The following is a 72,089-nucleotide window of genomic DNA, read 5'->3' as shown; positions in this document are numbered from 1 at the left end:
AGGTGTAAATGTCACTTATAATACTTTCAATATTTGGTTCCATGAGATAATATTGCCGCAAAAATATCGCCATACAAAAATGTTGCCATATTTTTGCGGCAATATTACCCCATGGAACCTGCGGAGGACACCCCTGCAACCCCCTCATCCATTTACCCCATAAATTATCCCCACCAAAAATATCGCCTATAGCCGTTCCCGACGACCATATGTACGGCGATATTTTTGGTGGCGATAATATTACCGGATACCCAATATTTATATGATTTAATAGCTTTTTAAATAATGACCATTTTGCTAAACATCAGTCCTTGTTTTTAGAACTCTCATAGAAAATTGATTTATGGGCGCAGATAACTATGCTATATTATGCATTTACATAAACATAATTTTCTTGTATTCAGTCTCCTTACATGCCACTTTTTAATGTTGGCATTTCTAAATCGAATAATACTTTCCCTTTACAACTCCATGACTATCCACCGAATATGAAGCAACAAGATTCAACACCAAGTCTTGCCTGGAGTTATCAACCACTTCGAGCGCGCATCAGGTAATCTTACTTAGCTATTCTGTTCCAGAATTGTTTTATGCATGGAATTTGAGATAATGTGATTATATTTTTGCAATGTGTCATTGCTTTACACAATGTTTTTCGTGGTTTGATATTGATATGTACCCTTGTCCGCGTCCCAATGTTTGTGTTCAATTTCCAATATTTTCATCCTTACTAATGCAAGTACTGTGTTTCAGGGAGATGCTGAAGCGTCCACTACAATTACAACATCCCTCGTAGTAGATCCGGAGCCAGAGGTATGGGTCTTGACAGTTCCATGGAAAGTAGATAATCTGATCATATTTACATATCGTGTAATTGTTTTACACAATGTTTCATTCGTACTTTGCTATTGATATTTACCTTTGTCGTCTTTCCAAAGTGTGTGTCCAGTTTCAAATATTTTAATCCAAACTAATGCAAGTACTGTGTTTCAGGGAGATGCTGGAGCGTCCTCTACAATTACAACATCCCTCGTAGTTGATCCAGATGTATGGGTCTTGACAGTGCCATCAAACGAGATAATCTGATCATATTTACATATTGTGTAATTGTTTTACACAACGTTTCATTCGTACTTTGCTATTGATATGTACCTTTGTCGTCTTTCCAAAGTGTGTCCAGTTTCCAATATTTTAATCCATACTAATGCAAGTACTGTGTTTCAGGGAGATGCTGGAGTGTCATCTACAATTACATTATCCCTTGTAGTTGTTCCGGAAACAGACCTTGTAGTTGATCCGGAGCCAGACCTTGTAGTTGATCCGGAGACAGAGGTATGTGTACTGACAGTACCCTCTAATGAAAGAAAGTCGTCTAATTTTATGTGTAATGCAAATGACTTATTTTAAACGGATACTCTTTTCTAGGGATATATAAAAAATCTGTATATTGACGGGAGGCACGTGGATCTGAGTCGGTGCACCAGCTTGCTGATGGTGATGTTAAACTAAAGAAGGTTTCAAAGAAAAGAAAGAAAAATAAGGTTAGTTATAAACAGTTTATATTTTTGGCAATTGTTTTGTGCTGACGCCTTCATTATATGCTTTTTTTTAAATGAAAATTGTACAATACTGTATGTTGGATTTACACTGAACATCCCTTTTCCTATCTGTCCTGTAGTTGCCCAATGGAGTACGGACTATGCAGACACAGACAGTGATACAAATGAGAGATGCTGCTTCCCAAACTGTTTTCACCATGGAGGAACTATTAATTGAGGCGCGGCGTGTTCACACTCGAGATTCCTTTGTCCAATGGCCAGAAAATGAATTTAATGTGACCGGCGAATCCAGCAAAGTGTTTTTGGGCCATTGCTACAATGCGACTGCTCCGCCAAATGAAGATGAAACTGAATGTATAGAAGATAGTTTTACATTACTCGCAGGGCACTTGACACAATCAACACCTGGCAAAAAAATGCCCCCCAAAAAACAGTTGACATTGATGTTTTCTCCTATCCATGATCAAGAAACAGATGTTGAAATGACAGAGACTGAAGCATCAACACTATTGACCGACGAACTAGACAACGATATCAACTATAGTATGTCCAGTTTGGCTGATATGTCCACAACGGTTCAGTCCGAAACAACAGTGTTGCAGGATGATGGTCTAATAAAAGAGGCCCAATACATAGTATTCGACAGAAGCTTGATGGAGATTATAAAGATGCTTAAATGTGTGCATTCAGTGAGAGGGGAAGTATGTGGGAAGCCATTGGTGAATGTGACTCGTCTAACACAAGGCAGTAACCTCAAAATACATTCCACCTGTGAAAAGGTACATAAAACATTTTCATGGTCCGCTCAGTCGATGCTGGGGAAACTGCCAGCTGGCAATCTACTGTGTGCAGCAGCTTTACTTTTCAGTGGCTCTAGTTTCACGAAGTTATCCAGTTTCTTTCAGTTTGTGGGACTCCATTTCATTTCCAAAACGCAGTACTACAAATACCAACGTGATTATCTATTCCCTGCCATTAGTGAAGCTTGGAATATTGAACAATTGTCTATTCAAAGTACATTCTCTGACAAACGGTTCAGGCTAGCCGGCGATGAACAGTGTGACAGCCCGGGATTTTCTGCTAAGCATTGCACATACCATTTTCAGAACATGGAAAGTAACAAAATTGTGAGTTTGGTGGTCGTGCAGGTGTCCCAATGTAAATCCTCGGTGGCCATAGAGAAACTTGGTTTTATAAAATCACTGGAATGTCTACAATCGAGGGGAATGCAAATCAACCTCATTGCCACGGACAGACATGTTTCAATAGCCAAGACAATGAGAGAGCAGTTTCCAAAAATGAAACCTCAATTTGATGTATGGCATGTTGCCAAATCAATCAATAAAAAAATCTCGGCTGTGGGGAAAAAAAAGGTTTGGAAAGTATTTCACAGTGATCCCAGTCTTTCAGCAACCATCTTTGGTGGAGCTCCAAAACATGTGATGGGTCTGTGGAAATTCTACTGGAAAACTGGCCGTCACTAATGCACCACTGTTCCAACGTTCACCACTGGACAGAAAACCAACATTTCCACCAATGTAAACATGGCCCTTTGTCCCCAGAGCAGGCACGGAAGAAGAAGTGGCTGATTCCATCTTCACCTCCACACAAAGCCCTTGAGAAGATTGTGTTTGATAAAACTCTATCTAGAGATCTGAAGGGACTCACAGAATTCTGTCACACAGGAGATTTGGAGGTGTTCCACAATATGTGCCGAAAGTACAGGCCAAAGGGATCGCATTTCGGCATCAGAGGCATGAAATATAGGACATTACTGGCGGTATAAGCGCATAACGAGAATGTGGGCCGTGAACAATCTAGGACTGCAGGAAACTTAGGGACGCTTCGCAACACTATGGCCTTTACGAAAAGAAGCAAAAAATGGGTGGTCAAACCAGTATATGAGGAAATGGAATTCAATTTTGTGAAAGATCTTATTATTAATGTCGTAGAGATGCATACTCATGGAATTTCACGCGAATCTGTTCAGGGCACACATACATTGCCACAAAACATTGCCAACGTGCCCACCCAAAGCAGAGCTCGTTGAACAATTCAAATCCCAGTACAAATGATTACCATCTGTTTTTATTTTTGCCAAAAATGTTTTTATGAAGTGTCCAAATAAAGTATGCAATATTTCTTTTGAAATCTATCCTCTTAGTCAGTTTTTTTTTTAAAATAGTACAATTATTATGATTGCTTTCACATTTCACAGTTTAGTCGAGCTACTGTGGGACCTTTATTTTTCACATTAGTGACCGATGGATAACAGTGTGTAAGAATCTTTGGGTTTTGGCATTTGCCTTGCCATACCATTCCCCAAACAACTGAATATCTGCTCATCACACAAAATGGATTAGACCTAGGCTACATAACATACTAGGCACACAAGAAATACTGACTGTGAAAACATGCCATGGGGTAGGAGGCCATGAGATAAGCAGAGGTGAGCCTATTACTAGGCACACTTTGACTCAATTTCTTGTGTTACATCGACTATAATTTTGGAGTATGGGGCATTCTGTCATTGGCAAGTTTCCCCTACCCCTCAGCAGCACCACGAACAACGAGCAGTGAGAGCCCCCAATTTTTTCCTCCTGGGCCCGTTCTTCAAAATTCATGTTCTCATGGATGCGTTGACACTGGATGTTGCAAAGTAAGAATGTAAGTTCATTGTGAGTGAAGGTCACCAGCTTTGAATTTTTGCTTGGGAGCTGGGAGGCCCACGCGTACCGCACACAGTATAAGGTTCTATTGTTTTTTGACCTTGAGAGATAGGGGCCATTCTGAAAGGGATTGAATTGAAGGAGGGGTGTAATAACGTATGATATGATAAGGTTGTCCATTCCGAAACTGGACCTAGTTACATGTAAGTTCAGTTTATGAAAAATCGTTCACACGAACGGAGGAGTCTGCATTACGGTCTGCATTACGCCAAGGGAATGGAAATGCCGAATATAATGTAAGTTTCTCTTTAGACGATTTTATACCAGAAATAGTCGAAATACGAATAGCTTACCGTTATTGCTGGGTTACATTGTACTTGTTCGTTCTGTGTGGCATATTGCAATGAAGTGCTAGTACAACCTTTGTGTGCTGGGCTATCTACCGGGCACATGGGCAGTCCAGCATTGACATGCATGTAGACCACCACTGGTTTCCCCCTGGTTCTACGCTAATAAATCATTACATTGTATGTGCAACTCGAATTGTTGCCTCAGTTTACGTATTACGTTTAGAGCTCAACATACTCCATTGCACTATCCTCGGAAGCAAATAGCGGAGTACTTTGATATTCCACGTTGTATTCCCTCAGTTCACATTGTGTCACCTCTGCGCTAATAAAGGAAATGATTAATTGTAATAAAGATCGGCTACTGAGACACATTTCTATTTTTATGTTTTGCAAACAGGTACATCGTGCCATTCTGCGATTGTCATCTATTCCAGACCCCAACCGATGGATTCTTCAATCGCCAGCTGCAGCTACATCTCAATCACTGGATTTATTTGACTATTCTTTGGGACGATTGACAAGGGCCAATATGCCCCTACGCTGTACCTGCGATTAGGAGCAACATAACAACCTTTACGGTGGTCTAGTGCCAAGTTGATGCACCAGCCTTGCAATTCACTGTGTGACCAAAATGCTTCATTTACCCAAAACGAACACCCTGTGTACCAAAAAGGAACAGCGCTTGACTCACGATAAACATTTGCGGATTTGCAGATCGAGAGCAAAGAAAAAAAGTTCCATTTTGATTGAATATGTCAGATGCAGAATGTTATCGAAACATTTAATGTGAAATAAATGTACTTTACCAATTGTACATTCTTGCTGTTTCCTTTTAAAGTACAGTTTCATATTCCTAATAGTGACGCGCTGTGCTGTGAGACGATGTGTGCTGCTTTTCAGGTTCTGCGTCAAGTCGCGTAGGTGACGACTGGGCGCGTTTGGCTACGCTGCCCAGTAACGTCACGGAGAGCGGGGGAGAATATCAATGATTTGGTGATGTCAGGCTCAGGAGCGGGGGATATGATTTAGTGACGCAAAGGCAGGTTACACAGGGCGATGCTGCAAGTGATAAGATTATCACAAGATGGCCACGCCCTGCTGCCTGATTTCGCTTCTGTTCAAGAGATGAAAACTCTGGTAAGGTGCATCGGAAATGTTTGTAAGATCGATCGACTTATGGTTAAAAACACATGGCCGACCCATAGGGACAATAATATTTCTGACCAAACCATTCCTTTAACCTTCTGAGGATTCCCATCAAAACGACCTGTAAGTAAAGGTCCGGGTGGAACCACAGAACACTGAGGTGAACGGCCCACTTGTTGTCGCAAGGTAGCATTTACTTGTTTCAAATGCTGCACTACTGCTGATAGTGACTGTACTGCTGCAACTAACTTGCACCTGTTGATCCATGTTAGCAGTTCCCAAATACTTGACTGTTATTTACTCTTTCGGGCGTTGCTAACTGTGATAATTTTAATGCATAAATGCCCTTCTGAATCCACAATACAAGCAGTCAAGATAAATGGCATCCACTAACCTGTATCCTTGACACAGCTTGCTGATTTGAGAATCTACCTGGTCTTCTCTTTATACTCCGACCATAGAGTAAACCCTGTGTAGCTTACGTGCGCGGGTTTCGAGAAGTCAGGTTTGTAATCCAACGTCCCGGGTAACTTCCCTTCAGCTCAGCTTGTCTGTACTGGAATGAAATACACACAGTAAGTGGGGATTTTGGATTCACGATTACCGTGCATGGACTGTTAGTAATTTACCCTGCTTTAGCAGTCCATTGTCAGTTGTTTCCAAAGGGAAGGGAATGGTTTGTCGGTTTCCGAAAACAATGTCCTAACAGAGGGTGATAAGTGGACAGAAGTCCGAGTAAGTTTCAAGGAGTAATGAAAGAGATGGAGTGGGTTAAGGAATGAATACAGACCTAGCGGGAACTGCATGCTGCTCTGACCAAACGAAGGAGACTGTGTTGCGAGACAGTGAAGGCTGCTGGTAAGTGTAGTCTGGAAATGAGCATGCAGCGTTTACGCTATTGGCGAGACAGAGATCAGTAAGTGTGTGTGGAATTTGGATACGAAATGAAGGTGAACAGAGGATGGTGTTAAACAATGTACTTCATGGGCTGGAATTGTTACATCTGTCAAATTTTCGACGATCGAAGTGTATGAGTCTGAAACTGATGGGAAGCCATGAGTAGCGTGACGACTGTCAGAGTAGCAACGCACTGTTGCTCTGGGCGAAGCTCCTGAGTACTGCTAGTGGAACAAAGGGCGGAGTCAAACCTGCTGGTACCTTAGAGATGCATGTACCACTGCGTTGGAGATCCGACACCATCTTGCAAGGACCAAAATGCAAACCCAAAACACGGCACCAGCGATGCCACAATAACCAACGATGGCATCCAAACATCACAAATACTGGTGTGCTTTTACCAGAAAAAAAGCATTTTTTGTTACAAAATATCGATTCTCAATTGCAACTTAGTTTTCCATCTTATTAATTTTACAATCCTAAAATGCTAGGAAAATAAATATGCACAGTGCTTCTCTTTGCTCGAAGAGCAGCAACACAGCAGAAGCTGAATGGAAAGAAACCATTAATTTTATCACAGTGTGCAGTTTCTTTTTTTGAAAGGCTTCAGAGAAATACATTCGGTTTCCATGGCTTGCAATTACATCCATGTAGATAAAAATCAAAAGAAGCCTACTGGTTTCTGTTGAGTAACCTGACCTTTGCACTGCCCTCTGCTCTAAACTTGTGTGTAAATGTATACAGGAAAATAATAATGCTGTCGTATTTATGAGTTTTGCATGCGTAAAAAGGCCTCGTACGCACCTTATCTGGAGGCCTGTGTCCATGGATCAATGAGGAAGCATGGTTTCAAACAAGCACTAGCTGTGACATCATATTCAAGCCAGTAAAACCAATCCCTATACTCTGCCGGGCCAAATAAGTAACTGAGTAGAATCCTTACATTATGGGCCCCTCGGATGAATGTAAGGAATGAGACACGGACACAGAAGTCATATTTGTGGTTATAGACTTTTATTAAATAATAAGAGTTTGGAAAATGCCTCACTGTCCCTACTTGTAAGAGGTATTTCCCTACCTCAAACAAAACTAAGGGTCTGTACATTGTCAAGATGTCCAAAGCAAAACTGTCCTTTGTCCAAAATCCTATCCTTGTCCTCACATTCTAAAGTAACTCTAATGTGTAAAGGGGTAATGCTTTTATTCTTGAAAGGTGCACAAATGTTCAAAGTTCAAAGGAAGTTCAAAGGACATATAAAGGTACTCCAACAAATATAACGGCCCCAAGGGTCAAGATCGGGTAGTGACTGCCATCCCGTGGCCACATGGGGAAGGCCCCCCCATGGAAAGAAGTGAAGACATTGCCAGATTCATCACATGAGCCAGTGTAAGTATTAAAGGTCACATTGGGCAGCCAGAGCTGTCGGAGTTGGAGGTTCAGTGAGACAGAGGTTGTGGAGCAAGGATGTGGTGGGGCAGAGTGGGAAAGAGGGTGAGCAGGAGATGACAGATCAAGAGAGAGAGTGAAGGAGATTGCAGAGCAAAGCGAACCGGGTGAGGGTGAGCAGGAAGAGTGAAAGACATTGATGGAGGTGATGCAACACAATGAGCATAAAGAAGGCGAGTAGAACGGAAGAAAAAGAGTGGATGAGGCTGAAAAAGACCAAGAGTAGACCAAAGAGAATGAGGATAGGAAGCAGGATGAGACAAAGGGAGTGGATAAGGTGGAAGGGGGTCAACCAGGACAGGGAGGTATAGCAATGGAGGTGGAGACAAGGGGAGGGAAGGATGTAAATCAGGAGAGAACTGGATATGAGGATATGAATGAGGTATGACAACACGGAGTGATAAGCACCTGTGAAGGGCATAGGAAGTGGCATCAGAAATTACCAATTAGGAGAGTGTGATAATGTGAAGAAGTGCAAAACTGCGAGGGGAGATTAAGTCCAGCAAGTTGTGTCCCATTGAGGAGCAACAGCAGGAGAGTAAGACAGAGGAGGAGAGGGGGACTAGTGAGGGAGCGTAGGAGCATGAGGAGGTTCCAGGTGCCCAAGACCAGGTCATCAGCATGGTAGGAAGCCTACCACCCCACTGTTGGTGGACACAGTGGCAGAGTCAACCAAATGTATCAGCAAGCCCGAGCGTTTCCATTCCCAGATCCAGATTGGTCTGGTTCAACATCATGAAAGCTTGGTTACACGGCCCATGACCCTAGGGCCGGCAAACTCAAGGTGGTGGAAAGGTCTGCCAAGTAGGGTGAAACCTGACAAGTGCAACGAAAGGATGTCTATCTACAAAGGCAAGAAAGAAGTGTCAGGCACTTAAACCTCAAAGGCTGGAGACACTGTCTATGGTGACCGGGTCAGTGGAGTCAAAGAGTGGGGAGAGATGGACCGTGGTCCTTAAGCAAGTTGAACATCCTTATCATTGTTTTCTTTGAGCTCCCCGTAATCTTATTTGCAGCCTGTCGTGACCCATCAACTCTTTTGCTTGTGCTTGTGAAATAAACTCTTTTGAACTTGTTGTTCTGGGCTCCATGTTATCTATCTGGCAGACCCTCATAATGACTCCTGATCTGAACTGGCCAATAGGCAAATGATCAGGGCCAGCTGCCTTATTGTAGTTTTGGCTCTGGAACACACCTTCCACTTTTCTGAGAGTAGATGGTTTGAACCCACTATCATGGCCCTCTAACTTTCTTCACCGGATGAATGATTTGCTACGTCATTGCAATCATTATATCATTTAAAGAATTGATAAGTCCATAAATCACCAGTGATGACTGATACCACCAATAACACATGGCCCCACTTTTAGAAAACGCCAATTGCCAGTATTCTCCACTCTATATAGGACAACATCTTGCAGTGTCCCTGGTGTTTTGTTGTGCTTCCCTGCAGCGCTAAAATCAAAAGACGTATCCTGGTTATTTTGCCACCTATGATTACTCGGAGTGATTGGTGCACGTGACTCACCACTCACTCACTCTGGACTGTTCATTAAACCGGTCACCAGATGTCCGCTTGGTACACCTCACTGAATTTTATTCTTGCCAAAAGGGGCATCATCTGTGAGCTGGGGTGTTTGCTAGGTCTGGAAAAGATCCAGGGCTACAATAATGTTTGGGTACAGGATGAACAGCTGGCATAAAACATATGCTTTCTCTTTTCCTATTTTCTATATTTTCTACCATCTGCAATATGTGTGCCATCTCCTGGGATCTCACTTTTTCCGCAGATCGCACTTGCATGGTGATGTCCGATGGGCAGGACATTCTGTGATCATCAGATCCTAATCACTCTCTACACTGCATTTCATTTTCATATGAATTCTCAACTTCCTTAAATCTGGGCTAATAGAAATATAATCAGCTATACTACACCTATACCCTGTCCTGAAGGGAAGGTAGACTCTGTTGGGCTACGGCATCAGACAGGTGTTCCCTAGGTGTTCCCTTTCTCAGTTTGGAGATGGCTGCCTTTGCTTTCACCTTAACCTTCATGATCCCGTATGAGGGACAGGGCAATGGGTGGTGTCGCAGAGTTTGCCTGCGACCAAGAAACCCTCCAAGAACATCCAACATATTGCAGTATTTTTATGTGTTACAAGAAGGGCCAACTTACATTTAAATAGGAACTTCTGGAAAATCAAAATGATAGCCTGGATCTTCTCCTAGATGGGATCGGTTCAATTTCCCCTCAGGTACCCTACCTTTCAAAATGACCTTTCCATTGCCTGCAGATTCTCAGGCTCTTCCTAGTCTTTGTCACTTTGTTTTTCCCACCTTGAGCGTTGCATTAAGTTTTGCTTGCTATTATGATTGTTCTTTCTGCTGCTTCATGAATTGATGATTGACATTTCCTGTTATTAGACCTCACCTTTTGTTTTTCTATTCCTGCCACTGTTTGTGTAGTTAAAGAAAATAGGAGTCAAGCTCCTAATTTAAGCCAGTCAGCTTTTCTGTGGCAAGTGACTTTCATTAAGTTGTTGTTGTTAACTTGTCAAATCTGCATGATCAGTTTAACTTGTCTAATCTATTTTTGTATGTATGTCATACTAGGAGTATGATATTAAGTGTGATATTTATGAAATGTATTACATAAGTGTAAAGTTTTAAGTTTAAACTATAACACATTACACAAATAAATAATAATTAGGTTGTTGCATCCTACCCAAAGCTGTTGTCCTGTCCCCCTTCTTGGCTTGGAATGGCAGTACATGCTTGACATTGTTCTGTTTGTTTGCGTGCATTGTTTCGCGAGGATAGCTCAGGGGTAACGTGCTGGCCTTGGGAGCAAGACATCACAAAGGAACACAGGTTCGATACCTGGGTCTGCGTTTACAAACCTCTGGGTATTAAGCATTATAAATAACCTATCATATCATATAATTTGTCAGAGATGGTATAATCTTTCTATTCAGTGCCGGTTTTCCTGTGTGTGAAAGCATTCACCTGAAGCATGTAATGATACATTATAGTGAATGAATCAATGCATTCTATAGTGGAATGTTGTTGTCTCGGATGAATGGCTCAGGGGCAACTCGCTGCCTTGGAAACAAGACAACGTGGAGCAACAGAGGTTCGACCCCCCGTCTGCACTTAGAAACCTCTGGGTATAAATAACCAATCTGATTACTAATGTAATGGTAGTAATGAATGCGCATTTTATTATATCAAACCTTGTCACTTATAGATAGTGTAATTCAATGGTGCACATCTGCCCTGTGCTCCAGATGCAATCCTTCCCAGCACAATGTATGCTCCTCAGAAGTTTCAAAATGAATTCTCGTTGTCTGAACCCTAACCTTTAAAGAGCAAAAAACGCAAAACGGGAATTAAAAGAGGCTCACTTCACTTAATTTTCGGCATGTGCATCATCATACATGGTAAAAAACAAAAAAAAACACTAAATGAAGAGATTTATTTCAAAATGCCCCATTACAGCTGTGGCGCTAAGAGTAAGAACAGGCAATTTGTGCAAACGCTGTCTGCCACGTTACGTGGTTGGAGGTATTCGCTGACAGCAGTATTCCAATGGAATGCCACCCTGAATACAAGGTGGAGTGCCACCGTAAAACACCTCCAATGTTCCTCTCCACCTAAAAGATGGAGGTTCAAATTGCTGAGGAACACTTAAAGGGTTTTACATGTTTTCCCCGTAGCAAATTAAACTGTGTGAGGTGAAAAGGTGGGCATCACTGATGGTCGCCTTCTCACACTCTTTTCACTGTAATGCAGGGATGGGTCAGTAATGGTAATGCAAAAAGTGCTATTTGGTGTTGCACGTAAACCATTGTATGACAGGCATTATAATAAGATTGTGTGTGGGAGAGAACGCGTTGCTCATAACTGTTGACAGAGCCCAGTAATTGTGGGCAAATTATATTCATCAGAGCTCTTGTGTTCATTGGAATGAAAGGGGTGCAATAAGCACTTAGAGATGGAGGGATATGATATGATAAGTCATTTATAACGCGCCTGTGTTTTGAGGCGCGACAAGGCAAGGGGAGGGTGACAAGACAAACGATTTTACTAGGCCTTGTGTCATTCAGATCGTGCAAGTGCGAGAACGAGAAGTGCAAGAGGAAAGGGAGGGGGGAAGTGCAAGAGAGAGGGGAGGGGAAAACAGGGCAGCAATGCTCTGAGTGTAAGTGCAGCCAGGGCGGCGCGACTCTGGGTAGTGCAAGGAGAACCATGGACTGTAGGGTTACAGTTACAGCCCCTAAGTGCGTGGTAGGCCCAGAGGCAGTGCAAGGGTGACTGATCAAGAAAGAGCCTGGTACGAAGTAAGACTCTGAGGGTAGCCAAGCAACCACTTGGTACAGTAGACAGGTAGGTCATCAGGGGAGGGAGAGGACATTTTTTAGCTGCTTCTGGAACTTCAGGTGGTCCGGCTCAGGTTTCAGAGGGACAGGGAGGCCATTCCAGAGGGAGGCACCTGCAGAGGAGTGAGATCTACCGTCCTATCTCTGCCTGGAGAAGCATCCAACCCTTAGAGAGTTGGAGGTAGCTTAGCAAAGGGCGCAAGAACGAAGGTATTTTGGAATATTCAATGCAGTGAGGTCCAAGCTCCAAGGACACTTAGCTTCTGCAGTCCCTGTGGAGCAAAGGAAAAAAGGTCAGGAGATAATCAATACCGGGTATCCGTGTAATGTTTGTAAAGGAGTATATTGTGAGCTCTTTTGTTCCATGGGGATTATAGAAAAGCAAGTGGCACTTGGAGATGAAAGTATTCATTACTGTACAGCCTTGTCATCAAGGTCGAGTAGTATACTGTGAGGTTTTCTTTACCATGGGGACGAAGGAAAAGGAATCAGTGGTGAAGAAATTCAATCTGATCTTTGACAAACAGCATATTTTAAGAAGTTGTATTCCAGTCATTGCGAAGATAGCAATCAACCTAAAAGTCAGAACTGGGTTTAAAATAATTAATTGCAATGCAGCCTTGCGTTCTTTGGCAAACAGCATATTCTGAGCAGTTCTTTTCCTGTCATTGTGAAGAAAGCAAACCACCTAGCCCACCGTACTGAGTTTGAAGGGATTCATTGCAATGTAGCCTTGTGATCTTTGGCTAACAACATATTCTGAGTGAGTGTTTTCCAGTCATTGTGAAGAAAGTAATCAACCTAGCAGGCAATACTAGGTTAGAAGGGATTATGTGTGGGGCAGCCTTGTCATCCTGGGCAAAACATACATCCAGATGTCATGTTTTGCAACCAAGGGAAGGGATGGAAGAAATCAGCACTAGGTACACATTAGTATTATTGCACGGCAGCCTTGTGATATTGGTCAAACAGCATATTCCAAGATCTTATTGCGAAACATGATGCAACACTGGAAGAGACACATTTACTGGGTAGTTAGTCCTCCGCAACCTTAACTACCAATGAACAGAGGCAGGCTTCTTTCACTATATCTACCCCAGTTTTTAACTTTAAAAGACCCACAGTAGCCCTTGAAGTAGATGCTACCTTTCTGCTCTCTAGCGATTGACAAAAGCGAATGTTGCTCTTGTAGATAGCTATTTCTCAAGCATGGGGTCTTACATGGATACATATGCTATGAAAAGTCCCAGGCTGCGAATCCTCAGAAATATAAAGCAGTATAGCTTTGAGCTAAAAACTGCTTGTCGCTTGCATAGCCTATTTTTGGGACTTTTGGTCATACTGCTCCAGCCAATAACTCCTCCTTAACTCCACTCCTGGTGGCCATCTTCAGATTATTACTGCACTTTTTTGTAATGGGAGTCCTCGAGTCTCGCTCCTCGACTTTTGCGATTTTTGCCTATTTTTGATTTAAAATAATTTATATTTCTTCATCTGTCACTGTAGTAACCTGTGGGCTGCGGGGACGTTTTGACGGTAGAGATCCCACCATCCATCAGATCTCCAGTTCATGTGCGGGCCGCAAGCTGCATTTTGGGCCTACTGCACTCACCATGTCGGAGGCCAAGGAAGTGCCTCTTCAAGGCTTGCTCAAGATGCGGTCAGAAGAACATCTGCATGGAAGACCGCTGTCAGAAGTGCATCTATTGTCTGCACCCGGACCACATTATAAAAGGATGTCCCATCTGTCAGTCCTTCTCCTCAAAGACCAGGAAGGATCGTCATCTGAAGTAGGTGGCATGGCTTGAGGAAGGAATGGCCTCTGACTTGGTGTCTGTACAGAGTCAAGCCTCCTCCCGGTCTAGCAGGCCCAAAGAGCATGCTCCCTCTGACAAGACATCAAGGTCCTTTGAGTACGCTTCCAATGGGAAGGTACCTAAAAAGGCAAAGTCATTGAATGCTACGGATTCCTCGCCAATGAGCACCAGAGCTGTGGTGTCTCCGTCGTTTGGACCAATGACAACTACGAAGGGGGCGCCGTCTTTGGAGGGCCTGAGATCGTCCATTCCTTCCCCATCGACCACTCAGACCATATCGATGAAGCATCACTCATCATCATTGAGATCCTCGTCGACGACACCAAGACCGTCGTCGTCCAAGACATCATCACATCATCATCCACGAAAACTCAGTCGATGACATCATCCTCCAGGCCAGGGGTGCTGGTTTTTGTCCCGTCTGCAGACTTGTCAACAACTGTGGTTACTGTCTCTACGTTAACGACGGCTGCTTCCAGAGTGGCATTGCATCCAAGGCCGCTGTCAGCCCTGACTGCGTCTGAGTCGCTGTCACTACCTACTCCAGGTGCACCTGTGTTTGCCACCTTCCAGAGAGGTGCAAGCATTTACAGAAAGTTACCACCATCACTCCTTTTTCTGCCTAAGCCCACCAGGACACCTCAGCGGCAGGCCACATCCCCTATGATGCCTCCCAGGGCATTTACCCCTACTCCTGAGGTTCAACCTTCAACCCTTTTGAAGGAAGAGAAGGAAGAGTTTCCAGAAGACGTTGGCCCACCCCCGGAAGAGGGGCATTGTGGCCTTGTCCCACAACCAGTACTGCAGCCAGTTGAGCCAGCTTGCCCCCCAAGTCCCTGGCCTCAGGCTCCAAGTCTGATACCTCCAGCTCCAACGGATGTTTCATTGGACATTTTGATGACTCTCCACAATTTGGTCACTAAGATTCAGCAGCGCCTACTGCCTGTGGCTGCCTTGAGTTTCAGTGGTTCCCGGCCCAGCTCCTGTTGCCAGTCCGCCAAGGCCTTCTCGACCATGCCTAGCACCACATCTCCCAGTGTCTGTGATCCCGCAGCAGCCACCTGCCCCATGGCCCCCAATTGTGATGAGCCAGACCTGACTGGAACTGACACAGGCACGGATACCAACCCGGATAGGCATGGTGCTCAGGGAATGGGTGAGTTTGAGAACTACATCCCATCAAATGGGGAGCCACCAGATATGGATTTGCCATCCAGAGACTCCCCTCCAGATGAGGTTAGATCTTTCCAGGCGATGATCGCCTGGGCTGCAAAGCTCTTCAACCTGGTCCCCGGAAGAAAAAAAGAAGGAGGGATTCCTGTTCCAATACCATGAATCCTCCAGAAAGACATTGGTTGTAGTCCTGCTTCTAGATGATGTCTGGGAAGATAGATTAGTGGTGATGAGGAATCCTTACTCTGCTCCTACTAAAAAAAAAGAAGTAAAGGGTAAAGGGAAAGAAGTAAAGGGTCCTGAACACAGCCCCTAAATGCCTCAGATGCCATCCAACACCAGACTCAGTAGTCTCAGCTGCTGCGAGGAAGAGGTCTTCAAACCCATCATATTCTTACTTAGTCCCACCTGACCATGAGGGCAAGAAGCTGGATGTGGCTGTTAAACGCATTGGTACCACTGCGCTGTCTAGGGTCAAGGCCACCAACGCCCTAGTTATCCTCGTACGCTACGACAGGGAGCTCTGGTACAAGATGGGCCCCATCCTCGATTTCCTGTCGAACGACAAGAAAGCAGAGTCCATGGACATTTTTCATGAGGGTGAAGTGGCATCAGACCATGCGATCACTGTCGCCCTGGACATTGCAGACTCAGGCTTCAGACAAATGGGCAATGGTCTCACCCTATGCCACCAAGGTTGGCTCAAGGCCACTAACTTCAGGCAAGACGTGAAAGCCGGGGTTGTCAACATGCCTTTTGACTGTGAAAACCTATTTGGTAAGGCAGTGGACAAATCTTTCCTAGCCATTAGAACAGACACAGAGACGGCATGCTTTATGGGCTCACTTCAACAGAGGAAGCAGGCATTTTTCTTCCCAAGGGGCAAGGTCTCTCAAACATCTAAAGTTATCAGCCCATCCGACCACCAGCTCTCTTGCTCCACTCTGCAGGAAGCATATAGAGGCTTTTCCCAGACCTACAGAGGTGGTCCCCAGCATTGTCGCCTCCAAGCTGCCAGGACACAGACAGCAAAGGAAGCCTGACCAGGCTCAGGTCCCGAGCCCCCACTTCAGCACCCGGGTATCACAGTTTGTCGACAAGTGGCACAACATCTCCACAGACAAATGGGTGCTCAGCATCATCAAGCAGGGTCACACCCTAGAATTCCAGGGCAGATTCCCTTGCATTCCTCCTGTGACAAGATAGGAGCAGCACGGAACCCAGCTCCTCAAGGAAGTTTAGGCTATGCTGCAAAAAGGGTCCATAGAATCTGTCCCACTGTACATGCAGGGCTGTGGAGTATACTCAAGATACTTTCTGATTTGCAAGAAGTCAGTCAGGTGGAGACCCATCTTAGCCTTACGACGCCTCAACAAATTCCTGAAATCCCAAAAATTCAGGATGGTTACTTTACAGCACATGCAAAGCCAGCCAAGGCAGGAAGATTTCCTATTGGCACTAGATCTGGCAGACACATATTTTCACATCCCCAATCATCCAAAACATCAGAAAATCCTGAGGTTCATCATCCAAGGAAGAGATTACCAATTCAAGGCGCTGCCTTTTGGCATCAAATCAGCCCCAGGGTTTTCACCAAGTGCTAGGTCCTGGTGGCAGTGTTTCTCCACCACAAGGGAGTGTATGTCTACCCCTAACTGGATAATTGTCTGGTACGGTCCCGTTATAATGCCCTGGGGGCGCAACATACAGCAGAGATGGTCTACACACTCTAACCTCTCTGGGATTCTCTATAAACTATCCAAAATCCTGCATGGTGCCACCACCCAAGACAGTCTGTTCCTGGGGACCCCACTCAACACAGTATCTTGCCTGGCAAACCCATTGGAGGAAAGAATAGGGACCATCCTAGAGAAAGCCCAAAGGCTGTCGCCGACCAGCGTTGCTACAGTCCGGTCCATTCAATCCCTGTTGGGGATGATGCCCTTGTGCATCCATCTAGTCATTCAATGCAGACTGCAAATGAGACTGTTTCAGGAGATCCTGGATGCCAGATGAAGCAGAGCTCTGGCTCATGGAATGGCAGGATAGTCATCAATCCAGCTTTCTGCTAAGCCCTATACTGGTAGTCCATTTGCCCTCACATCTCGCAGAGCACTTCCTTCAGGACCCCTGCGCATCAGGTGAAGGTCACGACCGATGCCTCACTGGAAGGTTAGGTTTCCCACACGGGCCAGCTATATGCCAGAGGCCTATGGCTCTCGGAGGAGTAGGCATTGCATATCAACGTACTGGTACTATGGGCAGTTTTCTTGGCTCTCAAGTCTTTCAAGCATAGCCTCTTGGGAAAGGTGGTCAGGGTTTCCACGGACAGCGGGGCAGGAAGAGGTTGCCTGTCCTCTCTCTTTCTCTCTTTCTCTCTCTCTCTCTCTCTCTCTCTCTCTCTCTCTCGGTACAGAACCTGTGGCGCTGGGCCATTGCTCACTGGATGTTTCTAGTCCCGTTCCACATGGCAGGCGTTCAATACAACATTGCAGACTCTCAGCCATTAGCTGCGGTACTTCCATGAGTGGGAGCTCAAGCAAGCTTAAGCCTCTTGAATCTTCAGTGAGTGGAGCCAGCCTCAGATTGACCTGTTTGTGACGGGAGCCAATACCAAGTGCCAGCGGTTTGCCAGCAGGTATCCTCAGCTGTGACATCATCACACTCCGGCAAAGCTGGAAGTGTCCCAACCTAATCCATGAGGTGGGACAGTCATCGTGACGTCAGCACAATTTCGGTAGGTCGAATTGGGGAGTAAATCGAAAAGTAATGTCTGTTATGCTGACCCTAAAAAGAGTATTGAAATTGAATTAGCTATATTAGTAAAAATGGGTGCAGAGTTGTGCATGCAGCCTCATTGCTTTGACATCCTAATTTAGGAAGTTCATGCTTGTTCCTCATCACTGATCTATGCAGGTACAAGACATTGTTGTACGTTCAGTGCAGCTATTGGTTCCCCGTCTGAATGGTGATTGACGATACCCTCTTGATGTGGACTTAGCAGAGACGCCCCTTGGCATGGGTTGGGATGACAAGCCCACTGTTCCATGCAGTCTTTCTCTAACAGGGCGCATCAAATCCTATATCAAATCCTATATGTTTTGATTTACACTCTAGGCCTGGGTGTTCCCTATGCCTAGGTTCAAAGAGTCCTTCTTGTGAAGAGTGCTTCTTGTGAAATCTCATCCAATTTCCACAGAGACTTGTACTTCACAAACGGTATCTGCCTTTTCTCGAGGAACAGTGTTTACCACCTCATTGTGAATATGGGTCATTGGAATGGCTCTTAATATCATACAACGGTTGAGCTGACTGAGCTTGATACCTCATTGCATTTTAACTGATTGGTTTGGACTGTCTTCTGGTTTCGTGACACTGTTTATATGGCACATACATGTAGGTTGTTGTTATATTAATGCTGTACTTCAGTTGTCATTTTTGTTTGTGTGTATCATTTGACCTCAAAATGCCAGACCCCTGATCACTTCAAACAGCGACAGAATCACGGCCCTTCCGAAACCCCTAATTGATAACCTCCAAAATGGATGCGAGATGGGGGCACCCCGCGGATCTTTTAGTGCCGCGGTTGTGCCCCCATTCGCATCACTTACGATCCAAATCTACTTTGAGTCCTTACACGAGTGAGCCGGAGTACCCGGAACGCCACTGGGACCCTGTGACCCTGTGATTTCTAATATAGACAAATGCGGAACAGAGCGTACAAATTTGTGTGTACGAATAGCGTTGGTTATCCCCATGACAACGGCGCTGTGGCAGAGCGCCCACACCAATATGGCCGACATACAGACAGCCTTGTGCGCATGCGCGGGGTTGCCGGGACTACACAGAACGCTAAGCTCTTTCGTGCCAGGGTCTTGGCAGCGGTCGGCGCGCTTTGAGAAGCTCTGACATTAGGTGAGTGTGAGGATTATGCAAGATAGCATATTACCGAGCGGGCTTCATCTGAAGTCACTTAACGTGCCTCTTACACCTTGGCGAGATGCACGCCGTATTTTTAACAAATACCATCCGGCTAGCTACAGGCTAATTCACAACCTATGACTGACCTTAAGCCCTCTTCGCGACAACTCATGACAAGCTCAACATGTAGTAATGAGTGGTTTAAACTCAATCGTAACCAGTACATTCACTTTCCTTAGTGTTTCGCCGGCCGTACTTTGCCGTTTCCCAGTCATCTGTGATTTTCAGTTGAAGACTGGGTGAGGTATGGATCTGGACTATATTAAGCAACTTAACTGTAAGCGGTTTTGATCTTTGAGTAGAAGGTACTTACCTGAGTGACTTTCTTGCTTCCTTTTGATAGGTCAAAATTTGGAATACAACTATCCCCCGGGAGAGGTTAGTGGCATTAGCCTCTCTTTGATTTCTCAGCCATTTAACTTAGCCTTACTAATTAATAAGACTAAAATACTTGTCCCTTTGAATTTCCCACAGGAAAAGAATTAAGGAATTTATCCATTGTTAATTACTCATTGTATATAGGAACAGTGAAGCCCCCACCCTGAAGATGGATCATTAGATCCGAAACGCGTTGGTCATTTGTAAAATCCAAAAAGGGCTTCCCTTGAGGGAGCGGAGATTTTGTAAAACCCATAAAGGGTCTCCCTAGAGGGAGTTGATCACCCCACGAGACAGTTGTCTCTGATGATTGACATGAATACTGTAACAATTTCATGATTATTGTAATGCCTGCGTCATGTTTTTTATGTTGTTTGATTAGATGACTTTGTTAGAAATTCCATTTTGAAAAAACGGTGATTGGTCAATTAAAATGAACCATATCTGTAAATATTGTTGTACATTTTGTTTTATACCTTTGGTCTATTGAAATACGTTTTCATTGAATGTAATACTGAAATCTGTATAGTATAACCATCACAAATTTTGAAAATGACTCTCTGAAGTTTTCTGAATTAATTCAAGCCCCTGGTGGCAAAAATCTGATTATGTGGCAATAATTGAATAATTGAACTTAGGTTCATTAGGAGTGCATCTTGGCTTACTGCATAGCAATACACAGTTCAGGTTTTGTACATCCTCAGGCAAGGAGGCTGGGGGGTGTATTATCATTCCCGTGGGAAGGCCTTTTCCTTTACGCATTCCAGTCAATTCTGCTGCTCCTACGTGTTGTGTTAAGTTATGTAGATTTATACCACGCACCGCTACCACCTAAGGGCAGTCTCGAGTCGCTAATGTGGCTCAGCCAGAAAGAGGACAGGGTTGGTTAGTGAGGTAAGAGTGGTAGGCTAGATCCAGAACCAGGAGAAACTGGTGTCTGTGTGTGTTGGCTTGCGAATGGTTTGTTGCGTGCACTGGCTTATTGTATCCGTACGGGTAAGGTCCAATACATGGGTTGTTTCTATGTGACTGTTTGTTATGTAGGAGTGTGTCTGTGTGTTTTATGTGTAGATTGGATGATATTTCAGGTTGGGTGCAATGGCTTGTATCCGTATGGATAAGGTCCAATGCCTGGGTTGTTTCTATGTGACGGTTTGTTATGTAGAAGTGTGTCTGTATGTCCTATGTGAAGGTTGGATGGTATTTCTGGTTGTGCACACTGTCTTGTTGTATCCGTATGGGTGAGGTCCAGTGTCCAGATTTGTTGTTGTAAGCGTGTGTTACTTGTGTTGGCTATGTGTTAGTGTATAGTTATCTAGTCTAGTGGGCATGTGTAGTGTTTGGTGGTGTATTGGAGGAAGCAGGAGCGGGGTGGTCTCTCTATGTGGCTAATCTACACAATTCAATACAGTGATACACATGATTAATTACACAGTCTATCAAAGTGTGACGTATTGCTAAGCTTCAACAAATGTATCTAAAAGTACTCCAGGGCTAATCTTCACAACACTATCTAAATATGATGGATCGCTAATCTTCACAAATATATCTAAAAGTGCTGCATGGCTAATCTTCACAAGTTTAGCTAAATGTTCTGCATGCCTTAACTTCTCAATCGATCTAAGTGTGATGCTTGGCTAATCTTCACCGATCTATCTAATTGTGCCGCATGTCTTAACTTTATAATCTATCGAAGTGTGACGCATGGCTAAACTTCAAAATCTAAGTGAGACACATGGGTGGTCCTTGCACTTGCTAAATGCAGAGAATGGTACATGACACAATTGGGCTAACAGCAGAGAATTTGTAACTGGCACAATTAGTGGAAAAGCAGAATTTGGCTAGCTGGCGCAATTGGGGTAACTGCATGTAGGCATATGATATTAGTTAATAGGAGAGATGAGGTTTTACACAAAATAGGGTAAGTGCGAGATCTAGTTACTTATTGAATTGGTGTTTTATAACACGCCTAATACCATACCTGAGTTCAGTTTCTACGCACGGATCTGGGATTTGAACCTCTGTTGCTCTGCGTGGTCTTGCTTCCAAGACCAGCGCATTGCCCCGGTGCTATCCTGCGTTCACGACATGGCTGACTAACAAATCTGTGATAAGTGAGGTGAGGCTACTCTACACAATTAGCAAAAATGCAAAATATGGATACCTTAGACAGATAGCCTATATTTATAATAGGTAATAAGAGTGGTGGGTTTGTGATGGAGTACAGTAATGCCTGTACTCCCCGCCTACACCACACATACCTTATCAGTTGTTGCTGGTTGACGGCAGCAGGCTTCCCGGGAGAACACGGGTAAGCATGGACGGGCACTACTTCTTCAGAGGCTGCCATTTGCCTTGGAGCCCTTAATCGTGGGCTCTCAGGGCAGGGGCTGCCCTGAGGGTCATTCTCAAAAAGGGTTACTCAGGCCAATTGGGGCTCGTGGGTAGGCGGGCGGCTGCAGGAACAAGGAAGCGGGTTGGGGTGCGAGCTGGGACAGGGCTAGTGCATAAAGGGCCACTTGACTGCCTCTGCCACTTGCTAAAGGGCTGGGTGGGGAGAGAAAACAAAAGCCAAACAGAGGACTACATCACCAAGCCAGGTCACTCTACAGGCAGGCCACACAAAAAACGGGTTGAGAGTCAAAGGGAAACAACGAATACATCCCATTGAAAATCAACTAGCTCAGAAAACGAGTGCAATATACTCACAAATGCCACCAAAATGTGCACAAATTCTAGTTAAAATCGGATTGGAATCAGGAGAAAGCACTCACAAAGCACCTGCCATGCCCTAGGACTGATGACCAAGTGGTCTCTGTGAAGGAAGACTGCAGATTATATTCAGGAAGGCAGAGGGAAGCTGGAAAATTGGGCACCAGGACAGAGGCAAAGGGACACCTGACTGCCTCAGCCAATACCTAAAGCGCTAGGTATGGTGAGAGAAAAGCCAGAAACAAACAAAGGACTACATCACCAAGCCAGGGCACTCTACAGGCAGACCAGCACTAAAAGCACGTTGGAAGTCAAAGGGAAACAACAAATAAATCCCTTCGAAAATCAACAACTAGCCCAAAAAACGATTGCAATATACTTGCAAACCCCTCCAAAAGGCACACAGATTCTAGCCAAAATCAGATTGGAATCAAGGAAAAGCAAACTCATCAACATACTCAAACTATCCTGCTGCAAGATTATCCTCATTGCACCGGCGTGGACAATAGAGATTTGGTACCCGGACCTTCCTCACCTGTTAGTGGTTCTGGCCATCAAACTGCCTCCTCTTCCTGACCTGCTAATCAGAGAAGGAGGGGCAATCCTGCATGACAACCCAGTGCCCTGAACCTGTCGGCCTAGGTCCTGCAGCCTTAGTATCTGGGCATTTGTTGCTGCTGTTGGAATGAAAGAAGATTTTAGCCAAGGCCAGGGTCTCTGTCTGCACTTGTATGCTACAGACACAAATGGAAGCGTGTTATGGTGTGGTGCCAATCATAGGAGATCTCTCTGCTGTGCGTCACAGCACCACAACTTCTGCCTTACCTGCTCTCACTGGCTAAGGATGGCCTTGCACACGCGTCCATCAAGGTGCACTTAGCCTTCAATATCCTGGCATACACAGGTTCCTGGAAAGCTCTCCCTGTGGTCTCTCAGGCTTGTGAAGGAGTCTCCCAAGGGCCTCTACAGAACAATCCCCCCCGGTGAAGGCTTGTGCCCTGGCTTGGGAATTGAATGTGGCCTGGCCAAATTTGATGGGTATTCGTTTGAGCCTATGCATCAGACATATTTGAACTTCCTCTCGTGGATGGCCACCTTCCTAGTGGCGATCCCCTTGGCCTGGCATGTTAGAGAAATCCAGGCTCTGTCCTGTAGCCTCCATATTTGTCTTTCCACCAATCCATGGTGGTTCTACGAATTCACCTGTCCTTTATGCTAAAGTTCCCGTCTGACTTTCATTTAAACCTTTGGTCATACCAGTTTTCTTTGCAAACCCTTCTACGTCTGCTGAAAGTACCTTGCATTCACTGGACGTGTCGCTTGCCTTGAAATTCTATGTGACACGCACTAAAGAGTTTTGAAAGACTTCTCCACTTTTTGTCAACTTTGGACCTGTGTGGCATGGGAAGGCCCTATCATAGGCTTTCATCTCCAGGTGGCTCTCTGGCTCTTTCATGCATTGCCATCAAGTGGCCAACAGACCATTGCCAGGACGGCCGAGAGCCCATTCCACCAGAGCCATCGCTTCAGCTACTGCATTCCTCTCTGCTGTTCCCCTGCTGGATATCTGCAGGGCTGCTATGTGGAGGTCTACCCACACAATCATAAGGTTTTACTGTGTCGGCAGGGATTCCAGGGAGGAGTCTTGTATCGGTCAAGCAGTGCTTCGCAACATGTGATGAGTCTGTTCCAGGGGTGAGTGTATTGCTTCAGTTTAGCCTTGCCACCCCCCGTGGTTGTGTAGGTGTACTGCTGGGTGATCGTATTCATATCACATGACTCCATGTAAGACCCCCATGCTGGAGAAGGTACAAGTAACTCTTGTCTCCAGCATGGGTCTTACATGGATTCACATGCAAACCCTCTCCTTCCCCTCTCTGGCTCTACTTGGTTCCTACTGCCACTTTACATGCACAACCAAATCTGAAGATGGCCAATAAGGGTGGAGCGAAGGAGGACCTATGCCGTTGGCTGGGCAGTAGGACCCAAAGTGACAGCAATAGGCTATGCAAGCGACAAGTGATTTTTAGCTTAAAACTATACTACTTTATGTTACTGAGGATTCCCAGCCTGACTGGGAACATTCATAGCATGTGAATCCATGTAAGACCCATGCAGGAGAACAAGAGTTATAGGTAAGTAACGTGTACCGTATGGGAGGTTAATTCTAGTCTTGGGGTTCTTGTCAATCAGCTTTATTCCTCTTGACCATAGTCCCCAAGAAACATTTTGTAACCTACTTTGTATAATATTTTCATTATGTTTCTATGAAACATTGCACATTTTTGAACGTCAAAATACCTATAAAAAATGTTTTAAAATAAAGAACGTTTACAGGATAGAACACCAGCTGGAGCGTTCCTTTGACAGTCCGGCTCACCATAGAAGGCTCTACAGAAAAACCACCTGTGCGCCCCTGGTGTAATTTTTTGGGGGTGCAAAGTTAGCTTATTATAGAGAGAGAGAGAAAGAGATAGCGAGAGAGAGAGAGAGAGAGAGAGAGAGAGAGAGAGAGAGAGAGAGAGAGTGTGTGTGTGTGTGTAGGTGTAGCACTATTTCAGAAAAGTGTCCAAGATAGTGTGATTTGGTCTTTTTCTTCCAACACTCCATCCACTCGGCTCTCTCTGAGCAACCAGGTGTGATTAATCCTCTGTGCAGCTATTAGCTGATTTACATGAAGAAAGCAGCAGTGTCCAATCCGAACGGAGATTCAGAGGTTTGCAAATGAGATTTGGCGGATTTCTGGGACATGCATGGTAGGTGATGGTGAGAGAAAGTAAAACACATATAAGGCATAGGAGCAAAAAAGGAGCTATGCCGTATGACGGATGTTATAAGTAAAAACTTTGGGACCGCTTTTCAATGGCAATTCCACAATACCAAGAAATGTCAAAGCAAATAACCCCGACTTTGTAAACGTAGAGAATATGGGTTTTACTGAAACATCTTACACTCTACATTTACAAACCTAGACCTATTGGCATTGCCAATGCTTTTTTTTAATGACACTACGCGTTCTATCAAAAGTAAAATATCATAGATGGAAGGCTTTTAAATTAACCATAACCGCTGGTTTAACTCTTGACAGACTTCCAAGCCACACTTGATTCAGTCCACCTGCGCCATTACAGACGGAAACTTGTTATTTACAAACCAGTCTTGGTCCAGCCCACCTACTGTATTGGAGCAGGCCAGCCCTAGCTGCAAGCTTGCATCCCCTCCGTTTGGCAACAAAATAACACAAGGCATGTGTGTGCCTTGCTGGAAATAATCAGCCAGATGCATCTTAATTCCCTAACTAAACCAACCAAGGCCCCCTGCCTCTAGGTAATCGGTGCCTCGCTCAGGGAGACAAAGCGAAACTAAAAATGGCTGAATGGAAAGAAGGCTTCACATCTAGCATGAGCAGTGTCATCGTTCTGCGCATGTCTTTCGTTCCAGCTTAAGCGTCAGCCTTGGTCCTGCCACCAGGGGGAACAGTTTGGTTGGCCTGAATTGTTAGACCACAAGGCTGAAACGTGGCTGGGGTTGCTTGCACTCCTGTGCAGGGGGAATGTGGACTAACATTTCGGTCTGGATTCTAACTTTCAGTGAAAGAACCAAAACTCATTTGCCTATGGCTAGTCTCCTTCTGTAGTGGCTCAGGCGGGCTAAAAAATGATGGTATGGAAGGATGTCCATAGCAAGAGCATTGGTAGTGATTAATTCAAAGCCAAGTGTGTATCACTTTTTAATTTAATTACACTTTCCCCTCCATAATTACATTTCCATTGTACCAGCCATATTACTCTACCTCGCCTTCATTGGATCAACCTGAACAGTAGAACATTTTAACATATTTTATCAGGTACCTCAGTTTGTTTATGCACCTGCTGAAAAGATCTGTGTGCAATCTGCAGGCCACAGGTTTGCGTCTTGGATGAGGCAGAAAAGCATTTCTTCCTTCTGAAGCTGAGAAAATGAGTAATATTGAATGGGCCCATGTCCCAGTGTGCTGGGATGGAGCGGAAAAAGGGCTTAAGCCCTGTGGGATCTTTTCCCAGGCCCGCACCACTAAAAAGTGGCAGCTGCAGGCGAAACCAACATGTCCAGACCAGTGGGAGAACAACTAAATGGATATGCGGCAAGCTGCAAACCTAGGCAATCTCTCCAGTGGGCGACTGGCCTCCTGGTATAGTAGGCCACTGCACCATGGGCCACTTTTGTGTGGACAACCTATTTTGCTTCTCTTGCCCTCTCTCCAATGCACCCGTCCCCCTTCCTAGCATCCTTGTCCCGGGAGGATAGCTCAGCGGCAACGTGCTCGCCTTGGAAGCAAGACAACACGACACCACAGGTTCGAATCCCGGGTCCACACTTAGAAACCTCTGGGTATTAAGCGCGTTAACTTATCATATCATATCCCTCCTCATCCCCCACATCCCTTTGATGTAAAGAATGTGGTATACATCCTTACGCTTAACGAATGTCTTTTGTTTGTGTTATGCTTAACTACTTTTTAATCCTTAAAAGGTAGAAATGTGCTGTAAAATTCACTATGTGGACTCAAATACAAATACAAATATTTTATCAAATGTACTTGTGGGAGAACCCCCAAATTCCTACTTAGAGGAGTTGGGCTTGCTCCCACAGCGTAAAATGGGGCCCCTTTGAAAATAAATTCCAGGGCCACCACTTATCGCCCCCATACCCAAGACCTGTGTGCCCCGCCCTAACATCACCCAACTCACAAACAGAGTAGCAGTTGGAGACCCCATGAGCACAGGACACAGGCCATACAGAGGCACCACCAAGGGGTGTGCAGGGGGTGCCACAGCCGCCCTTATTAAATCCCCCACCGGCACGCCTGCGTATGAATGCAACTTCGTGTGCCACCCCACGATTTCCAGTGACCACATCAGGCCACCCCTATGAAAAATGTCTGGGGGCACCACTGAGGCCATGAGAGGGGGAGGGTAGACACAATCATGCTGGTGCCGTGGACAGGCCACTGCCTCTTTTTAATATAAACTTTGCACATGAAATCTTAGTGCAGATGTTGTTGGCCTAGAAACAATATCTTTGTGCAAGGCTTTATGGGGCTGTGGGGTCGAAAACAAAGGCGAAGAAGGAGTGAGAGGAAAAGAAGGGGGTATTGGGGTCTCTGCTGTATTAAAAGAGCGTCACGGTAGCGTCATTAAGACAAATGACATTTCAGCCTCATATTTAAGTGCCACTACATTTATAGGCACAGTGAAGAGGATAGCTCAGCGGCCACCTGCGCGCCTTGGAAGCAAAACGACACGAAGCAACACAGGTTCGATCCCATAGAAATCTCTGTCTGTTTAAGTGCTTCATAAATATGCAACGTTAAGACAAAAACAATTATGCAACTAAAAAACCAACAATTCCGGTAACAGCGTCTCAATGCCCGTGGGCTGTGTGAGTGCTTTAAAAATGTAAAATAAAAAAAGTGACAGAGCCCTGGTAGTCTCCTGACATAGTCACTACTCATGTGCCAGGCAAGCCCCCTGCCCTACCAAACATTGTAGTACATCTTCTGTTTGCTTTGTCTGTAAGAAAATCGAGTGATCGAAGTGAGCGGGAACGGTCGGGAGCGGTGTTCCTCTAATTTAATTTTTTTCTGGTTACCATGCCTCTACTTTTTACGACCATATTCCACCATCTACCATTCTATACCGTGGATTTGTCCATTCATGTCCTGTAATAGGAGCCTTAGTTACTAGTCACTTAGACTATTGCAATGCCCCGGCCGCAACGCCTTGTCACATGTTGCACTATGCTTCCGCCTACCCTCTCCCCTGCCGAGACCACAGTTCTGCTACTTTTTTCGGTACACTTCTACCACTGGTAAGAACCATGGGTCACAGGTGTCATGAGAAACGAGCAAGCTAAGGGACAAGTCAGGGCTATGATCCATATAGCGATCAATGTAATGATTGCACGGTTGAATCTTTAGTTTTGGCTCTACATGCAATGCTGCCTGCACAGTTATGTGACAAGAGTAAAAGGAGTACGCTGTTTATGGGTGACAACTTCCAGATTGACTGTGTTGGGTGGGGACGGCAGAATCCAAAAACACAACCTTTGACTGAACTGCAAGTGGCATCACACAAAAGGCTAAGTTGCCCCCCAAAACTAAGGATCGGTGGAAAGTCATAGTGTGGGAACAATGTGTATTTTGGATTTAAATATGTCCTTTTTTGACTCGACGTGACAATGGTCTCTGGTCCTCCATCCCACCAGTCCAAGATATCCCCCAACAGTGAAGGAACAGAAACTAAAGGATAACCCAGTGTTGGGATGCCAGTGCAACGCCCCAAGCAGGGAAAACGGTTCAGGCTGCGTACACTGTATTAGTAGGCATTTCATGTTAGCATTTTACTGTTGGGCGCGGTTTTTGTGTTCAGTAGTAGGGGCCGATGATGTGCTCTGGGGTGTGTGCGAGCAGGTAGTGGGAAACGGGTAGCCAAAAGGAATGGAGTCAGGCGTTATGGTCATTGAGAGGGCTGTGGGCTGAGGTAGCAAGGGTCTCGCCCTTGTTGGATTTCAAGAAAAGTTATAAGATGTGTTTTGGAATTAAACGACAAAGGCACTCTGTTGAAACCTCAGTCCTGTGAGATCATGGGAAGGACAACCCCCCCCTTCCGTGCCCCCCCCAGAGAGACGTTAGGCCTCGTGGACCACAGGTAGATTTGTGAAGCAGATGACAGTTGATTGGGTCAAGCTGCAGGGCCCCGGGGAAATGGGATTGGAATGATGTTGGGTCTGGGAAATAGATATAGCCTGTGCCTTTGAAGGTTGGTTTTATGGGAGCAGGGCATGCTGGTCAGCGGCACTGTTCTGACTTGAGTGTCGTGTAGACCGATGAGACCTCCGTCCCCAAGTGACGCACAGGGGAACTAAATAGAAACCCGCTGTATGACCTTTGAGGCCACAGGTGAGAGATGTCTTCTCGGATCCACGGAGCCTCTAGGAACACCGATGCTGCTGTCAAGAGGGAATGAGGTTAAGCACCAGGCAAGCACAATACAATAAGGAAAACAAGTAACTAAAGTGTCTTACCTATCTGGTGTAATGGAGACCCAGGTGACCTAGTAGGGAGGTTCGAGGCTCATTAGATGCGGCGATCCCCGGAATGGTAGAACCGCAGGTTCAGCGTGGATGAAGAGTAGCCACCTGTGGGAGTCAGGGCTGGACTTGAATCCCCAGTAGGGAAAAGGCGTAGAAGATCAGCAAGGTACCAAGGGATGATCCAAAGACAAGTCGAGGGGCAGTCCAAATATCCGGTAACAGGTAAAGAGTTCCAAGCAAAAGTACCAAGGGGTGTCCGAGGGAGTCCGAGATAGATTTCCGTGGTCAAGGTAAACAAGGAGCAAGTTGTAACGCCAAACAGTGTCCGAAGCCAGCTGAGAAGCAATGAGCGTTCTGTCTCTCAGTCCTTTATACTGATCGCCCCTGGGTCACGTGACTTCTCTGGATCATGTGATGTCCACCAAGATCACATGGGGAACGCCGTAGTGTATCACGTGACTGGCGTGAGGACGTGAGGCCGCCCTTTCTGCTATACGTTCTCCAAGGCAGTTGCCAATGCAGAAAGGGTTGCAATCGAGCCCGTACACTGGTACGGAGTTTTCGGTTCTGTGGGTTCACCGAATCACTTGAGCCTCGAAGCTTGGGAGGAGGTGTTGGGGGAATGTGGGCAGTGTTCTGATGTGTCGTGGCCTGGTGTGCAGAGGATCGCCTAACATAGCCCCCCCCCAACGGCCCACGACCCCGTGGGCAGGACGGATGATCCCTATGGAAGCGGGCAACCAACCGCGGGGCGTTAAAATCAGATGCGGAAACCCACGAACGCTCCTCCGGGCCGTAACCCGTCCAATCCACCAGATACTGGAGCCTACCCCTAAACCACCTAGAACCCAAAATGGCCGACACCTCAAAAACATCAGGAGAGGTCAAGGACACCGGCGCAACAGGGGTACGAAGACGGACTGAGTCGGGACAGGGTTTGAGGAGGGAGACATGAAACACAGGATGGATACGCCAAGAGCTGGGGAGTACTAAACGGAAAGCCACCGGATTAACAACCTGTGAGATCACATACGGCCCGACAAAGCGAGGCAGCAACTTCCGGCAACCCACTAGTCGTAGATGCCGGGAAGATAACCAGACCCTAGAACCCACCACCAGAGGGGGAGCAGCACGACGCTTGCCATCCACACGGGCCTTCATGGAGGCCTTTGCTTCAGTGAGATGAACCACTGTACTTGCATGAATAGCCGAAAAATCCCTAAGACATGTCGTGGCCGCAGGATTCAAAGAACCAGAGGCATCAGGGACCGGCAAAACCTTGGGATGTTGACCATAGAGGGCGTAAAAAGGAGAATAACCAGTAGCTGAATGAGCCGCGTTGTTATACGCGAACTCCGCAAGCCGCAAAACGGCCAACCAAGAGGACTGATGTTGCAATATGAGGCAACGAAGGTATTGTTCCATCGATTGATTCGTCCTTTCGGTCTGGCCATCGGTCTCCGGATGATAGGCCGAAGAATACCTCGTATCGATGCCCAACAGTTTCGTCAAGGACCTCCAAAACCGAGAGGTGAACTGTGAACCTCGATCGGAAACAATGACCGAAGGGAGGCCGAATAACATAAACACATGTTCAAAAAACAAGTCCGCCAAGACAGGGGCTGAAGGGATACCCCTACAAGGAACAAAACGGGCCATTTTAGTGAACGTGTCCACCACTACCCAGACGGTGTCAAAGCCTTTGGACTTGGGGAGATCGGTAACGAAATCCATTGTTAACGTATGCCAGGGCCTGGGAGGTACCGGAAGTGGAAGCAACAATCCAACCGGTCGACCCCTTTGATGTTTAGCCTGAGCACATACCGCACAAGATCTGACATAACACTCTACATTGCGCTTCATAGAAGGCCACCAACACCAACGCTTGAGAAGATCTAACGTGCGCTCTTGTCCGGGATGGGCATTAAAGGGAGCGTCATGAGACCACTCAAGGGCTAGATTATGTGTATCAGGTGTAGGAAGAAACAGGCGTTCATGTACGAAAGGTAGACCATCAGAATATACAGGATCCCATTCTCGCAACTGGTCAGAATGATTGCTAGTCCAGGACCGGACCGAATCTAATAGTGACAATGAGGGTGTACAGAGACATATCACATGGCTTTTACCGAGAACAGTGTCGGGGAATGTAGGCAACTGGACCCCTCCCGGAGAACGTGACAAGGCATCCGCCTTCCCATGTGAAGTGCCAGGACGGTGCATGATATGGAAATCAAAGGCGGAAAAGAAAAGATGCCATCGGACCTGTCTGCTATTGATGCATTTCAAAGAAGCCAGATCCTGTAGGTTCCGATGATCGGAGTATACCGTGACGGGATGTCTAGCCCCCAGAAGATGATGACGCCAGACACGGAAAGCATCCATGACAGCCAAGAGTTCTTTCTCCGTGACGGTATAATGAGACTCAGTACTGGAAAACTTACGGGAATGATATGCAACTGGATGTAATTTGCCTGTATTTGGACATGTTTGTGATAATACCGCACCGAGGGCAAAGGAAGAGGCATCCGCCTCAACTATGAACGGAAGATCAGGATTAGGATGTTGGAGTACCGGTGCGGTAGTAAAGAAGGTTTTCAAAGCCTCAAAAGCCTCCTGCTGTTCTCTCTGCCATTGATAAGATACCTGAGGACTAGTTAGGGCCGTAAGCGGGGCTACAATTGTGGAAAAGGAAGAAATGAAACGTCTGTAAAAGTTGGCGAACCCTAAAAAAGCCTGCAAGGATTTGAGTGTACGAGGTACTGGCCAATCTAATACTGCTTTGACCTTAGATTCATTCATGGATAACGCCCCAGGGGTGATGTGAAAACCCAAAAACTCGACAGTTGTCTTATGGAACTGACATTTCTCAGGTTTGGCAAACAAGGAATGTTCTCTCAAACGGGTCAATATTTCTCGGACATGATTCACGTGTTCATCAAGATCACGAGAAAAGATTAGGATATCGTCCAAGTACACAACCATATATACATCCAATATATCCCTGAATATGTCGTTCATGAATCGTTGGAAAGTGGCCGGGGCGTTACATAGGCCAAAGGGCATGACCAGATATTCGTACAAGCCATACCGAGTGCAGAAAGCGGTCTTCCACTCGTCTCCCTCGCGGACGCGTACTAAGTTGTATGCGCCGCGTAGGTCGAGCTTAGTGAAAACGGAAGCGTGTGTTAAATGGTCTAGAAGTGGAGTGATTAACGGGATGGGATACCTATCCTTTTTAGTGATAGCGTTAAGACGCCGATAATCTACACAAGGGCGTAAATCCCCCTCCTTCTTGGGTACAAAGAAGATAGGACTTGCCGCGGGCGAAGTGGAGGGGCGGATGTGTCCTAGTCGCAGGGCGGTCTGTACATAGTCTTTCAACGCCAGTTCCTCCGAAGGGGACAAAGAATAGATCCTGCCCGAAGGAATATTGGAATCGGGAAGCAGTTCGATTGGGCAGTCATATGGTCTGTGTGGAGGGAGTACCTCAGACGAGCCCCGGTCGAACACTGACTCGAATTCTCTGTATTCTGGCGGAATCCCAGATACCAACCCCCCAACAGTATGTGTATGCACAAGCTCCGGATCGTCGACAGTCAGTGCGAGTTGGGCTAAGGCCCCCAAGGCCCGGGAAGGTGTGTCAGGGGCTTGATGGACCGGAAGACAATAATTCTGACAGACATCAGACTCAAAGACTACAGTACCTGACTGCCAATTGATCAACGGATTATGTTCATGTAACCATGGAATCCCTAGGATGATGCCGAATTGGGGTGTGGTGATCAAATCAAAACTCAGGGTTTCGGTGTGTACTTCTTGTATGGTTAACAAGAGGGGTGCGGTTTGCTGTCTGACAGGACCCGAAACCAGTGCAGAGCCGTCCACGGCTTGGACATGTTCCGGTCGTGTTTTCACCACTAAAGGTAGGTTGAGGGAATGGGCCAAATCAATATCTATGTAATTACCAGTGGCACCTGAATCAATAATGATATTGACTGCATGAAGAAGGCCTGTAGAGGGACATAGGGTAGCCTTTACAGAAATGGGTTGAACACGAGTAAAGGCAAGGGAGGTACCCGGAGAAGATGACGGAACACTCGACCTGTTCTCCGGTTCTAAGGTCGAGCCGTCCGAAAAACCTGACTCTTCCTGGGCCGTCGAGGACACTCTTTCACGAAATGTCCAGTGGTACCACAATAAAAGCATGCATTATCCACCCTTCTACGTTCTCTCTCAGATGTCGAAATAGGACTACGTAACCCTCCCACTTGCATAGGTTCTTCGGTACTGGAAGCAGGAGTGCCAACAAGAGTGGGAGAGGAAGTGGCCCCCAATTCAGCTCTACGCTCCGATCGTCGTGCATCTACCTGCAAGACCAGATCAACCAATTCCTGATACTGAGTAGGCATAGAAGGGATCATTGCTAGTGCATCTTTCATGGTGTTACTCAACCCCCTATAGAAAACCACCGCCCTCTTGTTTTCTGGCCATGATGTTTCCGCAACTAGCTGATTGAATCGGGTGATGTAATCTATCAGAGACCTTTTACCCTGAGTCAATTCCAACAACTCCAAATCCCTAGACTGTACCTTGTGTCGGGTATCGAATACTCGGGCCATTTCTAGGACCAGCAAATCAAAGTCATAAAGAACTGGGCTATTGTTCTCTAACAGGGGATTAGCCCAAGCGGCTGCTGTTCCGGCCAAATGGGAAAGGGCGAAGGCAGCTTTAGCAGTGGTGGTGGAAAAAGCCAAAGGTCTGCATAGGAAATGTAACTTGCACTGATTAATAAAGGTTCTGAACTTCTTGGGATCCCCTTGATAGCGTTCAGGAGCAGCTAGGGGGGAAGGGGTTGGAAGTATCATCGGAGTTGGGACTACAGGAGCAATAACGGGAGAGGGCGTAGTGGAGGAGCTGGCATCGCCAAACTCAGGGTCTGCAGGAAGGGAATGTTGAACACTTTGTATGGAATCTAACCTTTGATGGATCACAGCGTTTGCGGCGGCCATATCTGCCCTTAATATTGTAATTGCCTGAACCAAAGCAGCTATGGGTTCATCCGTGGATCCCTGCATCGTCTGACACGACTATACGGCTTCTCAGTCTGTTCTGACTTGAGTGTCGTGTAGACCGATGAGACCTCCGTCCCCAAGTGACGCACAGGGGAACTAAATAGAAACCCGCTGTACGACCTTTGAGGCCACAGGTGAGAGATGTCTTCTCGGATCCACGGAGCCTCTAGGAACACTGATGCTGCTGTCAAGAGGGAATGAGGTTAAGCACCAGGCAAGCACAATACAATAAGGAAAACAAGTAACTAAAGTGTCTTACCTATCTGGTGTAATGGAGACCCAGGTGACCTAGTAGGGAGGTTCGAGGCTCATTAGATGCGGCGATCCCCGGAATGGTAGAACCGCAGGTTCAGCGTGGATGAAGAGTAGCCACCTGTGGGAGTCAGGGCTGGACTTGAATCCCCAGTAGGGAAAAGGCGTAGAAGATCAGCAAGGTACCAAGGGATGATCCAAAGACAAGTCGAGGGGCAGTCCAAATATCCGGTAACAGGTAAAGAGTTCCAAGCAAAAGTACCAAGGGGTGTCCGAGGGAGTCCGAGATAGATTTCCGTGGTCAAGGTAAACAAGGAGCAAGTTGTAACGCCAAACAGTGTCCGAAGCCAGCTGAGAAGCAATGAGCGTTCTGTCTCTCAGTCCTTTATACTGATCGCCCCTGGGTCACGTGACTTCTCTGGATCATGTGATGTCCACCAAGATCACATGGGGAACGCCGTAGTGTATCACGTGACTGGCGTGAGGACGTGAGGCCGCCCTTTCTGCTATACGTTCTCCAAGGCAGTTGCCAATGCAGAAAGGGTTGCAATCGAGCCCGTACACTGGTACGGAGTTTTCGGTTCTGTGGGTTCACCGAATCACTTGAGCCTCGAAGCTTGGGAGGAGGTGTTGGGGGAATGTGGGCAGTGTTCTGATGTGTCGTGGCCTGGTGTGCAGAGGATCGCCTAACAGGCACTCAGGGGCTTAGCAAGGTGTGAATTTCAGATGGCCGTACTATGGGGGTGAAGAAATAACCAAAGTCCTGCCATAAAGCCAGTACCCTGGTCGTGCCATTTCATGGGCACTGGAGTTTTCCGGACAATAAGGGAGAGGTTGTGCTACGGTGATTTGAGACGAGAGGAGCAGATGTGAAGCCAATGCATTTAGTTACATGATTGGAAAAACTGATTGTGTGCGCCATCTGGTTTAATTAGAAGTTTATTGTATTACCAAGCAGGGTTGACCTTGTACTCTCACCTACTCTCTGATTGGGCCCTGTCAGGGAGATGCACACCACATGTGGGTAATGATCCCTCCAGCAGTTGAGATACATGCCTTGTTGTAATTATGTTATTTTTACAGGTGAACCAATAATGTTGCATTACTATTCATGACAGTGGGGGTCATTCCGAGGTTGGAGGTAATGGAAAGACGATGCTGGTAAAGGATTACCGGCATCACATACCGGTCCAGGCCGTTCCGACCTAAATCACCGCTATTAGCGGTACTGTAAATAACAGTGCCTCTATTAGCGGCATGGGCGCGGGCACGCGGCCCATCATAAAGGCAATAGCGGAATACCGCTAAAGGGAGTAAATCACAAGTCAGGCGGACAAGCAAATACCGGCATCATGAAGGTGCAAATAGTGGATACCGGCATGCAGTAAATACCGGCATCAAGAACCAACCATAAAATGCTATGTGCAGTGTTCCCAACTGACACAGGTGCATACTATCAGCACAGGTGGAGGCAATGGAGTCTGGGCCAGTACAAAAGGAGCACACCCACACACCACACCCCTTCCCACACCAAGATGATTCCAATAGTAGTAGCAATACTGGAGCTGGAGGACATGCTTGCATTGCAACACCAGCAACAACAGCAACAGCAACAGCAGGCACCACAGAGGAGACGGAGCAGGAGAAGAAGGGTGAGACAGGCCCAGCATGCCGCACCAGTGCAGCCAGCGTAACCAGGCAGGCAGCCCCCAATCCCTTGCATCAGAGCCAGTCCTCTCAAACTAACCTCTGAGCAGATCCACACCCTGTACCGTCTGGACCGGGACACCATCACCACCATCATGGACATGATACACAACGACATAGTCAGCCTCATTGAAATACGCACCGCCATCCCCCCTCTACTGAAGGTAGTGTCTGTGCTCTACTTCCTTGCCACAGACACCTACCAGCACACAGTGGGGCACATGCACGGCATATCACAACACTTATTTTCTCGCATTCTGAAGCAAGTGCTGGATGCTCTCCTCAAGCACACAAGGGACTACATATCCCTACCACGGACTCCCCAGGAGATTTTTTAAACAAAAGTTGGCTTCCATGCACTGGCAGGCATGCCAAATTGCTTAGGTGCCCTCGACTGCACCCACGTGGAGTTGGTGGTCCCGCATGCCATGGAGGTGGTGTACCGCAACCGCAAGCAATACCACTCCATCAAAGTGCAGATGGTATGCAACGCCAGCAAGATCATCACACATTGTTGTGCCCGATATCCCGGATCAACTCATGACTCAATGGTCCTGCTGAACTCCACGCTACCACGCTTCTCGGAGCGACATGCTGTACAACGTACCTGGCTGCTTGGTAAGTTGCATGACAGGCACATGGCAGTGAAATGGGGGGAGAGATGCACACACCACCATGGTGTCAATGTTAATGTGACAGCACAATGTGCACATTGCTAAACACTGTGCCCCATAGCATCCCAAACAGAACATGACATCAAAATCCCATAGGAATGAAGTAAGGTCGAAGCCTATCACAACATGACTAACAGTAAACCACCCCACATCCCACAACACGTGCACCACTCATCAGCGGACCTCACCCTCCGTAACACCATCCAGCTACATGCAGTGTATATGCACTATGTTGCTGTCTCCAGCGAATCACCACACAGGACAAGCAACAATGGGAGAGCATTGGACTGAACCACTAAGAGAATCCACTGTCTGTCAGAGGGCCGCCACAACCACAGGAATGCTGCATGTCACCATGGGAAAAATCAGCGCTGAATGCCTAATATTGCAGAGCCTACTGCCAACGCTCCCAGTCAGAAAATCCTACAGAACACAACACATCACTAAATTGACACAAACACAGCTGTATGCGTACACAATGCATGAGCTACAAGATGGCAGAGCACACCGTATATCATCTTGAAGATGCAACCCACACCATTATTCCATGGCACACGACACATTGAGGGCCTAAAAATGGCGTGCATACAACCAGGGACATGTGCATGTGACCAACGATAATCTGCTGGCATGTATGACTAGTACAGCTGTCCATCATCAATCAACTGACATATACCTTTTTTTACCTCCCATGCAGGTGACAGTGGCTATCCCTTGATGCCGTGGCTCCTCACCCCTGTCCGAAACCCACAGAACAGGCACGAGGAGGGTTACTATCGATCCCACACCCATACCTGTATGGTCATTGAGCAGACCTTTGGCCTGTTGAAGGCATGGTTTCTCTGCCTTAGCCCGTCGGGTGGGGCACTCCTCTACAGGCATGAGAAGGTGGCCAAGATCATCATGGCATGTGTCATGCTGCACAAAATGTGTATCTGACGCAACGTGCCCCTGCCCCCTGACATTGAACTGCAACCACCTGGTGATGATGAAGGGGATGAAGAAGAAGTGACTGCACATCATTGCGGTGCTGATGCACAGAAGGGACGTGCTGTGCATCACTCAGTGATTGCACAATATTTCTGACACACATGGCTGCAGAGGGTGACATGATAGTTGGACAGAGGGCACTGGGTGTGGGGGTACATGTACACTATGCACTGTATATAAATAAATGACACATATGCAATGATTAATGTCCACTCAAGTCTTTCTTTTAACACAAAGGGTGTATTGAAATTTACAATGAAAACGAAAGTGCACTAACACTCCACCACCCTCCACCCCTCCCCCTCCCCTCACAACTCCCCCACACACCCTCACCTCCCTCCACCTCCCCCCACAAATCCCCCACACACCCTCACCCATCTCCCTCTCCCCTCACAACTCCTCCACACATGTCCCAACAAGTGTCTAATGCCTTCATCAGGCTGGCCAGTCTACTTTTTGGCACTCCCTGGACCTGGTGGCGGCATGTCCGGCCGGCGCAAGGTGCGCTACGACCTGCGGAGTGGGCTGGTCTGTGTTGTGCTGGAGGACGATGGTGTGGCCGCCTGCTCCATCTGGGGTGCCGGACGTTCTGCATCCATAGCATCAGCGATGCGGCTGAGGACCTGCCGCAGGGCGGATACCTCCTCACACAGTCGGCTAGTATTTTCTGCAAAGAGCTTGCCCAGGGAGGCAGTGTTATCTGCAATTATCTTGCCCAGAGAGGCAGTGTTTTCACGCCACTCCTGCCTTGCCTGGGCATTGTCATTCACAAACTGACGCACAAGGGCAGTCAGCTCCTCATGACGCTGTGGCCCGCTGGTACACCTGTGGAGGTGGAGGGTGCTTGGGTGTCATGTTGGACTTCGATGGCCTCCACTATGGGACTCATGGCCCCTTGGTTATACTCCCCCCTCCCAGACTGCTCTGGGGTGGTGGAGTGGTCAGACTCCAAAGATGCGATTTGGGGGGATGGGGCTGGACTTGGTGTGCAGGGCTGTTCTGAGGTGTCGTCCTCCACAGGCAGCCACACCTCTTCCTGTGCCTCCTCCTGAGCCAGGGATGCTGTGGCTGCCACCTCCCCAACTGAGCTGGACTCTGCTGAGTGTGGAACATCAGCTGTGTCCAGTGGCAGTGGCAGTGGGACAGGGGTTGCAGCTTCCGCCTCGACTGCCCTTGGCGGCACCAGTGCCGTGGCATCTGTAGGTGGTTTCTTTGGTGGTGCATGGCGGGCCTTGGGTTGGGCCTTTGAGGTGGAAGGCCTTTTGGCCTCATCCCAGGCCCTCTTACGGGGTGTGGGTGGATGTGGGGGTGAGTCCCGCGCCTCGCTGTCATGGTCTGAGCCTGTGTGGGTGGGAAAGAGGGACAGCATGAGTGATGGTTTGATAAGCATCATGCATACATTTGTATAATTGCTCATCTAGACATTATAGGGTAATAGGCAGTTGAGTTTGGACGATCACGTTGCTTGCTTGCTACATGGGTGGGTAATGCAGGCATCCATCAGTGGTCACTCATGTTGGGGCAGACGTATGGTATGTGACATGCATATTTCTTGGGGCCTGCATGCAGTGTGACTCATGCCATTGACATCTTAGTGTGGTTTGTGTACGGTATGCCATTGCCTTGCTGCAGGCATCTGCATGTGTCTGTTCTGCGTACCACAACTGTGCTGGGAATGTGTGTGTATTGGGCCATGGCTTGCCTCTTAAGACAGACATATTGGTGGACTCTCATCAGACTCTGCATTACAATGCTTTCTTAGGACACTCACCTCTGTACGCCGATGACTTGGCGCCACACTCCATGTGTCCAACAACTTCTATTGACTCCATGCTAATCAGGCTAGCACATATGTCCTCCCACCGGGACAGCTTTATGGGGGAGCTTGCTCTTCTGCCAGTTGCCATTGCCTGGCTCCTGTTGGCAGAGAGTATGTGGTGGACTCGGCAGCCGCAAGTCGTCCTACTGCTTCCTGCAGTCCTTGATAGTGCGGGGGGTGTTACTGACCGCGCTTACTTTTTGTGCCACAAGTGCCCAGATCTCCTTCTTGCGTATTATGACCTCCCTCTTCATGCTCTGGGCAAACACGACATCTGCATTTTGTTCTAGGGTCTCCGCGAGCATGGTCAGCTCATCTTCATTAAAGCGCTCCTTGTGCTGGCGGGAGGCGCCCTTCTTCACAGCCTTGGGCATTGTGGTGATGTAGTGTTTAGGATCTCACACACAGCAGTATCCAACAGGTCCTGGCTGCTGAGGATAGCAATGGATTGTGTTTTTAAAGATGGCCGCTGTGCTCTTTCCCGTTCCTGTGCGATGACGTTACTTCCGGTTCCGCTTCTTTACAGTGACCACTATTAGCGGTGACCACTGATAGTGGTCACCACTAATGCCGTCTTGATTCATTCCGGTAGTACAATCTATGCTTTAGTTGATGGCGCTAAGGCCCTTTTTCGGGGCTTTAGCGGCATGCCGGTAATGTCATTACCGGCATGGCGCAAAGCTCGTGCCCGCAAGGTCGTAATGGCCCTCTATTAGCGGGCTCTTACCTACACAGACACGTTATTTGCTCCATGCTGGTAAAGACAGTTACTTACCTCCAACCTCGGAATGACCCCCAATGTATTAGGTCATTTTTAAGGGGAATGTAGTTAGACAAGTTTAACCAATTTATTTATTTCATTTATTTGTTTAGTTTTAGAAAAAAAACTTTACAAATTTTTGTTAAAATTACATAAAATTACAAAATTACAAATGGTTACATAAGTACTAAAGATTACAAATAAATACATAAAATAATTACATAAAATTGTGCACATTATATCCTACATTTTGTTAATATAATGTGCATTCTAAAATCCTTGACACTGAGCTCACTTTACATTCCTACATAGTATTGCTAAAACATCACCAGTGGTTGTGTCAATTACAGTGCTCTAATATTATAATTCTATAGTCTTTACATTTTTTAAAGGAGGCCATAGTACTTGGCTCTTAGCTTAACTAATTAATGTTCTTTAATCATCGGATTATTGTTCAACTTCTACTTTTCAAGCTTATTTTTAATACTCTTCCACAGTTGATATAAGCTTATATGGACTGTCTGCCGATCAGTAGTCAAACAGTATATCCAAAAGGCATCACTTTTAATGTAATCATAGTTGTGTACCAAATGTCCTAAATTTGTCATATATTCTGTACTCAATTCAGGACACTGTAGCAGAACATGTTGAGGAGATTCCAAGATGTTAGGTTTTTTGCATATTCTACATGTTCTTTCCTCACGCTGGATTTTTTGTTGTGCCTCCATCATTGTTAATAGAGGAAGTTGGTTAGTTCTGATCCTTAGTCGGAATTGTCTGACTGCAGGGTTTGGACATCTTTTTAAATAGTTTCTGCTTGAAGATATTTATGTACAATCCTGGAAACAAAAGTATAATTCTTTAATTGTTCTAGATGTTCATAGTTTTTAGTCCAATCCCAAGATTTAACCTTATTGGTATATATCTGTTTCAATATTGTGAATGCCGTATTTTATAATACAATGGGTGCCATTGAATTATATTAAAAATAGTATCACATGTGTTTTCGAATGCATCATTCCTTCTGGTTCTATCATCTAATAAATCCAGTAGTTTACATTGCGGGGATGAATGCATTTTTAAATGTAGCACTCCAGTCTTCATCCATATCGTACTTTTTAAAGATGTTAAACCTAGTTTGAGGTGGATGTATTGTATTGGTGTGCTTGGGCTCAGTTTGAGAAGTCTTCTCCAAAACCAACCTTCTAGTACGTCAAACCAGTTAAGTTATTCCATTGCCAAAGCCTCTAGCCCGTATAGAATCTGGGGGCTGAAGCATTGCTTGTATAGGATTAAGATTCCTTCCAGGCCTCCAGATAAGATGCGTAATAGGCTTTTTTACGCATGAAAATCTTGTAAATACGACAGCTTTATTATTTTCCTGAGTACATTTACACACAGGTTTAGAGCAGAGGGCAGTGCAAAGGCCAGGTTACTTGACAGAAAACAGAAGGCTTCTTTTGATATTTATCTACATGGATGTAATTGCAAGCCACCTCTGAAACAACATATATTTCTCTGAAGCCTTTCAAAAAAAGAAACTGCACACTGATAAAAGGAATGGTTTCTTTTCATTCAGTTTCAGAAGCACTGTGCATGTTTTCCTAGAATTTTAGGATTGTATAATTAATAAAATGGAAAACTAAGTTGCAATTGAGAATTCATATTTTGTAACAAATTATGCTTTTGTTTCCAGTAAATTCCAGTAACATTATTGTATTTTGTTCCGGTGCTGTGTGCATAATCATGCAGAGGCACATTGTTTTTAGACTTAGAATTTAATTTACACTATAATTATAAAAACAGTCTGTAAAATGGTGACTATGCACAATTTAGTTTACATCCATTCAACTTTGCAGTCAATGGGGTACATTACTATAAATGGTCAGTGGCAGCAAAGTCTTTGCTCTAGGGTGAGTAATTGTCATTACACTAATCACAGATGTTCTAGCCTCTCAAATCTTCAAGGCTACAATTAAAACATCCAAAACCTGACTCTCCACTACATTCAAGCACTGTTCAAAAAGAAATAAAAGTTACATTGGTAACTGAAATAGCAAAACCTGTCCCTGTGATAATCCAGATAGGTATTTAACTGTATGTAGCGCTTCATAAATGGTTCGTCCAACATCTAGGTACTGTGATTATTATACCTCAGTCGATACTCAGTTAACCGACCTCTGAAGGATGTTAGCCAATAAGATAGCTTAGCTAGTTGAGCACTCATTGTTGGAATCTGTGCATGATCTGTAGGTTGCAGGTTCGAATCAGGGCAAGTCCAACTCAGCCTTTCATCCTTTTGAGGTCGATAAAGGAGTACCGACTTTGGTTTGGTGATAATTGTGATAAATATGTTATATTTACAGTGCTTTGCCAAAAGCGCTACATAAATTATCATTTGACCATTAGATTAGATATAGAATTCAGCATGGAGTCCTTGCCTCTCTGCATTGTTGTATGATAACATTGGCATACAATTTGGTAGTAATAGCTCCAGGAAATGAGGACTTTCATTAATCAAAAGACAATTTTGCTATCGAACCTCAAAACACACAATACAATTCATGTTTGCCTTACTATGGAATTGGCTAGGTTTTTGTGATTTCAACATTTAAATATATACAGGAGAGATCAAATGGCCAGACCTTAGAGAAATAATGAAAGGTGTATTCTGTCACAATGCAGAAAGCTGCCGCACAGTTATGATTCCCATAGAGTTTTTGTACACGTCGGCTGGATGTCACATACATTTTACTCTCTTGCAAAGAAGAAAAGTCATATTTACTCTCAAAGTTTAAAAATAGGGAGTAAAATATTCCCACCCCAAAATCTTATCTGGAGCACTGATTCCTTCTATCGAGAACCCAGCCGTTTCTCTTGCAAATTTTGCTACTAGCTCTATTAGTTTTTTTGCTTTTATTTGTTTGTTTTTTCGATTATATTTTTATAATTTCTGTCATTGCTCATGTCTAGTCCGAGATACGGATACGAGTTCACGTATTCTATTGTTCCTATTTCAGTTACCATGTCTGGATGGGAGGCTTTTTTTGTGGAGAGAGCCATGGTGTTGGTTTTTCCCAAGTTTATCTTTAGTTTGTTTACTTCTGAGTATTTTATGAGTGATGTAAACATTTCTTTAATCCCGAGGTATGTATAATTCATTAAAACCAAATCATCAGCATGAATTAGACATGGTATAGCTTTTCCTCCTCGGTTCGGGCAACAGCCATGTACAGGGACTAACCAGTCTGGAAGATCTGCCATGTACAAGTTGTAGAGTAACGCAGCCATCGGGCATCCTTGTTGCACCCTGCATGATATATCAATCGGGGCAGTAGTACTGCCATCTATATCTAATCCTGCTCGCCCTTGTGGACCTTGATGTCATTGTTCTACTATCGTGATCAACCAGTTGGGGCATCCCCATTTCCGTATTTTATTCCATAGTCTTTTGCGGTCTACGCTGTCGAACGCAGCAGCGAAGCCCACGAAAATCACGTATAGTGTGGTGCCTCTCTGTTGTCGTGTGTCACCAATGCATGAGTCTAAGACCCTTAGATTATGTGCGGTACCTGCTCCCGGTCCGAAGCCTGTTTGTGTAAAATGTAATATCTCTTTACAATTGGCCCACTCTTGTAGTTTTTGAGAAACAAAAGTAGAAAATAATTTTCCAGAAGCATCAAGCATCAACAACAGGTGATAGTTTTCAGGTAGTCCCCGTTCCCCTTTCTTATATACTGGACGTATTATTGCCTGTGACCATGTTTTTGGTATTTGTTGGGTTTTACAGACTTTGTTAAATAATTCACACAGTATCACTGCCCATTCATGCGAGTTTTGTTTGAAAATGGCATTAGCAAGTCCGTTGGGGCCTGCAGCTCTTGAGTTTTATGATCGCAGATTTCAGCTTCTCGACAGTGAACTGCATAGGCCATTTTTCATTGCTGTTTATAATTTGATCTTCCAGACTGTTGTTTTGTTTTTGTTTTATGAAGGTCACCCAGGTGATCACGCATGTCTCCTTTGGCTTTAGCTAATTTTTCCCATATATTCTTTGTATTTTTGCTGGCTAATGTTTTGATCATTAATTGCCAGTCTTGATTTAGTATAGAGTATTTATGATTTCTCAACCATTGTTGATAGTAGCCTCTTATTAACTTTCTTTGTTCTATGAACTGGTTGCATTTTAACCCCAAGGTTTTTAGCTTTCGTAGTTTTTTCCACATTTCCCGTTTTGTATCACGGACAGCCACATCATATGTATACCGATTTTTCTGGCATAGCATCTTATGTTTCATTTTATTTCGCCTGTTTTCTTGGTTAGTTCATAGAACTTATTTTCTATTTCATCCAACTGATAGATGTTTTATTTCAAACAATATCTTTTTGCAAAATATTTCAGACTCTTTTTTAAAAAAAATTCCAAGTTGCCTCCTGTCTAACGAATGGTTGTTCCTGCATGGTTGACAACCATGTTTTTGCATCTACTGGAACAATTCTCATGTAGATGTTTATTGATCTGTAAGATTATCATCTTGTGATCACTATTAATCATTGGGGTAATTATCAAACTTTGAGCTCTTTCTAGACTTTCGTTATTCCTGAAGATGTAATCAAGAGTTGATTCACTGTTGTTTCCCTTCCATGTATAAGCTGCGGGTATATCCCCCCGAGTCCTGCCATTAATCGTCGAGAGCCCCCATTGTTGCAGAGTCGTTATCCATCCATGCCCCTCATTATTCCCAATTCTTTGAGTCATGATGATCTTTTTCTTTACGTTTTCATATTCTGCGCATTCACTATTGTCATAGTATCTTGCATTCAAGTCTCCTCCTACTATGACCATTTAGTTCTTTGTTTTAATGCTAGTTGTTATTAATGCACTTTCAATTCCATCCTTGAGTTCTTCTAAATCGTTCAAATTTGGAGGTGCTTACACGTTTACCGCTAGGAGTTACCAAGATGTTCCCATTACTTGTTGTTCAATCTCCACAGCCAGTATATTTTTATTTTGAGGATCAATTGTCATCTGTTTAGACCCGAATTTCTGGCTCACTCCAATTATTAGGCCTTCGTAGGGTCTTCCCTTCCTGCCTTTACTGGCTAGTACCTGGCATATGTAATAACCCTCCATGTACAATGGGCAATCTAGCCAGAGCTCTTGTAACATAAATATGTCACATGTACGTAATTTTTCAAGTGACTGGGTATCTTTTATTATGTGTTTGAAACCACGAGTATTCCAGCTGGCAATCCGCAATGGTCACTTTGAGATCATCTGATTATTACTTTCTGGGATTGACTTGTATGTTGGATTCCAGGAAATAGCTTGGTAACCAGGAATTATCGTAGCGTTTTTTGCATTTTGTCTGTCGTTATGTGTTTTGTCGTTGTTGGTCATTTTACAAACTGTGAGTTGTAGTCCTTGTCTATATAATTCAAATGCACTTTCCCAGAGCATTGATACTGCAGTATATGAAGTAAAGCGAATTATCGCCCAATTTGTGGCACTATCGAGGTCGGGTAACTCAATATGTGCCATGTCTCTGCTTTGTATCATCCGTAGCCCTGGGATGGATGACCATATATGTACTAGGGCTGAGCGATTTAGGAATGGACTTTCATTAGTTGTATTAACTTCATCTAGCTGAATTGCCAGATTAAATTTCTCATTTTTTATATTATCTTCCATTTGTTTTGTCACCTCTCTTTGTTTATTGAGATCTTGATGCCATACTTCGCTCTTTCTTTCTGCTTTGGCATCGTAATTGCTCCTTCCCGACGACGTGTATATTCTGTTGGCCCATCTAACTTTGGATACATATTCTTCCAATGGTATTTTCTGTCCAATTGCTAATTCTTTGTTATTTTCTTGTTTTTCTTTATTCGTCTCATTATGGCATCCCTTGTTATTTATAATTCCTTTCTTTACTGTCTCATAGCTAGGGGCATGAGTGCTTGTCTTTACGTTTTGTGTTTGTTTCCAATTGTCTAGAGGACCTTTCGGGCACACTGTTCTCATAGTGCCATCGGTTTGGCAATTGGAAATTATTCTATGTGTCTTGCTTTTACTATCATCTATATGGGATTTTTCCTGGTTATGGGCTATCTTTTTTGTGATTAGCTCATGTTGTTGTGTTATTGGACCTTGTGTATCATTTTTTGCTCTATTAGATGTTGATGTTACTTCCATCATAGAGATTTCGGCGCACAGTGCGTCCATTGCATCTTCTTCGGATCTAGCAGCAATGTTCACTGAGTCTTGTATTTCCCAGGAATTATTTGAGTCATCTAGCTCAATTATTTTATCTTCGGGAGCTTTCTGCTCATACAGTTCTTTCCTGTTACTTCTATTCATTTCAGCTTTTCCGTTTATGTCCTTTATTTTGACTGGTTCTCAGCTTGTTGTGAGTGGGACTTTTTTCATGAGTGGCATTGTTGCTCTTATTGGGTCATCGTTATTTACTATAAATTTCGTCATCAATGAGTACAGCCTCTGTTGTTCTGATGCCACTCCTAGGGATAACTTGTATAATGCTTCTACTCTACAAGACAACTTTTCAAGTTCTTCTGTGATTTCCCTGGGCGTACTTGTTATCTTTCCAGATGTATCTTCTCTCTCCTGGGAAAGTTCTTTTCCATTGTTCCTGTATTGTGATTCCGAATTATTTAATCTTTCTATTTTTGGCTTTGCAGATAGATTGCTCAGTTGACTCTCTCTTTTTTGTTGGTCCGGATAGGCGCCCAAAGATTTTCGTCTTATCGAGTTACATAATTTTAATAGAGATCCATTATTATCCAATGAGAAGTCATTCAGCGAAGGTTGTTCTTGACTGATTTCATGCATCTCTGTTTCCTTATTATCATCTCGTGGTGCTTGTTTGGTAATCTCATCACTGTGCTCTTCTTGGGTAGTGTCTTTATGAGGGGCACCTATTCCTGTAAAAAATCCTGATATTTTTTGTTGTTGTATGTCAGAAATATTCTGATTTTTACTGAGCTACTTCTTTTCTCGTTTTCTTCTAGGCCCTTCGCGTGCATTTTGTTGTTTTTCCTTTGAGGATTGATTGACTTCTTAATCCACTTCTTATTTGTTTAAATTTCATTTTATTGCAGTTTAGGCTTCAATTCACTTTTCTATTAAAAGCACAACCAATGAGTTAAAATAATACTGTAGTGTGGTGCTTGGGGCATGCTTTTCCGTTTGCACCATATAAAAGCTCTGTTAAAATCTCCCTTTCCTCTGCTAACTGGTTCAAAGATTTCTGTATCCGCACTCACCAGTTTCCCAATGGGCTTAGTGTCATCCGTGTGCCAGGTAGAGCATAGTATATAAGGCACCTGTATGGAAAGGATAATTTTTTGGTCACTTCCAGCTTTTCCATACAATTATGCTAGGTGTGCATTCAGAAGGGAGTCTGCAGCTCCCTAATATAGTGCACTTCACGCTATCTCCATCGGTGAGGGGATGTAAAATATCTCCCTGGCAAGGCTCTAACCAGAGAACAACGCTGCAGCCCCACAGATGGTTTCAGGAGGGGCTCAGGGGAATCTTGCTTCACTCTGCCTCGGTTAGGGTCTCCTCAGCACTCTGCGCCTGACACACAGTGGGGGTCAGGGAAGGGGTAGTCTAGTAGGGAGCAGCAGGATGAGGAGGGGGGGAAGGAAAGGAAAAAGGCGTCTGGATTCGCCTTCAGTTATACGGGAATGGCGGTCTCAGGACTTACCTCATTTAAAGCAATGAGGCGTCACCGCTCTGCTGTCTGGGCACACAGCGGATGCCGTACGGGACTCCGCTGCTTGGGCGCTGGGCTCTACTTGGGTCCCAGAATCGCGGTTCTCAAACAGGACCTCCGCTCTCCTCAGCGTTCCAACGTGACAGCGTGTTAGACGCCCGCTACCATTAGAGTAGCGGACCCTCCACAGTTCAACGCACCACACTCGTCAAGCCGCACCAGCTGCTCTGAACTACACAATTCTCGCAGTTCTCTGGTCGCTTCCGACAGTGCTATCTCCAATAGGTAATGGACTACAGGGGACATTTAGATGTGTGTATAGGTGGTAGCCAATGTGGACCGTGGGATAATGTTGGAACTTTGTATGCATAGTTATTGGTAATCAGCGGTTCTCTGCTATAAAAGATGTAGCCCGACTGGGCATGTTGAGCTCCATTTCAGTTTAGTCCTACGAGACTGTCTGACACGTTTTTCATGCAATAAATCGTGCTTTCATTGCAAAACTGGTGCACTTATTAGTTGACCCCCTGTGGAGCTATTTTTTTTTATCAACTGGGTTTTGGGAATTTACCTACACCAGTGACATTTCTGCATATTTACACACATTTTATGAAAAATATGCAGAAACAAGGCTGTCGAAATTCCCTGGATACAGCTTGAAATGTTTTGCAAATATTGTTATTTAGCACACGATTGTATTTTCCTATTTTTACCGTGGGTGAGAGCCTTAAAGCCAGGACTGCTTGAGAATGTAAACTTGACATGGGCCAACACAATGTGTTTTTCATCTTGCTTCTGAGATATACATGTGTGATTACATCGCCTGCACTTGGTAATTGTTGATGCAGTCATGCATTAAATTGTTTTGCATGATATGAACACAAGATCTCTCTCTTCCGCAGGAGGCTTCCTCTGGAATGACATCCCTGCCCCTCCCAGGCTTGAGCCAGATCTCCTTAAGTTCCGGAAGCTTTTCAAGACCTTTCTTTTCTCTTCTTCCTTCCTCTGCCGCATTGACTGGCTGCCTGGTCCCTCCTGAGGCCTACAGGGCAACAGATCCTCATCCCCAGTCGACCCCAGCACCCCGGTCTCCCTGACTACCCCCTCTCTAAACCTGCACTTGCCCTCCCAGACCCCCCTCCCCTGACTAGCTTGGTGGGGTTTGCATCCCTACCGAGCCTGGTCCACCCTCGTCCTCGCACTTAGCGTGTGGTCCTCACTCCCTGCATCCCATGGCACTTGCCCACATGGTCTCCCCTTAGCACTTGACTAGCTCTTCTTCCCCTCTTCCCCCCACACTTGCATGCTGCCACTCTGCCCCCCTCTTCCCTCCCACCCTAGCAGTATCCCTTCTGCCCCAATCGGCACTTCCCCCTTGCACCTCTTGTTACTGCACTTGCACAATTTGAATGACACAAAGCCTATTAGTACCCGGCGGGGAGGGTGTTAGCCTATCAGCCAATGAGGAGGCTCAGAACGAGGGCATTACCAGCGATAATCCCCCTGCTCCGAGCAGCCTCGCGGCTGGAGGCCGCCATCTTCCCCCGCTGACGAATGAGGTAAGTGGTGTCTCATTTCCCCTCTCCCCTGACTCCTCCCCTTTCCCCCATCCACAGGATTCCCTCCCCGCATCACATCCCCACTTACCTTTGTTGAAGTCCATTTTGGGAGCAGACAGGCTGGGAACACTTCTGTCCCCAGCGCATCCGCTCCCTATCTGCGACAGGCCGTCATGGAAAGGAAGAAGGGACTACATGTAGTCCCTTCTCCTGTTTCCATGGCGGACATTTTTTTTTGCTTACTTTTTTCAAGTTTTTTCAATGGCCGCCATGAAAAGGGACAACAGACTTCATTTTCCCTCCCCCAGCGGCCATTTCTTTTTTTTCTGTTCTGAAATGCCAGATCGTTTCAGAACAGAAAAGAAATACTTTTAGTACTCCGGTCTTATGGGCTGGGGTACTAATAGCAATAGGCCCCTCGCAGGGAGGGCATTACCACTTCAGGTAATGACGCAGGGCTCATAGTTACAGGCCCGAGCGACCCTGCACCCCTTTTTTGTCTTGTGGTACCTCGAAACACTATTTGATGTATAGGCGCATTATAAATACACAGTAAATAAATAAATAAATAAGTGGCTTTCCCATAAAAAATGAAACGTACAGTAAGTTACATAAATTAACTGGTGGTTTTCATCTTATCTTTTCGTTGTACCTTGATCTAGAGGTTGAAAATATTAGATGAACAAGGCAGCTTCTTTATTATAAGCAAAAGGTATAGAGCCCTGGAAGCCGCAAGAGCAAACAACAGGGTGCTACCACAGCAGGGAATTTTATTTTGGGTTGTAAATGGGCCCCATGCCCCTGGTGGCAATTGTATTTATTCCCTACTGTGTCTGCTCTGGACTGAAATAAATTACTTTTCAGAGCAAACATAGAGTTTCTGAAATAAAGTGATGGTGAGTGAAATGATCATAAGATGGAGCTTTGTAATGAGGAGGGAACAGTCACCTCCAGAGTGGGACTGATGGAACCCTGCTATGGGAGAAGTAGAGAGGCCTCCTCAAATGTGAGAAAAAAGAAGCACTGACAGAGAAATGGTGCCAGCAGTGTTAAAACAGTGATACGTCAGCGTAAGAGGCATAGAGAAAGCCTTTCAGTGTGTACTAGATTTCAGGAAGCGAAACCAAAGCTCTGTAAATTGCAAATATGTATTAAAAATATCAAGTTGTTTATATAGTGCTTCATGCAGCCTTTCTGCCACTTCTAAGTGCTTTAAGGATAGCTGTCATTGTTAGCCATGTAATTAGACTCAGTATACAAGCTTGGAGGGATAAAATGCTGGACAGATAAGGAGTCCTCTTGTGCCCTGGTGGGATTCAAACTTGTGAAGTGCAGGATTGCCGCATGTCAGAGACGTATGCTTAACGTGTAAGGTATTGTGGGGCCGGCAGTGGGCACACAGCTGCTGGGGGACTCAGCACCCTGTTGGGTTGCCGGGGTCACCCGGACTTACAGTCGTTGCAGGGCAGGACCGTGATAGGCCATGGGGACATGGCCTGGGTGCCTTTGGCACCATGGGTGCTGGGAGCATCCAAGATGGAGGGTGGCCTGGGCGGACCCAGGGCACGGTGCTGATCTGGGGGCGGGGGGGCTCAGACCTGCAGGACCATGATCACACTGTGTGGGCCTGCAGGCCAGGGATGCAGGGCCTTGATGACACGGTGTGGGCCTGCAGACCCGAAAAGAGAGACAGACACAGGACTTCCATTGTTGGACTATGCAGCCGTTCTGAGGCACGGGCATGCAGGGGCTGCTTTTATTAGGTCGGGCCCATCTTAAAACGGCAATACACTTAAGAGTGTCACAAATAACACTTCCCCTTAAGAGGGCAATACACTTTGGAGGGTCACAAATAACATTCCTCCTTTTCATAACGAACAAAAACAAATGTTACTGAATCATAAACGATCCCCCCCCATTATAGAATGACAACATTTATACCACTTGGGAATTGTAAGGTAGATGAATCGACGGATAGACCAATGATATACACAAAGGGACTCAGGTAGTTGCAAACATATAACATATATCGAACAAGCAAAAACATATTCAGCGGGTGACAGTTGTGGTTGGCGAACTGCATGTGGTATGTTGTCAGTTCTACCACATTTTACAAGACCCTTTATTAACCTGGGGTAAGTGGAACTTCAACCACTGAATGATGCCATTGTTAGCACAGCTTTGCATCCATTTAACTGGGACCACTTTAAGCATATAATGTACATGCAGGCTCACATCATCCAAACACATGTTTACTGAGTCCTCTTAAAGGAGACCAGTTCACTTTGCATCAGTGCGCGTTCAATGTAGTCACTACCACGGGTCAAGGTCCATTGATGGCATAGTTCAAAGGCCAGCAAAGCCGCACCCGGGGCCACATCGGCTTAGTCCCTTGATGTTGGGGCAGGCAGCAAGACGCGGGTAGCAGGGCGTCTAGGCTGCACCACATTCCGGCTCTCTCAGGCGGGAATGCCTCTAGGTGTTGACAGGGCAGGGGGTGGCAGCATGTTACTCACACGGCTACTCGGCAGACAGTTTTGCGACATATCTCCTGGGTTGGCTGCACGAGCACCCTCATGGGGCGAGAGCAGCAGCCAGGTAGGTGCCTTGCAGGGCGGAGGGACTGCCCACTTGTCAGCCGGGGTAGTTGCAATTGATGCTCTTCCCAAAGCAGCAGGAGGCCGCTCTCGGTCTCTCCCTCCTTCAGGCAGTAGTCACTGCTATAGATGATGGGGCAGCGGTCCAGGCCAGTTCTAGCTTCCCTTTTCCCTGGCAGTAAAATTGGGCAGGTGATGCCCTAGTTCAGAGGCTGGCAGAAACCCGCTCCCTGGGCCACATCGGCCTGGTCCATGGATGGTAGGGCAGGCAGGGAAACACTAGTGGCAGGGTGTTGGGGCCACTTGCTGGGCATTCAGGGTGACACTAGTGGCCGGGTGTTGGGGCCACTTGCTGGGCAGAGAGTATGTTCTATGTCCATGAAGTTGGGAAATGGCAAACAGGTACTGTCCAATTGTCCTATTTGCTGTGCTGTATCACTGTGCCCGTCTTTTATCTTTAGTTCCTAAATGGAGCAATGTCATTGTCACCGCCAAAGGCCCAGGGTCTACAGGGGCCCATCTCTGTTTTTTCTTTACTGCGCCGACATGGTGCACTTCATTTACTGTCAGTGCAACGATTGTTTTTTATCAGCACCCTATTCACATGATTACCTCGCCGGTTTGCATTGGAATAGGGCGCTCATGCAATAGCATGAGCGTCCTATTACAGAGATTAACCCCCTGTGACTCGCTGAAGCAGGGAGTTGGAAAAATACTGTTGCATCCTGCCTCCTCCCCCTGCCCCTCCCCCGTTGACAGGGGCATGCGGGAGGTGGGGGGAGGGCGCCAATTCACACAAGACGCTGCTACTACTAAGGCCGGCACTGTTAAAAGGGTAATACACTTGCGAGGGTCACACATAACACTTCTCCTTAAAGGGGCAATACACTTGGGAGGGTCACAAATAACATAAGGCACCCTCTTTGATATGATGTAAACATGTCAAAATACAAACATTGCTGTGTGCTCTCTAATACTGTCCTAAATACGTGTCTGTGCACTCCTCTCCTTGGTATGTTGGTGTCTGGGTTCAAGCAGAGCCCTCACATCACACATTGCACCACACTGCAGGCCACACTTTTCTATGCGCAGGAGCTCGGGTTCAAGAGATTTCTACTTATTATAATTACTCTGTGAAGAAAATAGCTCTTCCTCACCCTGAATCTAGGCCCATCATGCCAAAAATTCCCAAAAGACCTTTAGTTCATCTGCACAGAGGTGCTTTGCGACTACATTAGACGCCAAACCCAGGCCTCGAGATGAACACCTATTTTTAGATATACCCTCCTGACTTCTGTTTCTCCGCTCCCCTCTTTGCACTGGTTGGCTGGAGCAGTTAACCACAGGGTGCGGGCCCGGGGCCCATTATCCCTTCACTGGTGTCAGCCTCTCGCGCGTGCCCTCTGGGTTTGGACTCGGGGTAAGCGCCTGCCTGACGCGTCACGCGCAGAGCGACGCGAGACGGAACCCGTGATTACACTAATGGGGCGCCAGCGTCGCGAGGCTCCGCCCCTTCGCCTCTAATGAACGCTTCACTGGCGGCGCTCACAAAGGAAGGGGGACGCGCACCCCCTTCACAGGTCGCGTGTCCTCAGCGGGGACCCGAGTGACCAAAGGACGTCCGTCAGCCAGGCGGCATTTAGGCAGGGTTGCTGCCCGCCAGCCCCATATACCAGCACAGCGGGGAGGATATGAAGAGGGCCCATTTGCACAGTTGGAATCAACGCAGTTTAAAGAATTGGAACAATTTGGAGCTGAAAGAGTAGGATTAAAAAACCGCGGGGCCCGATTCAAGCTGGTTTAAGAGATAGATGATAGTATTTAGTAGGCAGACGGCAATTAAAAAAAAAAAACCTCTATCGTAGTATTGAACTCCGGAGGTTGGTGTGGGTCAAAGATAGGAGAGGAAAAGCGTCGTGGCATTAAACTATAAAACACATTAATTGTATCTGAGCTGCACCCTCTGCAGGTTTTAAATCAAAAGCCCCCTCCCAAAAACAAGACGTTGGAACATTTCAATCCACTAATTTCTTTCATGAGACATAACCGAAACTACTGTATATTTTAAAATGACCAGCAAAGGCCTAGCATTTTGCTAGGAGTATCCCACCCGCACCCCTTTCTGGATCAACCCGAAATAATTCTTCCAAAAACTGTGCTTGGTTATACTTTTTCTTTTGCTTTTTTGATGGGTATATCTAGTAAAAAAACAAACAAAAAAAGTGCTCTTTCCCGTATCGTTCACCATCAACAACAATAAGAATTCCATTATCACATGGAACCTTTCTCTGTAAGGCGTGCAACTCCATGTAAGCCCCGTTTGCTTAAATATACTGTAACCAAAGCACTGCATTGTCCGTGCTTCGGCTGACGCAGAGTATTGAAGCAAAATAGCTCGGCGCGCAGATCCCTGCACTCTGCTGGCCACAGCCATAGACCCTGCTTGCCACGGCCAATAGGTTGCGCCTGAAAGGGACCTATGCCAAAAGCGCCATGTAGAAACAGCCGGCGCCCAAAGCGCTGTTTCGGAACGTCCAGCTTCGAGTTTTAAACACAACCACTGTAATTCTTAAGTATATACTTCCATCTTGTGGTTGCTTTTGGGACTACAGCTTCTAGCTCCGCAGATGCTTCTTTGTCTTATTATTGTTTGAATTTGATAGTAGCGATTCCAACCGTCGATTGGTAATGTGCGACATACGCATGTTTCTAGGAGAGCGCGGATAACTCTATGAAGGATTTATTGATTGATATTTTATTTCTATCGCGCTTGTACACAAGTGTTTCAGAGCGTGACAAGGCAAGGGAGGGGAACGGGAGAACAAAACAGCGATCTTACTAGGCCCAGTGACATTGAGAACGTGCAAGTGCATGGGAGAGGGGGAGGGGAAAAGTGCATGGAAGGAGGGAGAAGTGGAAAGTGCGAAGCAGAGGAGAAACAGATAAATAACAATAAATAAATAATAAAGGCAACAAACAGTGGTAAGGCAGCCAGCAATTTGCAAGTGCAAGGTTTAAGGCAGCAGAAAGGGTAGGTCTGATAAGTGCAGGAAGAAAAAGGGAGGGTGCTGTATGGGTACAGATACAGACCCCAGTGCAAGGGGTGGCTCGGTGCAAGGGGTGTTCTACATAGAATGCCAAATAGTGGCATTCTATGTAGAACACACTAGCAAACAACCTGTCCCTCGTGCACAAATATGATTAGGACGAAACCAAATTTCTGCTTCAGCCACACTCCAGCTAAATCAAAGCTTTTTGCCGCGTTGTCTGACAATTAACTATCAGACGAAAGTGCATGTTTTTAAGTGTTATTGACAAGGAGTGCTGAGTAGAGTAAGAGGTAAGCAGGGCGTGCCCCTCGATGAATCTGTCCAGTTGACCTGTGGGCCAGTCTGCTAGAAGGGCCATGGTGTTATATGTTGGAGGACTGGATTTGTGTGGGACATATGGCACAGTAGCAGGCCCGGAAATTGTTATGGGATTTGAGAAGAGGTGGACATGGATGTTTGAAATGGAAAGACAGGCGCTTCTTCTGGGGCAATATGGACGTGGTTGAGATTTAATTTCCGTGGTCGAGATTTAATTTCCCACCCATGTTGGCCTTTCAGGAGAACGTGCCTATCAGGCAATCTTTCCATTACACTGTAGAACGGTCTGCCTCAATGGGAAAGGTCTGAGAGTTGCGAGTGCTCTCCTGTGTAGACAGCGAGAGAGAGCGCCCTGCCTGCTGCTGGTGGTAGGGCTGATGAGTGAGAGGTAGAGAGACAGCCACAGGGCCTGTACCCGCTAGTGTAGTGGACTAGAGGGGCAAAGGGGGACAGTGGTGGGACCTCAATTGAAACATCCCTTCATGCAAATTTACTGTTCAGAAGTATCTCTCTCCCAAAGGGCAGGGACCGCCCGGTGGCAAGGAATCAGTGTTTACAGGGCGCTGTTCATGCAGTCAGAGAACACAGCATTTGGGAACGGATGTACCGAATGGCCTGGTAGCGGCGCTGCAGTCCTTTGCCCTTCTCAGGATGGGTGTTGGGCAAAGGGGCAATGTGCAATGATGGCATTCATAGCATAGAACTAATGGTGGGGCAATTTGTGCACCCCCCCTTTACACAAAATAGTGAGTGTAAGTACAAAGGCTGCAGAAGATAACAGGCTGCAACCCTTCAGCTGGTAAGGTAGCTCAGCTGGTAAAGCTCTTTCTGCTGAGCTCTGTGTGTGATTTGCAAGTATGAATCCCAGCCTTAAATGATACCTACTTGGTTTGGGTAGTAATAATTGCATATTAAAATGTTGTATGGCGAGATCACTAGGGGGCACGGACGATAATGGCCACTTAGAGCACAGCTCCCCTCCCCTTTCGAATTAATCGAGGATATTTTGCGGTTTTATCGATGCCTCAATATTTGAGAGCTTGATTGGTTGATGTCTGGTGGTGGAGAGCAGCCTGGGCACTTAGAGGCACTCGTGTTCTCCAACGGCCCACTAGAGGAAAGGCCCTGACATGAGCCGGGTACTCAAGTTAAGAGCCTGTTCAGGAGCAGAGGAAAGTGTGGGGCGATGTGGACGTGCGAGCCCCGTCGCGGCTCGCCTGGAGTGGGAGCGTCACAACACGGAGGTGGAAAGGCACACGTAAGGAGCAGCATCTCCTGAAGAGAAGCTGTGCACAAGGAGAAGGGTGAGATAATCAAGGTCATATACTGAAGTTCCAGCGAGGTACACGGCTCTGAGGTTCGGCGTGGCAGTGGCTGACGGCCGGGTAGATGGATCTATAGGATTTGGGACCTGACACGTGGCCTGAAGGAGGAGGTAGATAATAGTGTGTAGCCCAGGAGAGGGCAAGCTGGACATATTGTGGTTGCTCACGTACCTGAGTAGGAGCCAAAGCGAAGAACAGCACCAAGTAGGCGAAGACGGATCGGATGCCTCTGGCATTGTGGTGGACACCCAGACCTACAGTAATGCCTAATTGCGAATGGCAAATGCAGTGAAAAGGGTTGATCACCAAGTGTACTGGGCTCTATCACAGGGTGCCAAAGCAAGAAGGGGAATGTGAGATGGGACTGCTTCTTGTTTATTGGGGTGTTCACGCCTATGGTAGCAGGGGAGCAAGGCAATGGCAGGGAAAAGGTCACCCTTGGAGGGTTCAGTTGAGGAAAGCGTCTCTGCAGGAGTGTACTTGAGAGAAAATCAAATCCAGTTTAATGAGAAGCTCACTTTGAGGCACCCACGCGGACACCTTCTGTATGGATTACTGAAACTCACCTATATACGTAGGGTGAAGGAGAGATTCAGGAGGGCTGGAGAGTCACGGAGGCTCATCAAGGGGGAGAAGGGCGGCCAGAGTGTCAACAGCTATCTCAGCCTCCCAGAGGTACACGAGGCGGCAAGAAGAAGGTGGGAACGGTCCCTCCCCCAAGAGGGTGGTGCAATCAGATTTGCTAAACAAAGATGATATATGGGGCATCTTATCAGAGATTAAGGCCCTTAGAAGCGTTACAGAAGGCTTGATAGCAGATTTGAGGGGCACAGTTGAGTCCATAGAAGGCTAAATGGAGTGGCTTGTGAATAATCAATTTAGTTTGGACTTGGAGATGATAATGGACTCCAGGCTGACGGAACTTGAATCCAAGGAAGAGGGGGTGGTCCTGACGTTAGTTTACTTGGACAATCGGGAGAGACGGAACAACATCAGGGTGGTGGGAATGAAGGAACGTGATGAGGAATTTCCCCTGGAGGTTGAAAAGAAGGTGCATAAAGTTATTAACCACCTTTCTGAGGTGGATGGCAGAAAGCTGGTACAGATTGAACGGGCACAGAGAGGGGGTAAAGCATACAGTGGTGGTCCCAGATCTATCGCTGTGTGATTCCACCGATACAACGAAAAGATGGAGGTGCTGGCCAAGGCAAAGATGGCATCAAACATAGCATATGAAGGAGGGAAGATGCACATTTGTCAGGATTTCTCCAGTCTAATCCTATCCAGGAGGCGGGACTGTCGCACTCTGAAACAATGGCTCACTGCGAAGAGAGTTAGATACAGATGGGCATGCCGGTTTACATTGCAATTTCAGTGCGGGAATGAAGACTACCGGATTACCACAGCCATGAAGCAACCCAAGTCTTGAGCCACTTAAATTCAGGGCCTACCTGGAAAAGTGGGCCACCGCAAAAGGAGAATAAGGAACAGCACTTACCCCCAAGAAAATTGCCACAACTAAAGAAAGGGATAAGGGGTCCAACATATATGAAACTGGGCACACCATCCCCAATGAAAACACGTTCAGAAATGCAGTTGGGTGACAGTCACACCGCATTACATTTTTGATGAAAATTTAAAATGTGACGCATCGTTGAACTAATTAATCTGTCGGGGGATGGATGAGGAGGTGCCCCGAGTGCCCCTCGATTGGAAGTCAGAGTCTTGTGGGGAATGTTTACTTTAAAGGGGTCTATTTGGTTGTTATATGTTGGGGAAGTTGGTGGGGGTTTTGGGGTGACACCTCGAAGTAAATGGGTACGAGTTTGTGAATGCATGTTGCTGGGTGTGGGCGATGGTGATAATGAGGTATCGATGTCAGGAGCTTTCATAGATGGGTGGGGATGATTGCAAAGTGTAACAGTGCCTCATCAAGAGGAGGCCGAATAGGTGTGGGTACATTGAATGTTAATGGGCTCAATTCACCGACAAAGAGGTCATTGATAGTTCGAGAATTCCATCGGGCAGCCCTAGATGTAATGTTTATACAGGAAACAAGGTTACAGGATTGGGAGGAATGAGCCTAGAGGGGAGGAGCATTGGGTTAGGTTTATTGGGCCTCTAGTGAGTTAAATGAAGGTGGTGTGGGAATTCATTTGTATTTATGCCCTACATCAGGGTTCTTGTCAATTTTATATCAAATGTATATGCAACATTTTGCAGGGCAATTACATTTCTGTGGATGCAATCACATTTATAGGAGTTCAGGGGTGCAGAAAGGGGCGGGACCACCTATCGGCTGAAACACTTGATGAAAAGTATCCCACGTTACTACTCGCTTGGACACATGCATTGCATTTTTGAATGAGAAAATCTATTGTGGGTGAGGGTGGAGGGTGTGTTCGAGGGCAGGCTTTGTGAGGTGGGGGGGAGTTCGTGTGGAAAAAATGTAAGCAATTTGGCATTCATATGTAATGGGAGAGAAGAGTCTATTTTAAGAAATTGCAATAAAGAAGAATTTACTCCCAAAAAAGTTCTGTGTACATCGCTTTGGGGAAAGCACTATATAAGTAATACATTGTTATAATTATAATACGCAATGTGGCTTTTTAGCGACCCCCATCGCTTACAGGGACATGGGTAGTATTTCGTAAAAAGTGCTGCATTACGAAGAGGCCTTTGGGGCACAGGCAGTGGTCTTGAGCCACTGCTGTGTGTTCTGTTTTCACTTAATGACTGAATTCCTCTTGCATGGACAGATGTTTAGCATTCAATGCTTTGGGACTGCATGCATGGCCAGAAACCATTGATACATTTCCATGTGACCTTGCAAGGAAGTAGGGAAACCCACATTCCCCCTAAGTGACCTTGCAATTCACAAGAGGTTGCAAAGTGTGTGATTCGCAACGGCAACTTGCAATATCCACTTTTTCTTTGCAACCTGACCTTTTGTATTCGTGAAGCCTTCCACTTTGAGTAGCACTGGTTTTGAATATGAAGCACTCGGTCTTACATCTGCTCCCATTTTGTTTTAATCTATTCTTTTCAGACATTTATGCTTTGAATAGGATAACTTTATGACAATGAAGGGAAATAAAACGCACATTGGAGCGCGTATTTAAAATTGGGCTATATTTTTAATGGTGCTTTTCAAGTTCTGAGCATGACTTATTAAACCAAAAATATTCAATTTCATATTTGGGCTCGGCCAAATACTTGGAAAAACAATTTGTTATCAGCCGAATACTAAATATGCTGTCAGTACACAAATATAGTTTATCAACCTCAGAAGGAACAAGGAAGGGCGCTGCAACATGAGCTAGGAGAGCTTTCACGTGCTGTGACATTCTGACAAACGCAGATGGCTTATTATATTACGATATGGCATTTATAACGCGCCTATACACCAGTGCTTCAAGGCGCGAGATTATAATATACAGTGCTGGATTAACCGTCATGCCACGTAGGCACTGCCCTATGGACCCCACTCCTTTTAGGGGCCTTGCGCACACCAGGGCTTAATTGGATTTTTACAAAATTTGAATCCAAATTAAATACAAAATGATTTTGTATTTAAATTGGATTTTGTATTTAATTTGCAGCCCCTGCGCCTGCCGCGTTAACATTTTATGGTGTGAAAATGATGTTGGTTTCTGAGTGTCTCCCCATGTCCACATGTGGGCCCCTCCCTGCCGAGTCTTTGCAGCATTTTCAGTTTGTTTCAGTTTCTACTTGCGTGCCTGCGCGTGCCAGCCAGGGCCCAAGCGCATACTCAGTGGGTCAGACACATCCTAGCTGGTGCGCACGGCAGGCAGGCCTGAGAGCACCGCCACCAGCAGGAGGACAGACAGTGGACCAGTAGTAAGTCGTCATCAGAGGCCTACGGAGGACCAGCAAAAGTGAGGCGTGAAAGGGAGGACCGACTGGGTGAAAAGGCTGCAGAGTAGACAACGCAGCCAGCTAAGAGGAGTGGAGTGAGTGGAGGGAACAGCCAGGTTGGGCGGGAAGAAAGAGGAATGGGGGCTCCTGCTGCACCGGCCATTAAAAGCCTGATGAATCACCTCCCAGTGTTTCACTTGATTTATTCATGACCGGGCCGGCGTTTGTGTTAATTGCGCAATGCGCATTGTGGTTTTCTAATAAGGTCGTCCTGGGGAAATTTGATTTCCGGAAAATGTTTTCGGTTCTACGCAAATCCCTTGAGGAATGCACGTTTTTACTTTGCATTTGTTTTTTTATCTTTCTAAACATTTCATGGATGTTTCAAAGCATGCACGGGTGGCCGAGGTGTCCTTCTGTGTGGGAGTCGGAGGGCATGGGTGTTCGTTTGTGGGTGAAGTACGCCCGCAGCATCTTTGCAAGTAAAGAGTGAACAATTGACTCACAGCAGTTTGTGTTCTCCGTTTCATCGTGTGTTGCAATGCACGCTTTGAAGTGGCCTCATGGCGACGCGTTTACCACGCAACCAGTGTTTTAAATGCGGCAAAGAAGAGGCACAGTCACTCCACAATAATCCAGGTCAGGCATAAGCAGCTGAAGAATTAAGAGGGAGACTGTGCATTGCCTTTGTCATTGCTATCACGGCGATACACATGTAAGATTTCGGGAGGGGTTTATGATGGCATTTCTTTCTGGCACCTGTTTTGGTCGAGCTTACACCGCACAAGGACCGTTTGCTGATCCACAAGTGGTGTCTTTTTCACTGGGCAATAAAAGCGCAATTTTGTACTTGTCCCGGGCCTGTTTGGGTTACTTTTCTCTTCTCTATGTATCCAGCGAATGTCTTTCTAATTCTATCCTGTGTGCACTGCCTAACTCACTTGTGGTCTTTTGTGCCAATAGACATATGGTGTCCTGACATCTTTGATTACAGCTTAAAAGAAAACAAACAAAATGGTGTTCCCTGGTTTCCGAGCCAAAGACGTTATGCACCCTTAATTCTTTTTTTTTTTAAATGGGAGGAAAGGAAAAATAGCAAGCGTTGGCAATGGCAACAGTTTGGGCTTTTGTGTAGACGTGTGAAAGGCACTTGCCAGGCAATGCCTTATTGGTATTAACAGGCTATTGATGGTAGCAGGTGCAAAATGGTGCGAGTACCTGGGCATTTAATAACAGTACCTGGCAAATGCCTAATACTTATACACAAGCCAAAACTGTTCCCTTTGTCCATTCTTCTTTTAAAAGGACTTAAGTGAAGGACATGTAGCATGCTTATAAATTGAGTGGCTTAAGGCAGACCTGGTTGGCGTTTTTATTGCACCAGTGGCGCATTTACAACTCCAATTAAGTCATTAACCCTGTGAAGACCACTCTGAAAAAAACACTGGCAGGCACTTTGAGTGCAAAGTTTCATGATAAAACTGGTTGAAAGCAAGCTCTGAGAGTTCCCACGAGGAGGTGTTTTGGGCGGGGAGGGCCAGGAACTGGCTGGGGAAGGCCATGAGCTTACCATGGCCATGGGCAGTCAATGGGTGGGCTAATAGCCAAACAACACCTACTGGCTGTGTGTCCCACCTCATATGCCATTTATCCGTATCCAAACTCTAATGCAATAGTTTTGCCTTATAGGTCTCGCTTGCCTAAAAATGGTGAGAGAGGTTGTAGTTTTATAATTTTTGTAACGCATTAGGGCCAGGCTGTTATACAATAGGTTTGGGCGCTTTTCGTTGGACTAAAAAACAGCACCAACCGGATATGGATGTGCTCAGTTGAGCGGGAAATGCACTTATAATCCCCAGAAGGAATTTGAATGTGAGCCAGTAGCATCCCCAACACCAATAGCCCATGGGCTATGGTGTGTTATAAATAAATAAATAAATAAATAAATACAACAGTCCCAAAATATAATAATGTTCAAAGTTCTATAAGAAATATATACAAATCCACAGAACACTCAACTTTCAGAAACACTATCAAAAACCCACCCCAGTTAAACAAAGGCAAAGAACTGCAGAAGTTACTAATGCAGCACTCTGGATACTTTAAGTTAAGGAATGTCCATCTAGGTAACTATTTTGGCAGTACACGAAGCAACAAAGGACCTGAGTATTAACATTACAGCACTCTATATGAGGCATTGAAAAATATGAAAATAAATACATTATGTTGTAATGCTGTTGTGCGCTTTAAAAATATGAGTAAATAAATAAATAAAATATATTCTGTCGTTGGCACACCCTTGTTGTTTATCTGGATACTTAGCAGGTAGGAAAAACATACACGAAATGCAACAAAGATACCGAAAGTAATATGCGTTGGAGGAAGAAGGAGCTAAAGGGACGTATCCGGTCTCTAGGGCCCAAGTGGTGGGCTAAGGGGACGGAGCATTTAATATCACAGAAGATTCTGGTGAAACAGTGCCAGCATTGCAATCTTGCAAACTCATTTTTTTGAAAATATGGCCATGGTGCAATCAATGTTCCCAAATGTTATGATAGCGTTAAGAATCTATATGTGTCTCGTAATCACAAACGCTACTGGTGATCAAACCATTTCGAAGTTAAAACTATTGAAAAATTGTCATCGATCTTCAATCACAAAAAAATGACCGAGCTCACTTGCCATTATGGTCACTGAATATGACCTCTTGCGAAAGGTAGACTTCCAAGATATCCTGAAAGATTTCACCACAAACAAATTGAGGAAAGTGAACATTTAAAGATTAGCTGGTTTATTAAAATTACACATATTTTTGTTGTTTAATAGCATTAATAATTCTTAATGTTTAGTTAATGTTTAGTTTTGTATAATACAATTGGTTTATTAAAATTGTTGGTTGGTAAAATGTAAAACGTATTAGGAGATCATCTGTGGGGGGGCCTGAAATTTGGACTGCCTATCGGCCGCCACAAGGTTTAATCCGGCACTGATAATATAATGCTTTGGACTTGCAGTAAAGCAGGGAACAGTAGTGGGAAATGGACGATAGCTTGCCACCAGCCGAGGCCCTCAAAGGGTTTGGGATAAACATTAAGGAAGCTAAGTCTGCATTAGTTTACGAACACGGCTATCATCAGAAATCATAACTCGTAGTCCTGAAGAAAAAACCAGTACATTTCTGAACCATATGACCTTATCAGTCATCTACGATGGGTTTGGCAAATTGTACTTTTCACAAAAGGGTGTGGTGGTGTGGGGTGTGATGAGGTCTAACTTCCTGTAGCACCTTACGTACCTAGGGTTTCTCTCGAGAGCTCCTTCGGCACCTGTCTTGAGCAGCACCTATTCTGATGCTTCCTGCATCACTCTGCAGTCCAGTATAGATTGGCGAGGGCCCCACTGTTCATGGGCCAACCGTCCATGCAGTAGCCTTGCGCGCAGTGGCTGTGAGTGAAACAGTGAGTACAGTGGTCAGTAGGTACACGTGAACACTACGGGTTCACGTAGCACCCAGCCACCTCTACATCGTTACGCCTACAGCAGTTTTCCATTTCCTCCCTAAGTGTGCATCAGGAGGCTGTGAGTGTGCCAGCGAGAGCATTGTGGATGCTGGAGGCTTCTCAGCGAAGCCCTGCAGGCCTCTGTAATTGAAACCACATAGGCTTTGCTAATGGCACAGTGCGGTGGGCAGATCGTGAAAAGTGATGAAGTAGATGAGAAGTGATCTGATTACTTACCAATAATCTTCATTACTCTTAGTCATGCTCTTCCTCGTCCCAGTATGTACTTATCAGGTAACCTTACCTTCTCGCAGGAACCCTTCTTTTCTTTTTAGTTTTTTCCTTTGACCCTGCCTACTCCGTTCGGGGCATAAAGTGTACCCAAACCAACATACACCAGTAACACCACGTGGCCCTTGAAGGCCCATTCACTTTTTACCAGTTGGTTGGGAGAGGTGGGAGGAGAATACTTTGATGAGGAAGAATAGGACTTGGAGTAATGAAGATTACCAGTAACTAATTAAAGCATTACTTTCACGTTCCTCTGTCCCTCCCAGTACTTAATTATTAGGTATGCCACCTCTAGGTAATGAATAGGCCTAGAAAAAAATACCAGCGCAGCCATGGTGAAATGCACACCCACCATCACCAATTTATTAAGGACAAAAACATCTACCGAGCCTTGTCCATATTTACAATGGTGCCACCCCCATGCCAAAAGCCCATGCTTCATGATAGTGTAGATTAAGGTGATAGTGCTTGAAGAAGGTGTTCGGATCCACTCAGGTGGCAGCCTTGCAAATGTCCTGAATGGAAACCCCCCCTTGCCTCAGCCCAGGAAGCTGCCGTGCCCCTGGTGGAACGGCCCTGAGTCTTTGAGATTGCAGGGGGACCCTGGGGCCTCGTAGGACAGGGAGATGGTGTCCCATAGCCAGCAACTGACTGAGATGGCCACCTTTTTCCCTGTAGATGGTCCGCCGAAAGTAATAAACAGGCTACTGGAGGCCCTGAAGGCCTGGCATCTCTCCTGATAAATCAGGGCGGCCCCTCTAACATCCCTAGTAATCAAGTTCCTCTTTAGGTGAAGGTGGATTGGGAAACACAGTAGGCAGGACAATCGCTTGGGATTGGTGAAATGTTAAGACCACCTTAGGGGGAAAGACCCTGTTTCTTAGATGACACCTAAGGAACAGGGACTCCTTTGTGCTCATTAAACATGGGGCCTTGCTGGGTATAGCACTAAGTTCCCCCAGACACCTGGACGATGTAATGGCTACCAGAAAAATAGTCTTATATTCCAGGAATTTCAACTGGCCATCCCCCAGGGGTTCACATGGAGGTGATTGAAGTACCCTGTCAACTAAAAGGAGATCCCAGGGAGTTAGCCCTGAAACCGAGAGGGGTATGGATGGGGAGAAACTCTGCAGGAGTCTATTCACCCAGTCCAGAATGTCTGGGTCAGAATTCCCTGAGAACCTGAAGGAGTAGATAGCTGCCCATTGAGCCCGAAGGGTAGACACAGCCAAACCCTGATTGAACCCTTCCTGTAGGATCTGAAGAGTGTATGCCCCAGGGCCTGAAGTCAGAGATATGGACTTAGCCCGACACCAGGAATTTAAATTCCCCCAATGCCTGTCATAGGCTTTAAGCATAGAGGGACTTCTGAATGGAGCCAGCCACATCCTCTGAGACACCTCTCTTTCGCAGCCTTTTCCTCTCAATCTCCAGGTGCCCCAGTTGATGTTTTCTGGGACCTAAAACCTCTGGGGATATACCAGGAGGAGAGGAAGAAGAGGGAGCACTACCATTGGAGCTACTGCCAGGTCTTGGAGGAGAGGAAATCAGTCCGTTTGCAAATTAAGATGGACCACCAGGATGACCTCCGAACTAGTCTTGATTAGGACTTTTGGAATCAGAGGAAGTGGCGGGAAGGTATAAAGTAAGCCTACTGCCAGGGTATGGACATTGCATATACTCCCCAAGCTCCGTGGGATGGGAATTGGGAGCAGAACCTGGTAACCTTGGAATATTGAGGAGAGGCAAACAGATCTAAATGTGGGACCCCAGAATACTGCAGCCATGCCAGAATGTGTCTGTCGTCAGTTCCCACTCAGCTGAGGAGAACACTCTGCTCAGTTTTTAACATTTTTTTAATTTTATTTCATTTGTTACACGCCCAGACCCTGGGGTATCACGGCGTGGTTACAGACATCTTTGGAATATATTGATATATACAGTTGGTTACACATAATATACAATTGGTTATTCATAATATACATAGGACAGTGGTATTACATAGTCAATGCAAGCCATTACAGTAGTGTTGCCTCTGTGCTGTGCTAGTATAAGTTAAGCAACCATGTTTTCAGTTGTTTTTTGAAGAGGGGGAAGGTGGTCTCTTTTTTAATATGGATCATGAGGGAGTTCCAATGTCTAGGGGCTAGGACGTAGAAACTGCTAACCCCTGCTTTATTAGTGTTGTAGCAAGATGTTACTAGACTTTGGTTATCATTAGATTTTAGGGATCTCACGTTTTCTTTTTTTGTAGTACATGGTTAAGGTAGAGGGGTGCTTTGTTGGTGATACATTTGTGTGTGATACATAGGGCTTCATTACGACCCTGGCGCTAATGGGTTAACGGCGCCGTAAAAGGCTGCAGCGCCATTAACCCATTAGCGCCTTACTACGAGGTCCCTTTGCGGGAACCGACCTGAACGGCTGGTCTAGACCAGCCGTTAAAGTAGGGACCCGCAAAGGGACCTTAGTGCTAAGTACGGTACTGCAATTTGCGCTACCGTACTTAGCGCCTTCCCCAGTCCCATTGAGCCCTATGGGGCAAAAATGGGAATGGGGAAGGGCCAATGTTCAATGGGGAATTACCGGCCCGCCAACCTTGGAATGGGGTGGTAATTCCCCATTGAACATTGGCGGACTCGTTACGATACCGGCACCAACCATGGTGCTAATAGCGCCATGCTTTAGCGCCAGTATCGTAATGAGGGCCATAATGTTTTAAAGATCATTATTGCTTTAACGGGCAGCCAATGGGTGTCCTTCCTGACCTTGGTTATATGCTCCTGTTTTTTGATCCCTAGTGCTGCTCTTAGGGCTTTGTTTTGCAAAAGTTGGAGTTTGCTAAGGTTGGTAGAGGAAATCCCTAACAGTAGTATGTTACAGTAATCCAATTTGGATAGTATCAGTGCTCTGGCCAGGGTGAGGCAGTTGGTCGGGGTTAAGAGTTTTCTGCTTGGCGCTATAGGTTTTGAGGTATATGCTGTAGAGGATGCAAGCGTATTGATGTGCTTGGTCATTGTAAGGTTGGCGTCTAGGTATACACCTAACGTTTTCACTTGCTTGAGGACTGAGATCAAGGTGCCATCAATGTTGATGGAGGAGTAGTCGGGGTGGAGGGCCGCAATTTTGTTTGGTGATCCAACGATGAGGACTTCTGTCTTTTCATCGTTGAGACCAAGGCTACTCACTGCCATCCAGTTTTGTATGATGGAATACATTTTGTTGATGGTTTGGGAGTCTTGGTCATAGTTGCCTGTGATGGGGATGAGGATCTTGGTGTCATCTGCAAAGTTGGTGTAGATGACACCCATTTCGTCTAAGGCGGAAAAGAGGAGTTTGGTGCAGGCGTTATATAGTGTAGGTGAAAGGCATGAGCCCTGGGGGACTCCTATTGGTACGGCCATGGGTTTGGCGGCTTCCTTACCTTGTCCACCAACTGGTTGTCCTGCCCCTTGATGTGCACCACTGAGAGCCCAAGAGGTTAGATTCGGCCCAGCACCAAAGCCCAACGCCAGTTTGCCAAAGGATTGGGACCGGAGGCCCTCCTGTCTGTTTACATAGGACACTGGTAGTCTATTCCGTTTGGAAAAGGACTGACTTCCCCCTGAGTAACGATGCAAAGGCTTGACGTGCCCTGGCTGCTGCTGCCCATTCTCTCCAGTTGGAGGAGTGGAGAGCTGCTTGATCTGCCCACAGCAACTGATGAGAGAGACCCTACATCACCACCCCGCTGCTTGTCTGACTTTAATTGGTGGTAAGAATGGTCAGTATGAACCAGAATTTGTGGTGTTCGATCACAAGGGGCTTTAGTTAACCTGGGCCCAAGGTAACAGAAATACACAAGAAGAAATGTGTCCCTGAACCTGTAGAATGTCCCACACCAAGGCCTGTTGGGAGGACAGCAACAGTCAAAGGGCTGACTGAAATCTAAGAGCTCCGTCCACCTAGAAGCGAGCCCCAATAAACAGTAGATCCTGAGTCATTTGGAGTCTGGACTTCGCTGTGTTGAGGATAAACTGTAAGCAGCGAGCATGTTATTTCCACGTGTCTTACTAGGAGGTCACAAGAGTGTGCTTTGAGGAGCTAGTCGTCCAGGTACGGGAAGATCTGGATTCCCTGTAGATGTAGCGCAGCTACCACTGGTCCCAGAACTTTGGTAAATACTCATGGGGCCGATTTCAACCCAAAGAGGAGAGCCCCGAACTGGAAATGATCCCCATTCACAGCAGACCTCAGGAACTGGGGCCCCCAGATTGGGACATGGAAATAAACAAAATGGAGATCCAGTGAGCTAAGAAGTCCCCTTCCTGAACCAGGAGAATAATCCATTCCAGGCATTAAATCTTGAAATGTTGAGTCGTCACATGGATGTTTAACTGCTTCAGTTCTATGCTATTTTGACATTTCCCCTTAGGGTTTGTGGACCAGGAACACAATGGTGTATACCTCCCTTCCCCGTCTTCTGGATGGGTACCCTCTTGATTGTCTTCTTTAGCCGCAGTTCTAGGATTGCTAGTACCATTGCCTTCCTCTTGCCTAGACCTCTGCAGAGTGGTGTGGAGATTGTTGCTGATGGCTGGCTATGGGGATGATGAAAATTCCAACCTGTAACCCCAACGGATCAGTCTGTTCACACAGGCATCCCCAGAAAGCCGGTTCCATTAGGTCCAGAATCTTTGAAGGCAACCCCCAACTGTCCTGGCATCAAAACGTCTGTTGTTTGGCAGGTGAAGGACATCCCGATGTCCACTTTTGCCTGGCAGAGTGTCGCCAGCGGCTCCCCTGGCTAACAGGCTAGGGTTTTTTAAAGCGCATGGTCGAGAAGGAGGGTCCGGGCTTATGTTCAATCTTCCTCTGCAGTTTTCCTGAACACTTATCTGCCTTGAAGATACAATGGACCTTGTCTTCGAGAGAGTCTCTCCAAAGAGCATTTGTCCCTCAAAGGGGATTTTCATCACTATGTTCTTTTGATGTGAGTCCAATTTCCAGTCGTTTTAATGCAGATGTCTACTCCCTGCAATGATGGAGCCCATAGCCATTGCTGACACCTAGACACCACCAAAGGCCAAGTCAGACATAAATTCTACCTGTGACTTAACCGCCTGCAGAATCAGGAGAGGCTACAATCCTCGGTTGCCTTAGTTGCATGTTTTAGTCCCCCAAAGCAGCTTCAGCTGTGTAGGAGGAGTAGGTTGCGGTTCTCAGGGCTAAATGGGGCCCCATATGCCTTCTTTAGAGCCCAATCTGCCTTTTTATCTGTCTGGTCTTTGATAGCTTCTTCTGGCTCCATGGATGATCTTCCCACCAGGCTGTGCAGAATTGTGTCAACCTGGATACTCTGTGGCATCCAAATTATCAGGGCAGGCTTCTATCCACTGCCACTGTCATTGTGTCACTGCTGGGAACCCTCAAAAGAGTAGGAACGAACAGCTTCCATTCCTGGATGAGCTCAATCGCAAGACCCTTTCCGGGGTTCCAAACAATATACAAATCAATTAATTCGCTTTCATATATTAAATTTTCTTTTAAATCATACATTCACGGTTCCTTGTGTAGTTTTTCAAATATTGTTATTTATTCCTGACTCGTCAGTGTCACATAATATCAGCCAATGCATTTCGGACATCCGTCCATCATCAGGGCTATTAACACTACTGTTTTCTCATAAATATGGATCCCATCATCACAACATTATACGTTAATGTAATTCATTCCCAATTCATCATTTTTGAGTAAAATTCAAAAAAAATCAAAAGTAAGTAAATTGCACATACCCAAGGATTGTTGCAGTCCAAGGTAATATTTAGAATAAAACGGAAAAAAGAGAAATTCATTGTAACACATTATCCCATCATTTTACCACTGTATTAAAGTATATACATATGGCTTTAGTTCACTACCTGGTCGCCTTTAATCATCCAGAGTGTATTCCAATTCTGCTATGTTTCCTCTTAAGCAACACGCTTCCCTGTTGGTTAAAAAGCTCGAGTTTAGGACCTCATGTTATTGCATTCTACTTATCCTCAAAAGATCTATTTCCATTACCCTCATTCAGTTCTTACCTCTTACTCTACATGCTGTGCCGACGCGCTGGCTGCTCAAAAGGAGCTGCCGCCGTCGCTGGTGGCGTTTATAAAACACTAATCTTTTCCGTGCATGCGCTTAAGCTTCTATCTTGTGTTTTCTCACCATTCTATTCTCCAGAGAACCTCCCTCAGTCCTCACTTTTATAAGCACTCCTGGACATTTTCTTTATTTAATTTTAATGTTATTGGTGACAAAAAAGATAGATATTCTAAAGTTCATATGTGTGCTGAGGATGTAAATCTCTTCCGTGCATGCGTGTTGGGAAAACACTACATTACGGGTACCGCGCTTGCGCGTAGACCCTCGAGGTAGTGTTCCTAATCGTGTAATGAAGTGTGTGTTGCATTCAGTGGAAATCAATGCATTGCTTCATGTTTTTCACATAAATATTATTTCTGATCTATCTCATTCCCCAATCGGATATTATGGGTTTGTCTCAAGTGTTACTATGTTTCTCTTTAATAGTGTTAAAATCTCTTATTTACCCATGTGCCTCTTACATTTAACCTATATATACCGTGTATGCATGTACATACAATCACATTCCGATTGTCCATCAACCCGAATCACATTTCAATTGTTCCAACACCACGGATCCACTGGCTGGCAGTCAAGGGCACTGCCTTATGTCCCACAGGGGGTTGATTCCCTGCGGGACATGACGTGGACCCTCTGTTGGTAGTACATTAGGCTTGCAAAATTGTTAAAGGTGTTCCATCAGGTGTGTTACTCATTTCCAACAGGTGACTACAAAAAACACATATAGTTGATCACTTCATTTATACCCCCGGGTCTCAGGGAGTCAAGTCGATCTATCCAAAATGACTTGCGTCGATTTAGTTTTCTCTCCAGGTCTTCATGAGCATTATATTGTTGAATAACTTC

Source organism: Ambystoma mexicanum, chromosome 3p (assembly GCF_040938575.1).
Source record: "Ambystoma mexicanum isolate Mex_15411 chromosome 3p, UKY_AmexF1_1, whole genome shotgun sequence".
Taxonomy (NCBI): Eukaryota; Metazoa; Chordata; class Amphibia; order Caudata; family Ambystomatidae; genus Ambystoma; species Ambystoma mexicanum.
Note: the sequence above shows the minus strand (reverse complement) of the source record.